Raw genomic sequence first — 72,089 nt, forward strand, 5'->3', positions numbered from 1 at the left:
ATACCATTTAAATTTTTAGTTGCCCATTTTTAAATTGTGGAGCATCATGCTATTCTATTTTTTGAGATGGAAGTTCAACTTCTCTTGCAACAAAAGCAAAGTAGTATTTTGCCAACCAACAACTCCCATGGCTAATTGTTAGTGTGATAACTATGGTTTGCTTCTACATATCATAAAGAGAATTCTCAAAAAGATGAAAAGAACATGTGATTGCTAAAAGACAATGCAAGCAAACAAAACAAAACTACACAACAAAAGCATGTTAGGCAAATGCACACTCATTCAAAGAATGCTACGAACATATGAGCACGAACAACACTATTAATATGGCTATCTTTCCTGAATAGAAGAAGATAGAATTGGCAAGATATGCGGTAGTCGCAATCCCTAGTAATAAAATGAAACAACGAGCAATTAACATGCCCAAAAATATATAAAGTTTTTATATATAATTTGATTTGACTAATAAAATTACCTTGAGGATGTTGATCTAAAACTTAATATTGGTTGTCAATATCCATGATGAATTGATAACAAGGTAGACATGTAAGTACTTGTTCTTCAAGACAGATAAGCTTTTAAAAGCATGTTCTCAAACTCCTGACAAGCAGACATGGTTTATGGTGAACTAAGTGTTTCAAATGTATTGAAATAAAATAGTAATCATCATTTTAGAAGAAGAAAATCAATGATAAGTTGTGCTGAATCAATTTTTTAATTTTAGCAGATTCTATTTCATGAACCTTCCAAAGATTGTGAAAAAATACCTCCACCATTACTTATCTAAATAAACATACTTAAGATTAGAGTGCGCCAATTCTAATAGGCAAACTGCCAATTAAATTGCTTGACAACATTTCAAATGTAATTGTCCCATCGGGGTTGGACTATGGAGTTTGAAGTTAAGTGGAGAGCAAATTCTCCTTTCCTTATTTGGAACATTCCGAAAATCTAAGACCAATTAAATAGGTCTCCTTCGGTGCCACATGTTAGTCCACAGTTGGGCGATTATATATGGACCATATCGTATGCCCCCACTTTCGAGTTTGAGCCATTCTTCCTAACTCAGGTTAAGAAAATAGATAGGTTGGCCAAAATCAGATTATGTTGAGTCTGTCCTACCTACTTATGAAAAATTTGCACTAAATTTCCAAAATTTGATGGGTTATCTGAATGGGCTATCTCGAAACTCAAATGAGCTTTACCCCCAAAGCTCAGTTACAACCCGCTTATCAAGCAGAGTCAGACCCTTTTTTCAAGTTTTAACACCTAAAACTCTTTCACAAACTCTTACAAAGTTAGAAGCGAAATCAGTGCCTTCTCATGAGTAGTTTACACAAGTTTTGCTAAGCTCACTAAATGCTCTTAATGGATCATCCAATGAAGCTCGTCTTTTTTGAAATTAATTCTTGACAAGCTCACTTGTTCACTTTTTGTTCTTAGCTTTCTTGCTTTCTACTGATGCTTGAATATATAGTGGACTGTTGGAGCTCATTAATTTCTTACTTTCTTAGCATCCTACATCCCTTAACTTTACTCTATACTAAAGGCAATGTAAAATAATTAATAACTTCTCAAATATTATGTTATCATCATAATCGATCCTTTGGGGTCAACAGGTATTCTAATTGATTGCAATATCTTAGAAGGCAAATAAATTATGTAAGTCATTTGAAGTAGTCCATATACCCCCCACACGCGGTCACTACCCATGATTGAAGAGACATAGTGGGTTGCAATTTAAATAAAGATAATGGCTAATTCCCAGATGATGCTAAGAGAAGTCATCAGCCTGGTACAGGGGTAAAGACTCGAGATCAAGATATAAGAAGCGGAATCATTATCGAGAGATTAGGACGTGAGAAGTGGAGTCAACCAAAGATGACAAGTGTTAGCATCGTAGGTAGGCAACTATTTAATGGTTAAACAGAAGATGTATAAATATCAAATTATAATCCTATGTTAGCATCCTATATTTCGAATTAGGCAATATATATATTTATTGTTCTAGTTATTTTTGCTATCTTAATCTTTATTATTTAGCTTTTATCTCCAGTAGCGTTGCATCATAGTTACCACTTCATTCCGTAAGAAGGCAACATCTGGCAGCAAAAATCTTTAGAAGGTCAAAGCAATGAAGCCTACTCCTATCTATTGTTTCCAATTTGAACATCGGTGGCATGCCCGTGCATCTTTCCAACCTAGCTATTTACTATTCCCCTCTCTCCCACGCTAAGAGGAGAGATCCAGTGAGACAACACTTCCCCTTTTTATCCTAACTTTCCTAATTTGAACATTAGAAATTCTAACGGCTCTTCTTCTCAAAAAAAAAAAGAAGGAAAAGAAAGAAATTCTCAGTATTGTTTTCCATTTTGTTGATGAATACTACGCATTATGAGTGCCACTAGGGCATGTGGTCCTCATTCCTAATGTAAAACTTGTAGCTGGTAAAGCTATTTCAATGAGACATCTCATCCAATTTTGTGTTCTTACATCCATATTTTGTTGGTGCTGTTGTCTTGGCAAGCTATATTAAAAATATTTACATCAATATGACATTTTAGGCTTTGTTTTGGGTGAATATCTTGTCCCTAATAGGGATGACATGTTAGCCTAGATGCACAAATATAATTAAATATTTTTAATATTCAAAAACAATAAATGAGAAGAATAAACTAGCAAATAACTAACTTGACAATATAATAATAAAATGAAGAAAGAGAGAGAAGATGGCCTGTGGATCGAAGCACGCTGATGCGCTGTCCCAGGAAAGTTTATGCCCCCACGCATGGGTCTGCTGGCACAGATCTCTTAGAGATACGACGACCCAATACAGAACCACGTCTTCCCCGTCAGTGCGCCTCCAGGGAAGAAAGAAGAGCACATTCACGCTTGCAGATAGCTCAAAAGAAACTTAGAAAAATTATGAGGAGAAGAAAAATTTTCTTTATTTCTTTTCTCCCCAATGATCCCTAGAGCCTTTTTTTATCTAGACTCTTGGAATAGGGAGAAGAGAAAATTTTGATTGTCCTTTGAAATGATCCCTAGAGCCCTTTATATAGGCTCAGGCACGTCAAAAGAAGAAGATTCCCCTCCCGCGGATTGATGACGTGTCTTCTTGTGCTCCTTTGATTCTTCGGCTTATTGCATCTTGGCCGTTCATGCTTCCTTCCTTCTTCGAGGGGCCTTTCCATGTTGGCTCCTGCGCTGGATACATGACACTTGTCATGGTTTGCTTTATGCCTAACCGCCGCACCGATCATTCGGGGGGGGGGGGGCGGGACCAAGTGACGCACTCTTTCTGAAGGGTTATTCGGTGACTTGATGCTCGGCACCCTACTCAGCACTGTGCTACTCGGAAAGTTCAAATTTTTGATACTTGATGCTTTAGTATATTTGGAGGCTTGGTAGGCACAATAGGAGTTATGTTGCCTTGAGGGGCTGCGTGGAGGAGATATGGAGTACCGCACGAGCTAATTTCAGATCTGGGATCTCACTTCAAAAAAAGAAGTTGAGCAGCTGTGCATTCGGTATCAGATACAACAGCACAAATCCTCGTTGGCTTGTACGAGTCTACCGGAACTCGTGCTTTTACTCGACAAACCTGTTCAATAGCTGCCTCTGCTTCTTTCGCCGCGCCGCTAGCCGGGATAGGATCCCGATGTAAAGCTACAGAATAACCTGCTCAATTCACTGCTGCCGGGGGACATGGAACTGCTCGTGCGACTTCAACGTTTCCATCCGATTTAGAAATTCTTCCATGTTTGCTCCCTTGCTTGTGCACGGATGCTTGCCACTTGGCCGTTAACCAATTTTGGTTTTCAAATTTTAAATTATTTGATTTAATTCAACAATCCCCCACATAAATTAAATATTTAAAAAATTTAAAATCAAAATAAAATTTAAAAAAAAAATCAAAATAAAATGCTGAGTATCTTATATTATATAATAGGTGCTTAGTGACAATTGATTACCTCTGTGGAGCCAAGGTGGACTATGCCTTGAACCTTGGTCCATGGCTCAGATTTCATCAACAGCACACATAATATAGCGTGAACATGCTCGAAGCGGGTTTGTGCTTTACGGCCATGCGCATGTATCTCTTCATGTGTGTTATTAGGGAACAGCCCACTTCCCACAGTCGCGGCCTCACGACTACACGCATATAGGTGAATCCTGAAAAAGGGTACGAGCAAGTAGGTACCCTGCCTCATGGGTCTCGGATTCATTAAAAGTAAAAACTCAACCTAACCCTTGCTTTTTATGAGCACTGTTGCCCTAGGGATGGGAAAAACAAATAGTGCTCCTCATTAGTCACCTATCTAGCTTGTTTCTACCCATTGAACCTTTTCAGGTTGGGTTACCACCGTGGTGACTTTACTTATGGGCTTAGCCCCATCCCCCTCGACAACTCTAGAACCACTGTTCTAGACAATCCTTTGGTAAGCTGATCAGCTAGATTCCTTTCGGATCTTACAAAATTTAGTGTAATCAAGTTATTCTTTAATTTGTATCTCAATGATTTATGGCGCACTTTTAAGTGCCTATTCATTTTCACATTTGCATTTTTTTTGATTGCATTTATCTATAGCAGATCTGCAGTCACAATGAATAGATATAGAAGGTAATGGTGAAGTCTCAATAGGCAAATCTATCAGTAGATCTTTAAGCCACTCGGCTTCAATGCTAGTGGTATCTAGGGCAATCATTTCAGATTCCATGGTGCTCCTAGCCACTACAGTTTGTTTGGTAGACTTTCATGATACAGCTGCACCTCCTAAAAGAAAGACAAAACCAGTGGTGGATTTGGTGTCAACTGTATCACTGATCCAGTTGGCATCACTATAGCCTTCCAGAACAGCAGGATAACCACAATAGTGTAATCCTAGAAATATGGTACCCTTAAGGTACCTGAGAATTCTTTCTAGAGCAGTCCAATGATCATTATTAGGATTGTGAGTATATCTACTTAGTCGGTTCACAGAGTATGCAATATCAGATCTGGTATAATTTGCAAGAAATCCTAAAGAACCAATGATCTGGGCATACAAGCTTTGATTGACTGGATCACCTAAGTTCTTCTTTAGATGAAGAGATGGATTATAGGGAGTAGATACAGGATGACAATCAGAGTAGTGAAACTTTTTAAGAATTTTCTCCACATAGTGGCTTTGGGACAAAGTTATTCCATTTTCATTCCTTATGATTTTAGTATTAAGGATTAGGTCTGCTTGTCCTAAATCTTTCATGTCAAATTTTAGAGATAAAAATTGTTTTACTTCATTAATAATTTCTAAGTCTGATCCAAAAATTAGGATATCATCTACATATAAACATAAAATTATAATTTTGTTATTCTTCTTTTTATAATATACACATTCATCTGTGTTATTAATTTTAAATCCATTAGTTAGAATTATTTCATCAAATTTAAGGTGCCATTGTTTGGGGGCTTGTTTTAGACCATAAAGAGATCTAATCAACCTACATACCTTTTTCTCTTGACCTGGGACAACGAAACCTTCGGGTTGGTTCATGTAGATCTCTTCATCTAGGTCCCCATTCAAGAAAGCAGTTTTAACATCCATTTGATGTATAACCAGTTTATGAATGGAAGCCAAGGCAACAAGAATCCTAATAGTAGTGATTCTAGCTACAGGGGCATAAACATCAAAGAAGTCAATCCCAGATTTTTGAGTAAAACCTTTGGCTACTAACCTAGCCTTATATTTGTCTACAGTTCCATCTGGCCTAAGTTTCTTCTTAAAGATCCATTTACACCCTATGGGTTTACTTCCTAGGGGTAGGTCTGCCAATTCCCAAGTATGGTTTTGGATTATAGATTGCATTTCATTATCTATTGCTTCTTTCCAGAAGGGGGCATCTAGAGATTTCAAGTCATCCTCTAAAGAAGTAGGAGAGTCTTCTATTAGAAATGTGTAGTAGTCTTCTCCAAAGTTCTTTTCAACTCTAGTTCTTTTACTTCTTCTAGGTTCAGTTTCTTCTTCTTCTTCTCTAAATCTGGTTCTGCTAGAACTAGTCCCTAAGTTATTATTGGTATTTATTTGATCATTTATCCTTATTTTAAAAGGAAATATACTTTCAAAGTAGATTGCATCTCTTGCTTCCATTATAGTGTTGTTATTAATTTCATTTATTTGAGAGTTAAATACTAAAAATCTATTAGCATTACTCTTAATTGCATATCCTATAAATATTGCATCTATTATTTTGGGTCCAATTTTCTTTCTTTTATTTTCTGGAATTTTTACTTTAGCTAAGCACCCCCACACTTTTAAATATTTTAAGTTAGGTTTTCTATGTTTCCAGATTTCATATGGAGTTTTATCATTATGTTTGAATGGAATTCTATTCAAGATATAAGATGCAGTTACTAGTGCTTCCCCCCAAAGATTTTCTGGTGCACCTGAACTAATTAACATAGAGTTAACCATATCCATTAAGGTTCTATTCTTTCTCTCAGCTACTCCATTAGATTGGGGTGAATAAGGAGCTGTTACTTCATGAATTATCCCATGTTCTTCACAGAACTGGGTCAGCTCAAAAGAGGTATATTCACCTCCTCTATCAGACCTTAAGATTTTAATCTTTTTATCTAGTTGGTTTTCAGCCTCTGCTTTATAGACTTTGAATTTATTTAAGACCTCATTTTTAGCTTTGATAAGATAGAGGTGACAGAATCTAGAAAGGTCATCTATGAAAGTTACAAAATATTTGTTTCCACCCCTTGAGGTTCTCCCTGAGTTACATACATCACTATGTATGAGTTCAAGGAGATCAGAATCTCTACTTACAGAGTGAAAGGGTTTTTTAGGTAATTTGGCCTCTACACATATCTCACATTTATCATTATTCTTAATTTCTGATTTTGGGATTAAATTCAAGTGCATTAATCTTTTAATTGAACTATAGTTTACATGTCCCAGCCTACTATGCCAGACAACAGGAGAGTCAATATGAAGAACAATAGAATTTTCATTCATAGATGGAATAATTACATTGAGTTTAAACAATCCATCACAAAGAAAACCTTTTCCGATGAAAGAGACACCATGGGTTACAACAACTTTATTTGATTCAAAAACAATTCGGTATCCTTGCTGGACAAGCAAGGATCCACTAACTAGATTTCTACGGATGTCTGGAACGTGGTGCATGCCTTGCAGAGTAAGGATCTTTCCAGAGGTAAGTGTCAGATCCACTCGTCCCGCTCCAAGCACGCGCGCCACAGCATTATTACCCATGGTCACAGTTCCTCTACATGAGATCTGATAAGATGAAAACCAGGAGCGATCAGAACAAACATGTATACTAGCTCCGGTATCAATCCACCAGTCAAGTGCTAATTGTGTCATGTTAACTTTAGGTATGAAGGAAACAGACCTGATAGCAGTCTCAAAGGAGTTAGCCCCACAGGTCACCATGTTGGCCTGGGCACCAGAAGTGGTAGGACCCTTACTTCTAGGTTGACGAGGAGTAGTGATCTTGTAGAAGCATTGGTTGGCCATATGGTTGGTCCGACCACAGACAAAACAGCAACGAACAGATTCTCCTTCTTTCTCTTTCTTCTGGTTCTGAGAGAAGTTGGGTTTTCTGTTGTTGGGCTGAAAGGAGTTCCTATGGTTGACTAGCTTTAAACTGAACCTTTGGTTTGAACTTGAATGATTTCTTCTTGAAGGACTTATTGTGGTTGGGACGGAAAAAACGATTCTGATTTTTGGATTTGGGCTTGGATTCAACATTGTTGACTTTGGGCAAAGGATTGGAGGAGTGAGATTTTTCTCTAAGGCGATGTTGTTCTTCAATCCTAATAGAATTTAGGACTTGGGTTAGAGACAGATCACCTTGGGTGTGGCTCAAAGTCTTGGCAAAGTCTGACCAGGTAGAGGGAGGTTTGTCTATAATACAGGCAACTTGGAAAGACTCATCTAAGTGGGTTCCATTTGCCTGGAGTTGAAGAATCAATGTTTCATATTCATGGATTTGATCATTCATAGATTTGGAATCAACAAATTTAAACTTGCTAAAGTCAGAAGCTTTGAATCTCTTTACCCCGGCATCATCAAGTCCATATTTATTTTCTAAGGTATCCTAGAGATCTTTGGCACTCTTAGCTATATAATAAATATCATAAAGCCTATCAGAAAGGGCTCCTAGAATTCTATGAAGACAGTGGTAGTTGGTTTCTTATGGAGTCCTAGTGGAGGATGCATCATCAGAAGGAGCAAGGTTTGGGTTGTTGCGAGTAGAAGGTCGTGAAGCAGATGGGTTAGACCCACCAATGGCGGAGATCAAGCCTAAGGTGGTGAGCCAGAACCACATTTGATTCTGCCACCTTCTAAAGTTTTGACCATCAAATTTTTCAGGTTTAGCACTAAGATTTTCAGATGCGTGGGAAGCCATTAGTTTGTAGCTTAACACAATTTTGACACCTGTGGAAATGAGAAGGTTTATGTCAAATTATTGCACTGATATTTAAATTGAACTTTAGATGTCTAATTGAAAAATCCAAAGAATAACAGCTAGATCAGCTCCAGATCGGTGGTGGAGCACTTGGCTCACTTAAGTACCAGCCTTTCTTAGGCACGTATGCCTTTTTGACAAACTTTTCTTAGACACCGTTATTCAATAGATAATTTCACTAGATATCGTTCAATTTTATCCTAAGTACAATATTAAGCTAGCTCCTATGAATTAACCAATTTCCGAATTTTCGTTTGAATGGAATCTGGAAATTACTCCGTAAGGAGTCCAAATGGAGGTATTAATAAACCTCTTGGAGGTTAAGCAATCTAATATTTTGCTTGAAAAATTAAGTACTAAAGTAAAGCTAGCATAAATGTGTAACAGCTAAAATAGAACAATTTATAATTATGCAGCAAAATATTTAATAAATATTGCAATCTAAAATCTAGTGCTAACCGTACATAAACTTTCCTGGATTGTTAGCCTAGATGCACAAATATAATTAAATATTTTTAATATTCAAAAACAATAAATAAGAAGAATAACCTAGCAAATAACTAACTTGACAATATAATAATAAAATGAAGAAAGAGAGAGAAGATGGCCTGTGGATCGAAGCACGCTGATGCGCTGTCCCAGGAAAGTTTATGCCCCCCACGCACGGGTCTGCTGGCACAGATCTCCTAGAGATACGACGACCCAATACAAAACCACGTCTTCCCTGTCAGTGCGCCTCCAGGGAAGAAAGAAGAGCACGTTCACGCTTGCAGATAGCTCAAAAGAAACTTAGAAAAATTATGAGGAGAAGAAAAATTTTCTTTATTTCTTTTCTCCCCAATGATCCCTAGAGCCTTTTTTTATCTAGACTCTTGGAATAGGGAGAAGAGAAAATTTTGATTGTCCTTTGAAATGATCCCTAGAGCCCTTTATATAGGCTCAGGCACGTCAAAAGAAGAAGATTCCTCTCCCGCGGATTGATGACGTGTCCTCTTGTGCTCCTTTGATTCTTCGGCTTATTGCATCTTGGCCGTTCATGCTTCCTTCCTTCTTCGAGGGGCCTTTCCATGTTGGCTCCTGCGCTGGATACATGACACTTGTCATGGTTTGCTTTCATTAGAAATTCTTCCATGTTTGCTCCCTTGCTTGTGCACGGATGCTTGCCACTTGGCCGTTAACCAATTTTGGTTTTCAAATTTTAAATTATTTGATTTAATTCAACATGACAATGGGTTGTTTAGGCCCAATACCTGTATTCATCTCGCAATTAGAAATCTCAGACACATACCTGCCTCAGGGTAGGTCAGGTTGAATAGGGTACAAGTTAGGTGGGGCATTGTATAAGTTATTAAGTTTTAAAGCTAGAGCATCACATGCCCATTGTTTTACTATGTAATTGATCATGATATCATCATCAGAATGTTTTTCTTTAAAAAATTGGGATCGGAATATTACCTTTGGGATTTAAGATATGGAGGAAGGGGTCGAGACCTTGAGGAGGTGAAGGAGGACGACATTCAAATATCTGATCGAGCTCATCTGCTTCCTTCAATCCTATGGGATATTCTTCTGATCCACCAGCCATTCTTTTTTCAGAAAAGAACACAAAAATAATATGAACATAATTGAAATGCTTCAAAAAAATAAAAAAAAAGGTATTCTAAATTAAAAAAAAAAAATAGAGATGGAATCGAGATCTCTGAGACGAATGAAGGATATGTCAATGGAAGATTTCAGATATATGTGGGGTCTTGCATCATGCCTTCTTCAATGTCCAGGGACAAAGCTCCTCCACTCTCTCCTCACGCTGCACACTTTTAACTCTCTGAACTGCTGCCATGTATCCAACTATATATCTAGTTCAAATTGAAGTAAACTCTGGAGTTCTCTTTATCCCCCCTTGTCCTTGGTGATTGAAGGAGAGTGGATGCGATGATGGAGGGGATGGATAGAGCGAAAGGGAATGGTCGAGCGAAAGGGGATGGTCATCGAGGCTATGATCGAAAGGAGTGCAGACAGCTAAGGCAAGGGGGGAGATGGATGATTGAACATGTTGTTGGGTGAATGAAGGGTGGGGAGAGAAAATTATAGGCATTAAGGATATGATATGAGCTCGGATTTAGAGAGGTTCTTATCATTATTCGCACCCATCCTGAATTTGCTTTGGGTATGAGAACTAAAATTTTATACTTGTTCTTAAATTTAAACATATCATATAAGATCCATTCCATTAATGTCAGGTTGGGTAGGTACCTGAAGGGTTAGTTTAAATTGCCATTTCGGGCATGTTTAGATATTGCTGCACGATTGGATGGAAAATACAACAAGATTCATAGATTGGATCCTTTATTTAAGCATGATCTTGCATCAACCAAATACCATATAATCTAAACTCTATGAGAAGAAGAAAAAGCTCTTTATGAATATTTTTTTTTGGTGCAGCCCAAAAAGTAGAATTTGGAGCGGTTAAACAGATTCTTAGAAAATACAAAATAAATGAAGCAACTGGTCTGATTTCTGTAAAATTAGAGCATAATGTTACGGAAATATTCAAACAGATCCATCTAATTTCTAACTTCCACCTCTCTATCTCTCGTAGGCAAACAAAACATATATATGGGTAGTCACCGAGCAGACTCGCGGTAGCCTCCATGGTAACCCAACCACTTACATGAAGCAAACGTTCGCATCTCATGAATGCTGAAACCAACTGATGCGCCTCACCCAGTCCATAAATGAAAACAGGACGGAAGGCTAGTCAAACATCTCGTCCAGACTTTATTCCACTGGTTCCAAACGCTCCATCCATCTCCCCTGCGCAAACGCTCCTCTCCATCAACTTCTCTCTCCTTGGAACCTCCACCTTCACCGGGACTCCTCAAAGTTCCAAAATCCAATTTCTTCTTTCACGATCAACTCTCCCATTTTTTTTTCTTCCTCCATTTCCTGCATAGAAGAGGTCCAACCATCACCGTCTTTTATTATTTTTTTTTTCCAAAGGTCTGTTAAATTCTACCATCTTTTGCCGTCCGTAGACCATATGCGTTAATTAAATAATAGTTTCTGAAGTATCGATCTCTCTCTCAATCCAGGCCAGCAGAGCAAAATCTTGATTAGGAAAGGGATGCCTCATCCTTTTATGTGGTTAGTCAACTATCCCAGCTTATGGTGAGTTGCGCTGATCCCGCGCAGGGGAGAGAACCATAAAAAAAAAAAAAAAAAAAAAAAAAGGCGTCGGAGCGTTTACCCGCGGCCCTCTCGCATTCCACTCCTGCTGCCAGAGGAGAGAGAGAGACGGGACCAACCCCTGCATGCAGTATTTGTAGATTTTTATTTTTAATCTGACGAGATTAAGATTAGTTGCTTTCCGTCACGGATGGCCCAAATCTCCCAAATAAATAACTGTTCCTACTCGTCCGTCTTGGTGGTATCTCCGAGTCGTCGCCCCACCGCGCCCTTCAAGGCCCCGCCTTCTCCTCTCCTTTGCCTCGCCCGGTGGTCTCACTCTGCTCCGCGGTGCGGCTACTCCCTCGGCGGCGGGATGGAGACGCGCGCGGCGGCGTCGTCCCCGCGGCGGAGCCTGGTGACCTCCGGCCACCTCCGGCACGTGGAGTCGATGGCCCAGCTGCCGTCCGGCGCCGGCAAGATCTCGCACCTCAACGCGGTCATCCTCGGGGAGGCGCTCGCCTCCGAGGAGAACGACCTCGTCTTCCCCAGCCCCGAGTTCTCCGCCCAGGCCCTCGTCTCCTCCCCCGAACAGGTGTGCCGGCCCATACTCCTCTTGTTTCCTTCTCTGTTTCTTTTCCTTCTTCTTTTCTTCAACTAGTCTCTGTTAGATGTGATTTTGTTGATCCGTTCCTGAGTCATCGTCGCTAACGCTATCACTCTCGCTGAAAGTTTGGAAGAAAGATTCCGTTTTTCAATAAAGTTTCGATCTTCAAGAGATTTTTGCCTTTTCTTTTTTTTTTTTCTTTTTTCCAAAGCCAAAAAAGGATTCGATTTTTAGTTTAATTTAGATGGCTTTTATTCTTGATTTTTAATGAAATAAATCATAAAAATATGCTGATAATCTCTATGCCCCCCTGTTTCAGTATCAACAAATGTACAGGAGGTCAATAGAGGAACCTGCGGATTTCTGGTCAGATATCGCTTCGCAGTTCTTCTGGAAAGAGAAATGGCATCCGGAAGTCTATGCAGAGAATATTGACGTGAGGAAGGGAACCGTTAAGATCGAGGTTAGTATTTTGTCACGGTGTGGAACTGTATTCATCCGTGATTTTTTTTTGTTGGTTCTCTTTTATATACAAACAGATTGATTTGAATTCTGTTGGTTGCAATTCACAGTGGTTCAAAGGAGCAACCACGAACATATGCTACAATGCTTTGGATCGAAACGTAGAAGCAGGGAATGGTGGGAAAATTGCCATCTATTGGGAAGGCAATGAGCCGGGTCAGGATGGGCAGCTGACGTATGCCGAGCTGTTGGACAAGGTTTGCCAGGTGTGTTCATACTCATCCATTATCCTTTTTTTATTTTTTCCCTTCGGGCTTCGGCATCCGCTTCAGTGCTTGGGCCTTTGTTGCTTTCGGACCGACTTTCATTGATGGCAGATATTGTATCAGCTCGGCTTGGAGCTCTTTCTTAAGCAACTGTTGTTTTAGGTATTTCCCATTGGGGCTTAGGGTTAGGGGGGAGGGGCTCGGAGCTAAGTCATGTAAATCAGTTAGCAAAAGTTGGGGCAATGTCAATGCATCTTCATTTCTTTTATGACAGCTCTCCAACTACTTAAAACATGTTGGTGTCGGCAAAGGGGATGCGGTGGTCATCTACTTGCCTATGTTGATGGAGTTGCCGATTGCAATGCTAGCATGTGCTCGTATTGGTGCTGTCCACTCGGTATTGTCCTCAGCTGTCTGTCTTTTCCTTGGATTCTTACAGTTCAGATTGAGTTGTCAAGAAATGTGAAATTGTGAGCTTCGTTCAGGTTGTATTTGCTGGTTTCTCTGCGGAATCTCTTGCACAACGAATTCTAGATTGCAAACCGAAAGTAGTGATAACCTGCAATGCAGTCCGGAGAGGCCCCAAAACCATTCATCTCAAAGAGATAGTGGACAGCGCTCTAACTGACTGTGCCAAGGATGGAGTCTCGGTCGGTAAGCCAGTAAATGCCTTCCCAGTTACAAATGCACTAAGCGTTTGTACGTAATGATACATGCTCACCTGCTTGGCCACTACATTGTCAATCTCCAATAAAAATAGCTAACATTTTTTTTTATTTCATCATTGTAGTGATAGTTTTTAAAGCCTAATTTCTCAGTCATCTTGGTGGGTGGGTGATGCTGAAATGAACTGAGATATTGGTTTAACTCTGCTGAGATAGAAAGCTGGAAAACTTTGAAAAAGAAAAAAAAAAGAGATATTTCAAGTTCTAGGTCAATGTAGAGGAATTGAAATATTAAAATATCTGTTGACATTTGCAAAACCAAGATTAATTACCATTTTTTTTGAAACGAACTGAGATCTTCGTTTAACTCAGCCAAGATGGAATGCTGGAAAGTGTGAAAAGAAATGAGGCATTTCCAGCTGTTGGTCAACATATACGAACCAAATATGAAAATATCTGCTGATCTAGCAAAACCAAAATCATTTACCATGTTAAGGCTTTGTTTGCAGTGCCTAATAGTTAAAAAGCTCATTTAAGGTTGTGAAAAAAAATTGAAAAATCCAGGACAGCATATTGGTATTGTATAAGCCAATATTTTGGAGTATATCATTTTTTATTAGCCATGATGATGAGGGCCTAAATTTTACATGTGTCTTATTGGAGAGTGCCACATACCATTAGAAACAGATATTTCGGACATGATGAAATTCTTGTTAAGATCCTAATTGGGTTTTCACCTTTAATGAAGTAATACCAATGTTATCAAATAAATTTTTATAACATCAATACGAGAATGTTGGAGAGAAACATGCTTGGATATATTTTTGCATGATGGTTTTTTGGTGTATACAAAATTTTATTTAAGAGTTAACCTTGCCATGGGATTAGACAGAATACTTTTTTAATTCCTACTTTTCAATATAAATAATTACTAGCAATCCTAGCACCTGCCATGGCAGGTGCTAGGAATGCTAGTAATTATTTTTAAACCATCTGTTCATATCCATACATTTTTTCTTCACATTTTTTTTGTTCAAAATATGTTGAGCTGTTCACCTTAGAATGAATAATTCTTTCTCCATAGACTACCTTATCTTTATCTTCTTGAACAGGCTTGTGTTTGACTTATGAAAACCAGTCAGCCATGGAGAGAGAAGCTACAAAATGGCAGGAAGGAAGAGATGTCTGGTGGCAGGTCAATATGCTCGTTTGCTCAACATCAACACATCAGTCAGAATAAGCCTTTCATGTTAACGTGTTAATGCAAAGTCTTGGCACTAACATTTGTTCTAGCACCTTGTTTATGAGTTGCGTGACTGCAAAAGCCTTGTAACAAGTGGATGTGCTGCAGTATTAATCAGTTTATTTTGGACTGTATTTCAGGATGTTGTCCCAAAGTTCTCCACAAAGTGTTTAGTGGAGTGGGTTGATGCAGAAGATCCACTATTTCTCTTGTACACAAGTGGCAGCACTGGAAAGCCTAAGGTGATCACTGTTAACTTTTTAAAATTTTTGTCTGCATCATTTGGATACTTACGTTTCATATGCAGGGTGTTTTGCACACAACTGGGGGTTATATGGTATACACTGCAACAACTTTTAAGTATGCATTTGACTATAAGCCATCTGATATATACTGGTATGCTGATTACTTTGCTCTTGGTTATTGACTGTAATAAAACATGTCTTCAAACAAGATATCATGCAAATATTTTGTATATATGGTCCTTCTTTCTTGTGTTCTCACCACAGGTGTACTGCTGACTGCGGTTGGATCACTGGACACAGCTATGTTACTTATGGGCCTCTTTTAAATGGAGCTACTATTGTGGTTTTTGAAGGGGTAGCTGTCTATGAACTTTGTTCTTTATAGAAAGGAGCATTCATAGTTGATGGTTTTAGGGAATGAACCGTCTGCATTATTTTGATTGCAGTAATCCCCTATTTAGTCTATACAACCTAATAATCTCTTTACTAGTTGATTGAAGTGGCTGATATGTATCCCAATTAGTAGGTTATTCTAAGAAACCATGACTTATTTGAGGGTACCATTTAAAAGTATCACTTATAAACTGGATACGATCTTTTATTTTCAATTTTTTATGCTGCGATGGAATTTTTTTAAAACAAAGACTAGTTTATAGTTTGTAATTTTGTGAATGATGAATGCAGGCTCCAAGTTACCCAGACTCTGGACGATGTTGGGACATTGTTGATAAGTACAAGGTGTCAATATTCTACACTGCCCCGACACTCGTGCGTTCCCTCATGCGTGATGGGGATGAGGTAGGTTGTTTTTCTGTTTTAAGTAGAATCTGATATTTTTAATGACTAAGAGGGCAATTAATTATTCTAGTCATCTACAGTTTATGAGATTGGGATAGTATATTTAAGTCTGTAACATTTCCCCCCCTGTTGTCAACATATTTCTTGATACTATTGTCTGTCATCAGTTCTCATGTCCATAATTGGTTCACTCTAGAATATCAGCGGAGTGTCAACTTCATGGATCTATGTTTCACCTTTCACCTAGAGTATCAAACTGGATGCCCCAAAACCTTTTACTATTCTGTCATATATGTTTGTGAACACCAATTCATAGTTCTCTACTTATTGGATTTTTCCTAGATTCCTTTGATTGTGCCACAGTGGCACCAGCTTAATCCGGTTGTCTATGAGTATTTATTATGTTTGTGCGAATTCTAAGCCTCCTTTTGGTTTACTCATTGCTTGTGCAGTTTTTCCAAATTATGCAATATGTCTTCCTTATCATGTTCATTCCTATGAAGCACTTCCCCTAACAACATTTTCATCTAGCCTGTATGCAATCATGGGATAAATCATTTTCATTCCTATGAAGCTTCATGAACATGCATTGGTACTGCCTAGAACCATCTCTCATTTTTATCATGCCTTGCAGCATTAGCTCATCCATCTCTCCATTTTATGTATGATAGATAATAACAAAACCACTCACTTTTGGGGTGTTTCCATCTTCATTATTATATACTTGTCATAAGAAAAGGATCTTGTTTAATGCTATGGAATATCAGTTGATTTGGTTACATATCTTATATGGACCTCTTGTAATGTTATCATGCAGTACGTTACTCGCTATTCCCGTAAATCTTTGCGTGTTCTAGGAAGTGTAGGGGAGCCCATCAATCCTAGCGCATGGAGGTTAGTACTTTTCTTTAAGTAATGTTTTTTCTGGGTAAGAAGCTCCTTACATGTTCTCTATAAATCTTTTAGGTGGTTTTTCAATGTTGTTGGGGACTCAAGATGTCCTATATCAGATACCTGGTGGCAAACTGAGACTGGTGGTTTCATGGTATCTTTACTGCATGTTCATCCATTTTTTGCTGTTGGCTGATCTCAATTTTTACAGCACAAGTGTGCCTTTTCCTAGGCGATTGAGTTAGGATAGCCAACCATGTCGGTCCTTTGAGCCCTTTAGATTTGATCAGTTGGCGTGATACCTGGTCTGTGGTTCTTGCAGATAGCGCCTTTACCTGGTGCCTGGCCGCAGAAGCCTGGTTCGGCCACTTTTCCATTCTTTGGGGTTCTGGTATGTACTATATAACTTGTGTGGGGAAACATAATTTTCTAATCTCTATTCTTTTTGATTTTCTATATGAAATTTGGGAAAATATTGCAGCCTGTCATAGTTGATGAGAAGGGGAATGAGATTGAAGGTGAATGCAGTGGCTATCTTTGCATCAAAAAATCATGGCCTGGGGCATTCCGCACGCTTTATGGTGATCATGAAAGATTTGAGACTACATACTTTAAACCATTTCCCGGTTATTATTTCACTGGTGATGGCTGCAGCAGGTAGTTGTCTTTAGTATATCCATTCAGTTAGATTTATAACCTATTTACACTCTAAGTAAAATATTTTAGCTTTGTCAAAGGAGATGTTGACACCGTAGCTGAGATATTTGTCATCTAGATTTTTCATGGTGCAAAAAATTATGTTTTGGCAATTGTCTTGATGCCTTAGGGACCAAGATGGTTACTATTGGCTCACTGGAAGAGTTGATGATGTTATCAATGTCAGGTACCCTAAAACTCACATCTGTATAATATTCTATTGATAACCATGGACCCAGCTTGATAGATGCAATGCATTTTTGCTTACTAATGCATTCCAATATCTTATGGGTTTTTATTTAATGATATTTTATTTATATGCAGCGGACACCGTATTGGCACTGCAGAGGTTGAATCTGCCCTGGTATCACATCCCCAGTGTGCAGAGGCTGCTGTGGTTGGAGTTGAGCATGAGGTGCAGTTCTTTAGCTTCCCGCCGCCTTGCCTACTTGTCAGCTTTTCTTCATCTTTGAGTGTCTTCTGGCAACATTTGTTTGGTCTCAGGTCAAAGGGCAGGGGATATATGCGTTTGTCACATTGGTGGAAGGTGTTCCTTACAGTGAAGAACTCCGGAAAAACCTCATATTAGCAGTGCGAAACCAGGTCTATTCTTTACTTCACGTACTATGATATCTACTCAGATATGGAAAATAGTATTATCACCTGCAGACCTATGTGTAGATCGCCTTCTTAGTGTTTTTGACTTTCCATGCTCATGACATAGCCTACTGCATAGGTCTTGCTTGATGTGTTAAGCAAAATAGCATTAAATTATTGTTTGACAGTAAGCTTGTAGGTTGTGCTCATTAGAAAGGTTATACGTCCATGCATGTTTGCCAGTTTTAGGTTTTCTTTCCTTGCTTATGAGGATGCTAACAACAATTTTTTTCCAATCAATATAATGCCTTTTAACGACATTCTATAGCCTACAAAATGGAAATAAAAGAAACATCTGATGGTGGAATCAGAAATATTCCCCAACTCCTGGACTATTGTAGTTTGGTTTTCTCAGATGGTTTGAGGTTTGGAAGTTTTGTTACACAAATTTCTTAATAAATTTTGGGTGCATTTGTTTTTGATTAATCCAGTCTATGTAGTCCCTCCCAACTATAAATTATGCAAAAAAAGCATCATATGCCTTTTAATTATAGAAACATACTATGATCTATCACATACGATCAAATAATTGACTAAATATAAAGAATGTGGATTCTTTTCTGCAAGGACCTCCCCATAATGGGTGCAAACCCAGTTTGTAGTGCCATACATGGGGGTGGCAGGTTATTCAATTGTTAATTTGGATCCAAATGCCAACTTTGCCTTCAGGGAGATTTTGGGGATACAGCATTTTTCAAAAATAAATCGAAGTAGTGCCTGTTCGAAAATGAAGCCTGAGGCATCATACATATTATGTGACTTGGTAAAAAGAAAATCTTCTTGACAGAAGAATAGAATATTCATATTCATATAATACATATACATATACGTCAATCCATCCACCCATACATGCATACATGCATATGTACATATATATCAATATTACCCCGACACGGCATGTTCATGGATTTCTGTCATGTCTACTTGGGGACATGATATAACACACTGGATACAGCTTGACATGTTGATACGTATCGATAGTAGTCTCCACAGATCATGCGTCATCAAATCCCTAATTCTAAGGACTCTGCAATCAAAAATTGAGCCCCCTCTCCATTCTGACATATAACCAAGATGACGTTCCTTCACCTCTCACTCATCTATCCACTCCACGAAGGGATGAAGAATAGAGATGAGGGAAGAGCATCGAACCAGAAAAGTAAAAGAAAAACTAAAAAAGGAAAGAAGAAGCGAGAAGGGAAAATAGTGCATAGCAGTGAACAGGAGTAAAAGAAGAGAAAAAGATAAAAATGGATAGAAGAGATAGAAGAGGGAACAACATGTACCTTCCTCATCGCCATCCCACCTAAACCATCCTCCACACTTTCGAGCTCCACTCTTCTCTTCTCATCCGTTCCTCTATCCAAATCTTTTCATTTCTATTTCTTTTCCTTTTCTTTCAACTTGAGCCATAGAAGGCAAGGTGCTGTTCCTATGTGATGCCTTGGGACTTTTCTCAGAAAAAGTGACCTTGGGACTTCAAGGCCAAACTCTTTTCTGCAGCAGTTTAACCTAGAAGCTTCTTCTTTATCGGAGCCTATCATCCAATCATGTGGCCCACTAGGCCAAGCATATAGCCCACTAGCCCATTACTCCTACAAAGGATCTGTTAGGATTATGATAGTTTAGTATTATTTTTGTCTCTCTAGTTTGAGGCTATTGAGATATAAAATACTTGTCACCGCATCCATACTTTTGGATATCACTATGTCAGATTCTTCAGGATACTTAGATGCTTGACCCCCATGTGTATGTCTATATACATACATACATACATACATACATACATACATACATACATACATATACATACATATATATATATATATATATATATATATATATATATATATATATATATATATATATATATATATATATATATATATATATATATGAGAGAGAGAGAGAGATGGACTATGCTCCTCTCGAGAGGATATAATATCGACTCTCGATTCCAAAAATCAATATTGGGTCATCTAAATTGAAGATCCACATTATTGATCATGATCTATACCACTACAAATGCCGAAAAACTAAAAATCACATGTTTTGATGATCTCTAGCATATGAATCAAGTGGGTGCAAAAATAAATGGTTCAAATGATTTAATACCATGTTTTGCTATGATCTAAGCATTAAAAATTATTAATTTTCAGTCTATGCATGTCTTAATGTGTAGATCGTGATAAATGAGGTGGATTCTCAATTTAAATGCTTTATCATGTATCTTAGTATATGAGTACATTAGTCATCAGCTTTTGTTGTTGGTCCGTCGTTTGACAACTATGTTATGCTTGTCTTTTCCACCTTGACTCTGGAATCTTTTGCTACTTGGGTGTTCTTGAATAATGCTCCTAGCGTAGTAGGAGATGTGTACCTATAGGGTCCAACCTACTTCCCGCTCAAAAACCATTCATTTTTATATCTACATGATGCATAGATTAGACCACCAAAATATGCAATTTTTAGTTTCTAGGCTAGTGGTATGGATCATGATCAATGTTGTGGATCTTTAATTTTAACATGCTATTATTAATTTTGTAATCGAGAGGGGACATCCTCTCCTCTGGAGAGGAGCGCAGCCCATCTCATAATATATGTGTATATATAGTGCATGCACATCTGTATGTGTGGACGATCTAGGACTCAGAAGGGATTAGTGAACAAAACCATTTTTAGCAAGTGCGAACAATTTTTTGAACTATAATAATTTTAGGAGTACGTTTTTTTTTTTTATTTTTTTCAAGAAGAGGGAGAGGCTGGAATAAGTTTTGAGAAAATTTCCTTTAGCGTGCCTCTCTTTGGCATAGATAGTTCAAGGATTATCTAATAGGATATATCATTTATTACTTAAATCTCGGGCATTTGAATATGTATGTATGGACAATCTAAGACTTGTGAAGGGATTAATGAACAGAACCTTTTTTAGCAAGTGGGATGAATTTTCTGAATTATGATAATTTTAGATGCACACTTTTTTTAATTATTTTTCATGGAGAGGGAAAGCTCGGAGTAAGTTTAGAAAGATTTCCTTTAACAAGCTTCTCATTGATATAAATAGCCGAAGAATTGTCAAATAGGATAGATCATTTGTTATTAAATCCCAGGCATCTGAGTTCGGCATTGTGTACACTTAAAACTGTTTCTACCAAACAGTTCCATAAATTGGTCCTACTGACTGGCAAGTGTCTGTATTCCATGCTAAACTGAGAATATAGTTTATAAACTTTCTTTTAAGAAAATGGTTCAGAAGTCCCACCCTCATTTCTTTTTGTTTTTCCTTTCTTTATTTGGGCACAGACCCCTCATGTCATTGAGGATATGAATGGGAAAAAAGATGTATAAATTTATCTTTTTCAAATTTTGACTTGTTAGGAGACAATCTTTACTAATAAAAATCTTTAACTACTGACTAAAAATGATAGCTTGGATTTCAAGACTTGTCAACTGCCTCTATCATGCACCAAATCCGAGATATAACATGCCATGCTATCATGGGGTATTGCCCACAATAACATAAAGCCAACACTAGTAATCCATCTCAAAAATAACAAAGGATCCAAAATCTATCATCCATTAAATCAATAAATAAGTGTTAGTACATAGTGTCTAAATCCAAATTTAAATGTCAAAAATCCGTAACCTCAAAAATTTATAAATCATCATCTACAAGTCCATAATCAATTAATAAACTAAAATCCTACTACTAAAACCTCCGGACTTGCTAGTACGAACCCTCTATGTCTGGATCAATCCTCGCTCCTAATGATCTTGTCTAAAAAGATAGAAAGGAGAGTGAGCTACATAGTATGGTAAGTAAATCTTATACTACCTTACCAGATCAATCATAAGTTTTTACATAAATTAATACATGTTTTAGATAAAATAACATTCATTGCAAAATAAAATATTTCATATTATATTATGATAAAGCAAGTTACAAAGCCAATCATATATGCATAAATCATGAAGATTTCATAAATATGGTTCTAAGCAAGGTCGGTAGAACTGTCTCGAATCGTCCGATTTAGAGCGTCTTGAGCTGTATCAGCTGCAGACCAGGATGGTTCCGGTGACAAAAACGAGATCGACGCCGGAGAGAAGATGAAGGAAAAAGAGCAAAAGAGAGCGAGGGAGGGAGGGAGAGGGAGAGGGAGGAAGGTCGAGGTTGGCCGACGGAGGTCAGGGAGACGCTGCGCGGAGAAGGCAGCTGCGGAATAGGGGCTCGTGCCGGTCTCCTGTTTCGTTCGAAATAGGGGCCAGAGGGGCTTCTTTTATTTTTGGAGTTTTTAAGTGAAAGTCGGCAAACCCATTGTCGACTTCACTTAACTTTTTTTAAAATAAAAAAAATAAGTGAAGTCGGCAATTGGTTTGCCGACTTTCACTTAAAAATCTCAAAAATAAAAGGCCCCCGTCTGGCCCCTGTTTCAAACGAAATAGGGGATTGGAGCAGAATCCTTTTTTTGCGGCTTTCCGGCGGTTCTCTGACCTCCGCCTCCACGCGGCGGCTTTCTGGACCTCCGCTGGCTCTCCGCCGGCCTCCCATTTTTTTCTCTTTTTCTCTCATTCTCCCTCTCCCTTGCCTCTTCTACTGTCGGTATAGGCCCGACATGGTACGACGCGGGCCCATATAGACTCGTGCTGCCTGGCAACCAATACAGTGCCCAGTACCAGTCCGCTGACTCTAGTTCTAAGTGTACCATAAATAAATTTATAAATTACTGTCATTTGCTATTTAGCCATATGAGTTTATTATACTTGTGACAGGGACCCTAGTCATGATTCATAGTTCGTATTCCAACTTTATACCTATTGGTCATAGTTCATTTACCAACTTTCTACCTGCTGGCAGGGCCTTAATTCACAGCCATAGTCCGTATATAGCTATCTGAGAGCCTTTAACCATATCTCTTAAATCATATTTTCTTAAATCATACATTCTTAAAATATATTTGCTTAAAATATACTTACATAAATAAGATTCATGGTCTATAAATAAATTATTAATAGTAAAACAATCATGCAACCATTCTTTTCATAATAAAAATACAAATTTCATAAATATAGAGTTCATAAAACCATTCTTTTAATGACAATACATGTTTTGCATAACATCAATTGTTCAATCCTTTGTTTTAAGCAAAACCTGACATCATCAATGTTAAATTTCATTTTTGTATTTTCACCTATATCATAAGCATGGAAAACATGTGGTAATTTGAAAACTAATAAGGAATGTCAAGATTACTTACAAGTTTGAAAACTAGTAAGGAGTGCAAATTTACTTACCTCCTTGCGCCTTAACCTCAAAGTTCAATTAGGCAAGCTGGTAAAACCTAATCAAAGCCATTAAAATCCATAATCAACAACTTCAAAACTCAAATACATGATAGGAAACCCAAGATAATTGGAAACGGGTCAAAATAGGGCAAATTATCCAAATTGGGGTGCTACAGGGGGAGTGGCTTCATGCTAGAACTAGAGTAGAGGAAGGATAGGGCCAGTCAGGTAGTGGTGCCCGATGGTACGGTTAGTCCAAACAGGGTGATTAGGTGACTCAATAGAGAGCGTTGGTGACCAAATTCTAGAGGTACTTGGTAAGGGCTGGGGTAGGGTTCGACATGCTGCTCGGTAACTAGGGGCTTGGACCTCTTTACGAGGATCGATCAAGGTCACTGAGGAGGGAACCTCTACCGGGGTCCAACAAAACCTAGAAAGATAGTAGAGAGAGTGTGGTGAGAGAAACAATAAAGTAAAAGAGAGAAGTGAGAAAAAGAGAGAGAAAGAAGGATTATCTCTCTCCAATAGAGGAAGAAGACAACAAGGGTGGCTGGTGGTGGTGTAGGTGGTCATGGCTGACGACGGGTGGTGGCGGTTGATGATAGATGGCCGCGAGAAGCCAGAAAACAAAGAAAAGTCAAAGAAACAAGGGATCGGCTGGAACAGGGTAGTCAAAGGTTTCAACAATGAATTGGGCTCCATCCTTGTTGCCGGGAGTAGGAGATTCGACATCCCATCTTGAGGTACTAGCCTAGGGCTTCGACAGCATGTGTCGATGACTACGACGATTGGAAAGAGGAAAAATAAGAGAAACAGAACATGGAACAAATGTGATTTACTTGATCGATTCCTTGGCCGGCAATGGGGCTTGTGCAAGAATCAAAAGAGAAGAGTTATGGCCTTACATTGAGGTCCGACAAGGGCTTGGCTACAATCTCTAGCGAGCACAATAAACCTAGGCCATTAGCAATCTAAAGGAGAAACGGGAGGAAAGGGAGGAAAGGATGGCTGATTGACGATGACCTCCCCCGAGGGGCTTCGAGGGAGAGGGAAAGCCCTTAAATAGATGACGACTAGGGCTTCCTAGCTGCCGAGGGTGGTGGAAGTCCTACTCCCACCTGAAGTCGGAGACGAAGAATGGAGTCTGTTTCATCATCCCAGCACATGCAAAGTACGTGCTCGGCCCACAATTGGGTTGGGTGGTTGGTTTGGACCATATTAGGCTGGTCCAGGTGGATCGAGCCTTACAATCTCTGGTTGCTAAAGACCTTACTAATTTCTTCCTCTTTAGCATTAATTAGATCTAGCAAGACCTGAATTTGGAGCAGGATGACATTTGAAATAGAAGTTTCATCAATGTTTAGGTGATGGCAGCATAGGAAGCCTTCGTAAGGAAGATGATGGGATTTTTATGTAAAGTTACGGAAGTGGATGGGAAGACCTAGATGAAAGCTGAGACATGGATTTGTTTTTCTCCTCGATAGATGATATGGCCTTTGATAAAGGAATTGCCAAGAATAATTAAGAGTATCCCCAATGGAAAAGGCAGGTTTATTGGTTATGGTTTTGGTACTTAGCTAGTGCCAGTAGAAGTATTGTATTCAATATCTTTGCCCCCAAAATGATTCCCTGCCCCAAAAGTATATGTATACTTTCTCTTTAATCTATTTGTCATCTTGGCAGAAGATTCCATCCTCTTGTAGAAATCAGCATGGTGACAGAATGTTCAAGGATATTTTTTTGGCAATATAAGTGGTTTCAGGAAGGATGGTGATGGGATTTTTCTCTACAGGTCATGAAAGTGGAGGGGAAGACCTAGATGAAAGTTGTAATAGAATTGAATAATTATTTCTTAATAGATGAAGTGGCCACTAATGAAGGAATTGCTAAAAATAATTCATAGTACCAAGCCTAATGGAGAGAATAGTTTTTCCCCCCTTTTTTTTCTCCTCAATGGAAGGGGAGGGAGATATCCCACCCAAGAGTAGGATAATTAATTATGGTTTTGGTACTTATGTCTGCAAAATTATTAAAATAAAATTTATGACCCCAAAATGAATTCCTGCCCCATTCTGTATTTCTACGGCATCGAGATGGTAGATTCAATTGTTCAGTAGTATGTAGCATCATGATGGAATGTTGAAGATGTTTTTCAGTTAGATACCTCATTTTAAAAAATTTTGTATATCAAGCATTTGAACTTCCAGCATAGCGAATTTCATATTGCTTGAGTAAAGACATTCGATGCAGAAATGAGCAAATTTATTTGTAAATGTGTCAACACTAAATTTTTTTGCATCAGATTGGTGCATTTGCTGCTCCTGACAAAATCCATTGGGCACCTGGACTCCCAAAAACAAGGAGCGGAAAGATCATGAGAAGGATTCTAAGAAAAATTGCTTCCAGGCAGCTGGATGAGCTTGGAGATACAAGTACCCTTGCTGACCCAAGTGTGGTGGACCAGCTGATTGCACTCAGCGATCGCTAGATGATGCTAAAGATTTTCTGTCAGCATGCCTGTGTACTTGATTAAGGTGTGGCTGCACTGCAATTGTGGAAATAGAAAAATGTCAAATAATGCTCGCATATTTTACCTCCTCGATACCATTGCTCAGCATTTCACCTGTATAATTAGCATGTCAGAGCATTGCCTCGCCTTTGGCCAAGCTCATGGCTTTCGGTTCGGCATCGATATGCTGCTTTAATTTTGGTTTATGATGGAATTTTAATTTATCAGAGACTTATCTAGAATTGTTGGGGTACTTTCTCACCAATCTTTCAAAAAAAAAAAAAATCAATGAGAAAGCCTTCGGCGTATCCGGGGCATGTTATCCATTTTCTGTATGTGAATTTTTTTGTACTAAGTTGAGATTTATGTTCAATAGTTCTGGAAAATTGCTTGCCTACGCTCTCTCTTTCCAAGATTTTGTCCCCATGACTGATCAAAAAAACAATAAAGTTTTTATGCCATGATGATGCTATGTAGGCTTTATACTGCCCGTGATATATGATATCATGGTAGTCAAGTTGTTTATTGATGATAATTTTGGACTGTGGATTTGCTTTTGATGTAGCTGGGATGAGTGGGCACTCAGTGTGGTGCAACCTCATTTGTAGATTAAAGAAGCTGCATATTAGAAGGGGTCGAAGAATAAAAGGAAGCGGAGCTGTGGATCGTATTTGCAGTGACTTGGAATGAAGGACTTCTTTTGATTCACGAAGGACGTGTAGGCCCTTGCCCTTTTCCATTTCTCTAGGAATTCCTCCCCTGTTCCATACTCTTCCACACACCTTCCAATCCGTAGGCTCCGACTCACCCCATTTAAAGACCTTTGCTAAAGCCTGCCCAATTCCCTCATGTCACGAGGCTGTAAAGCAGTAGAAACAACGACTGAAGCCCTGGATTGCTCATCTACTTTCCATCTCTCTACCGTTTCGATGGCATATAAAAGGGGAGGAAAGCAACTTGCTTCAATAGGTGTGTACGAAGCTCCAAACTCGTGAAAGTAGATCTAGTTTCCATTTCCAGCGATGGCCTCAGGAGAGAAGAGCTGGGCGGTCGACGTCCGAAGCCAGCTGAAGAACGCGAATCCTGCGGAGGAGATGGAGCTGTGGAAGAGGCAATCCATCTACAGGGTGCCCGCATGCATCAAGGATCTCAACAGCAAAGCCTACAAGCCTCAGGTGGTGTCGTTTGGGCCCTTCCACCACGGCGAAGCCCAGGTGATGCCCATGGAAGAGCACAAGCACCGAGCCCTCCTCCACATCCTCAAGAGGTCGGAGAAGCGCTTCGATGACTTCGTGACTGCAATGGGGGAGGTGGTGCAGGAGCTGCAGGATGCCTATCAGAACCTCGACGAGGAGTGGAGGAGAGAGAAACAGAAATTCTTGCAGCTTATGATTGTTGATGGATGTTTCATGCTTGAAATCATACGTGCGTCCACTGGGCCGTCCAATGACTACGCCTTCAATGATCCCATCTTTAGCAGTCATGGGGTGCTCTACACTGTGCCTTACATAAGGAGGGACATGCTGATGATCGAGAACCAGCTACCTTTGCTGGTTCTGGAGAATCTGGTTGCCGTTGAGACCGGCAGACCTAAGGTAATAATCTCCGAACTGTCTCTCTCTCTCTCTCTCTCTCTCTCTCTCTCTCTCTCTCTCTCATAATTCAATACATCTTTGTACTTGTTAGCGTGCACGCTCGATATCAGGTAGGTTTCGTTCTCTTCATGCATACAATAAGGTTTTATATACTAAATCATGTTTCAGAGGCAAGGCAAGACCATGAAAATGCGATACATGTTCGTCGATATAACCATAAAGATTCATAGCCAATTTCGTAGTGAGAACACTACCATTAGATTCATTTTTTTGGCTAATGATTGTTGTTCTCCACGTTAATTTTCCTTCTCCCCTGTCATATAAATTATTAGACCCTGACACGTAAACCAAAGTCTTTGGATGGGTCATTCAGCTTCCTTCGATCCCAGTTCAAACATAGTTCTCCATAGGAATGATCGGCCAATACGAATTTATTCTGGAGTCCGTATAATTAAGATGAAACTTGACAGTTATGATCAAAGGTGGAACTTTTGCAAATCTTTATTAATTTGCTCAGGATAAACTCGGATGAACTCAATTGCTAATCGTTCGTTGTATGCGTGTTGCTTGTCCTCCGTTCGGGCGGTGCTGCTGCTGCATTTCTGCAAATAGAACGAGGATCAGATCAACAAGCTGGTTCTCAAATTCTGCGCTCCCATCGCCCGGCCGCCGCTGGCGGGACTGGGTCTGGGCCTCCACGCCCTCGACCTCTTCCGCAGGAGCATGCTCTACGGCCCTACCCACCGGTCCGCCGCAGTGTCGGAGCCGGCGTCCAGCGAGATCATCCGGTCGGCGGTGGAGCTGTACGAGGCCGGCATCCGGTTCAAGAAGAGCAAGACCAGCAGCCTCCACGACATCAAGTTCAGCCACGGCGTCCTCAGCCTCCCCGTCATCGTCGTCGACGACACCACCGAGTTCATGTTCCTCAACCTGATGGCCTTCGAGCGCCTCCACGTCGGCGCCGGCAACGAGGTCACCTCCTACGTCTTCTTCATGGACAACATCATCGACTCCGCCAAGGACGTCAGCCTGCTGAACTCCAAGGGGATCATCCAGAACGCCGTCGGGAGCGACAAGGCCGTGGCCAAGCTGTTCAACAGCCTGTCCAAGGACGTGGTGCTCGACCCGGAGAGCAGCCTGGACGGCGTGCACCGCAAGGTGAACGCCTACTGCCGGAAGAGGTGGAACATGTGGCGGGCCAACCTCATCCACACCTACTTCAGGAGCCCATGGGCAGTCCTCTCCCTGGCGGCCGCCATCTTTCTCCTCCTGCTCACGGTGCTGCAGACATTTTACAGCGTCTACCCTTACTACAAACCGTCGGAGAGTGGCGGCTCCTCTCCTTCGCCTCCCGTGCTCGCGCCCCCTCCATTTCGATCTCGCCATTGAGTGCTTGCTTCTTTCTTGGGCTTCTGTCAGCCGGTTCGGTGTGCACTCTTTCTTGATGGGCTTACCATTTGTGGGCCGACGTGAGGGCTTTTTGTTTTCCACTTTGGGTTATGTTTGCAATTGTTTGTTTGGAGACCTCTGATCTCTTTATTTGTTCGTTGATTGTGACTGGATTTATTTCTTTCTTGTTCATCATTTCATGTGGCGATCGTACAGCACTACAAATCTTTGATTCCAGTCAAATCTATCCATACGTATAATAAGCGTGAAAGTTGATTCGATGCCGAGCAAGCGGCCAGACCACACTGATTAAAGTTCGCCAGATGTGACGACGAAGCCCCAGTGGCAGAGAAAGAATAAAGGGGATACCTTTATATTTATTATAATATTTAATAGTTTAATTTTTTTTAAAAAATTAAATTATTAAACATAATCTATACAAATTACATTGTACATGTATATATATATTAAAATTATATACTTTTAAAGCCTTTTGACTGTGTATCAAATGCTTATAGATGTAGTTTTGGCGGCATGATGCAGTATTAATTTTTGAGCAACAATTTTTATTAAATAGAGAAAAGACGGGGGTTTATACCCCCTTATCCTTCTCTAGGCCAAAAAAAAAAAGAAAAATAAAAATAAAGAACAACCAAGCAAGTTGATGTGCATGATACTGATCTCCAAATTAAGAGAGTATTTTTTACTTTTGCAAATACCAATTAGATACTCCAGATAATATCTGACAATCAAATTGAATTATAAAACCATCAATATCAAATTTTTACAAAGTGTGTAAAGTCTTTGCTCGACATCCTGCATTTACGCTGCAACATTATAGCAATGCGCAGGGGAAAGACTCCACGAGTACTTGTGATGTGGAGTACTGTGAACTCTTGCAATTGATACGAGAGGACAGATTGGCCATACCTGCAGAAAATAATCCGATTGGAAGAGTTAGTTCACAATATTTTATCCGAGCATTCTTCTTTTTTTTATTATTTTTTTTTTTATGTGGTCAATTTTTTGGGGCCCTTTCTGTGCTCGCATGTGGAGCGGTCACGTGTGGTCGAACTTCTGAAGCTGAGTTGCTCATCCTGTGCCTGCGCGGGTGAGGAGCCGCATCGTCCTGCGCTCTGATCGGAGGCGCAGCCCCAACCGAAAAAGCTTATCCATCGTACGCGCCCCAGATGTCGAAGAATAGGACTCGCTGACTGAATCCTACCTGGCGTCTGAGTCTCAAGGTTAGGTGGCACTTGGCAGCTTATTTCCTCCTACCTTAATCCGTTGTGCACGCCCTTTTTCTTTTTTGGGTCACAGGGAATGAAAGATCACTACATTTGAACCGAGGATATGCCACTAGCACCTGCTCTAATAAGATGAGCAAGATCAGGAGGAAAAGTTTCGATCCAAATTAATTCGAATTGCTTCATGCTAATCGAAATTGATCAGATGATCTGCAACTTGGTTGGCTTCATGCAGAACATGGTGACATAAGAAGTCCAGCATCATAGAGAAAACAGATTAGATGTTTCAAAGTGCCGGATGGTGGGAGGTGTCCAAGCCATTGATCCATGTCACCACAATCAATGAGTCTCCCTCTAGAAGAATTCTATCATGTTAAAAGGTTGTAGTTGCTGATTTTAGCCTAAACCAAGCAGCCATAAATCAAGCAATGGGAACCGAAGTCGTGCACGCAAGCAAGGATGCAGCAAGAAGAACTTGGCCCTCCTCATTTCTGATTACCAAACCAAAACCAGCACCAGCACCATTGAGGCAAACAAAACCATCAAAGTTAACTTTAATTTATCCCGGCTGCGGGAGCGTCCTAGAGAGCGACATAAAAGATCCGCCAATTCACACGGTATATAACAGCCCCAGATACCAGACTTTTGCAGCTCTGAACCTTTCAAAGATCTCTGAAATTCAGAAGCTAAACTATAAGCTCTGCTTAAGATTTCTGCAGCACCCATCATCCTGTCTTGGAAAATTTCTTCATATCCAGCTTTCCATATAGGATACAGGTCAGAAGGTCCACGCCTTCTTTAACTGCTAGGCATGAGCAGATGCATGTGATATACATTGGAATTAGTGAATGACCAAAGAAAAATGCTACGCTACATATTAATTCAGGCACGGAGCATGCACTGCATTCTTTACTAACCATACTTATGGAGGGTCGGATGTCAGCCTAATATATAGTCTTCTTGTTCCCACACACACACACAGAGAGAGAGAGAGAAGAGTGAGGGAAAGCAACACAATAGGTATAGGATAATATAAGCTCAACTGCTCATACTAATGTAAGTTGTAGATGCCATGAAAGGGACAAATTACAATCTATATCTGCGCACTACCTTTCAAGCTACCACCTTTTACGTGCTAAAAAGAGCAATGCAAATAAGGCCCCGCAACAGAACGGTAAACCTTGCAACATCTAACTATAACCATATACAAAACCGAGGCCCAGCCGCTGTTTCTTTAGAGGTGTTGAAATGGACCGAAGTGTTTGGCAGTTCTATCTTGGTGAGAGAGTATCATATGCATCCTCCATTGTACCAATGTAACGGAAATTGCGGCTACGGCTGGTTCTCCCACCAGTGCTTGTAGAAGATGATCAAATTCCAAGAACCTTCAGCTGTTAGTCAAAGAAAAAAGAGGGCAGCACTGTTGAGACCAAAATTCCTGCTTGTTGTGATCAACAATTGGAAAGGGAGCGTACAATTTCCACAGAGGTCAAGAGAACTCACAAGGTTGTTCTGAGGTTCACCCCAGTAGAAACCCTGGATCAGAACTGGCAAGACGTTGCAGGCTATTAGGATATAAATCATCAGTGCATGCATTCCCATCCATTCCATTGCACAGGTTGGTCGCCTAAAGCCATAGACATCAACCTGTCGTGTCAAAGAAAGATAACCCATCAAATAATAGACTTAGTGAGCTCGGCCAAAATACTTTTTCACCAATAGCAGAAAATAATCAGACCGAGTTCCATTTTCCTTGGAACGGAAATGGTAGTAAAAATGATCTTAATTTGAAAACACAGAGATTCATTTCTGTATCTGACCAGCACATATATTCCAGCAAAGAGAATCCCAGCTGCACCAGCAGTGACACATGTGTAACTTAATGAGTATAGAGCCTTGTTCATATGCAGTCCTATGACAAGAGAAGGATTTGACAAGTTCAAAAATAAAGTATTATAATCAAAATGACATTTTTCATCCAGAAAAAAAGAGGAAGAAAATAAAGATCAGAGTGGCATGAACAAGAAATCACAAGCCGCTTCATACCAAAATAATCCAGTGAGAAGGCTAAAGCTAAAAGGAAGAAGGAAGGAATCATCCACTGAAAGATTCTATCCTTGTGATCCTGCAATTTGTTCAAGAATGTTAAGCTTTCAATATAAAAGATTTTTGTTGATGTGAATGACAACCTAGAGAGATACCGATACCTCAAAATGTACAATAACATGCCCAAATTGCAAACCGATCAAGCAGGTAACAACTGCCATTATGGAACTGCAGTGTCAACATTAAATGTTGCTTTAGTTACCAGAAACAAAAAAGCAAGTAGGGGATTAATATCAAGAAAGAAAATGATAGGTTACCTAAGTAGCCCTTCAGGATCAAAAGGTGCCTGACACCAGGAAGGAGCATCTGGTGGAAGTGGGCCATTATCTGGTGAATTTATGCTGCATTGCTGCAGAGCGAGTAAGGAAATGAAAGATTATGTTTTTTTGAAGAATAAAAACGCAATGGGGTATGAGTTAATTAGTGTCTCAAAAAACCTTTGTCCTTTCATAAACTGGGCGTTTGTATAGATGTTGGATACCCAGGATTTTGTGGTCAATCATACCAACAGCATTGCAAGCAGGTCCAGTGTCACCCCTGACTCCACACTTCACCTGATGAAGATTATGAAATCTTAACACAAATGTGTACACCAATACAGAACACGGCATTAAAAGAGAAAAACTAAAATAAAGTTAAATCTGTCTACCGCTGATGTACATAACTGGAGTACCAGCTAGAATTCTATTAGTCATTAGCCTCTCACTACCAATAAGAAAGCATGAAATGGAAGCCGTGCAAGCTGACAATATTCCAGTTATGAAGATCAAATACAGGAAGTATTCATCCGATATACAATAGCGAAAAAAACCAGTCTACATGACAGAGAAGAAATTGGGACTTACTGAGAAGATCTTGGGACTGGAGGCCGCCTCTGGTATCTCATACTCCCAATCAGGAACATACAACCCATATAAGAAGGCCATGTAAATGGTTGTAAGAATCAAACCGACCAACCTAATTAGAAAGGAAAAGAGCAATTAGCAACTGCTTCTTTTCAAAAGATTGTATGCACCATAACCAAAAATTTCATTCACATCACTAAATAACTACATGTAAAAGAAAACGTTGATAAATAATATCAACACCATAAATTAATTAATCAATCTAATTTGTTTGTCTAATTCTTCCTTATAGCATCTCTCTCTCTTCAATTGATTGAACTCTATATTTTTCCAAATCGTTTGCATTATTTATCAACATTAGAAAATTCCAACTTTGCCAAATCAACCTCAAGGCTGATGTTATTATAGTGACTGTATATGCAGCGGCGTTACTTCAAAGCAAATTATTAGGATGCAAGCATATTCCGTCTCTGTCTATCATAAACTGACAAGAAGGAACCTCCCATAAAGTAACAAAAAAAATATCGTCATCCTATAATTGACTGGCCAAACGTATGCAATCATACTCACAATTGGAATCTGTATCTCCACAGCAAGGAATATCCAGAATCCACATCATCATCACTTCTAAACCAGATTTCACATATTGCTACTGACAGATAGGCTATTGCAATTCTCTGCAGTGAAAAAAATACTTCAAGTGATTGCATGTAACCATGCCAAAAGGATATGCTGCAAAAATAAAAGCCTAAAGACTTCATTTCCAATCACCAATCCACATGAGTGACCAGTGTAGATTTTTGTAGTCACTTTCAGCATTATAACAAGCAATAAGTATATGATCATAACTCTACATTGCTTAAGGGAAACCAATATTCAATAATTATCTACTATATGGTCAGTGTGGATATGCATTCCAACATTATAATTCCAAAAATCAAGATACGATGACATTGAGGAAGGTATATATCATGTAAGCATCCTACTGTCTGTGTCATGAATATGGGTTAAACATGTATGTCAGGCACTGCAAAGAAGCGCACAGCCACCAAAACATGGATGTTATGACTCATCAGAATTTTAAAAAATTTAATGACCCTGAAAATAATGCAAGAATGTATAATAGGTCAGAATCAGTGAGTAAATAGACCTGTAGTACACCCATCCATCGTATACTCATAATATCAACTCCATAAGTTAGATTGTGAATGCCATGAAAATAGCCACCTGGGCAGAGTAGACAAGTTGAGTGTAAGGAACTCAGAGAGAACCTAAATATTTCTATAGAATGGAATAGATGTCATATCCATCAAAACAGCAAACAGTACAAGTTAAATACCTTGAAGAATGAGACCTAAAATGGCTAGCTTCAGTGCCCGAAGTACAGCATTCTTAGTTGCTGCAACACTGTCTGAGACTCTCTACACACAGGATAAATTGTAATTAGCCTCTTTTATAATTTCAAGGTTCATACTGTCATTATAATCCTTGCCATATCATTCTTTCTGATGATGAAAGGCATGTGCACTCTAAATGCATTCGACACTACCATAAACTTGATGTATGAAATTCCAACAAAGCAACAAATGATTTGTAAGCTTACCTTATATGCGAGTCCCAACGCAACTCCAACAATAAATAAGAAAAATGGCATGACAAAATCAGCGAGGGTTACACCATCCCATGGTGAATGATTGATTGCTGAAACAAATGCTCCAGCATCATCTACCAAGATCATCAGCTGCAGATAAAAATATTAGAAGGTAATTGCAAGCACTTTGTTGGAAAGAAACACATCAGATGCGGCTGTGACTAAATTGGGTGTGGCTGTGAAACACATTTTAGTCAGAATACTCCAAAATCCATCAATCCACTTTGCATAATAGGCTGATTAGTTGCAGCTGAGTTTTGTAATAGTAGAAATTCTTAATATCTATTACATCATTCTCCACTTTCTCAATGCAACTCCCATTAAAGTAAAACCACAATACTGCATATTTTTTCCCGGAGGCCTATTCAATTTCTCATTTCCCTTATTTTCATTGAATCTCCTTTAGAAAATGTTTCAGCTTTAACAGAAAACAATTGTTTAATCTGAATCTTATTTATTCCAGTTTAGCGGTGGGTTGAGTGCACATTATGTATATATAAACTAGACATTCAACAGGTATGCAAGAGGAGAAGGGGATGCTTAGACATACAGTTAGATGAGCACAAATACTGCAAACTATATAATCTTGTAGTCAACTAGAGAAAGCAGGCATAACTAGATATAGTTATATCAATGCCATAGTAATGTACAATAGTTTTGACCAAAAGAATCATATAGCGAAGGTTTGTTAAAAGTATTCCCTTGAATTGCTAATGACCTTAGGACGGTACATGCAAATTGCAAGAACACAGAGAGGGTTTAGACTTCCATCCACTAGGAATCAGAGTGTAAGCAAATTGCAAAGACGGACATGCGCAAGCCCGGACTTAGGTTCTAGGGTCGAACCAACCGCATGGATTGTAATTCGTAGGATCTAGGCCATTTTGAGGGGAAGGTCAACGGCCATGGTACCTCTTCTACGCCTAGGCAGTTGGACTCGACCCAAGTTTGTTTTTCAGTAAATTGGAAAAAAATTACACTACTATAAGGGGCCGTTTGGTTGGACGTAATCTAGTATGGAAAAATAAATCTCATGTCAAATTATTATGTTTGATACAAAAAGTGGATAAAAAAATGATAAAATAAAGGGTGGATCCTATGTCTTCTAAGAGAGATAAAACAAATACCACTAGAAGGTGGCATTTATTTTCTGAGGTAATCTAAAAATATCATTTCTTAACGAAATACCCTCACTTATATTATATTAATATGGTATTCATTATATTATATAATTGATATTAATTATATTAATATATATTATATTAATATTATATTGCATATATTATAAATATATTAATATAATGACTAATAATATTTATAAATAATAATATATTTAATATTCTAATATATTTATTTATTCCAAAATTTACTAAAATTTATTTATCATGAGAAATATATATTTTAATATATATATAACTAATTTAAAAATATTTATTAACTCATGTAAATATATTTTAATATTTGAAATAGCCAATATTAACAATGTTTATGTAAGTGGGCCATAAATGGCCAATAAATGGATTGAGAAAAATATGTTATTACTTGAATTGTCTATTGAAGAATATTGTTGAAAATTTGGCAATATTCTTATATAAGATTAACTCTAACCAAAATAGTACTTTTTTTATGTCAATTTTTAGAATAATTTTTCCACCAACCAAATATAATAAAATTTACTTTCTCCTGCAATCATTTTTAAGATATATAATTTTCAGAATTCATCAGATTATCCCATAATCTGACATGCCCCAACCAAATAAACCCTAAATACATCCTTAGGAATTAAAAAATAGAATGGTAGATCAGCTATAAAATTTTAGAAATTTTTGCATCTATACCTTCCAAAATATATAAAATTATATGAATACCCTTGTAAAATGTTATTTGCATATATACCCTCATAAAATATTTATTTTGCATGCATACCCTTCAGTTATTTTTTTATATATATGTAATGCCATTAAAAATAAACGATTAAAATTAAAATTACTAAAATACCCTTATAGGTAGCCATAAAAAAAATTTTATATGGATATATATGCAAATAGCAACTTTGCGAGGGTATTCAATTACATATATTTAGGAGGATATACACTTACAAAAATATAATAAAAAATGATAAAAATCTAGTATAGATAATTCATTAAAAAAATAACAAAAAAAATTAAATCATGTTAATATCAACTCTTATACAATCAATTACGAAATTCTTGCCTAAAAAACCAACAACAACTTAACATTTACAAATCACCAAACAATATTTTACTAATCTAAACATCTATAATTAATTTAAATTCGATATGGTTTAATCTTTTAAAAATAATGAAGAATATGTAGATGTCATAAATTCAATAATAATAATTATATCAAAATTAAATGAAGAAATTACCAAAATGATCATCTAATATTCTAACTTGACCAACTCAAGATTTTTTTAAAAAATTAACAATGTGACTCGATCTTTTTTGACTTATCGATGCAACTGAATCATAAAAGTGAGCAAATTTCAGCAAAATTTTGATTTCTTTTTAATGAATTTTTTGAATATATGCCTTTATAAATATAAAAAATTGTATAAACATCCTCGTATTGTTGTTATTTGCGTGTATACCCTTATAACTTTTTTTGCATATCTACCCATAAGAATATTTCAATCATTTTAATTTTAAGTTGTTTATTTTTTAACGACGTTAAATGGTATAGAGACATATGAAAAAAAAAGAGGAGAAAGATATAAATGCAAATAGTAATTTTACAAGAGTATTCAAGCAATTTTGTATATTTAGGAGGGTGTACATGAAAAAAAATCCAAAATTGTATAAAATAGTTCTTGTATAATTGGCTACATAAGATAGTTCATGTATAATTCAATAAAATTGGACTTATGGCAGTTCAATCTCTCATGTAATCATTCTTATCTTCACATATACCCCAAAAGGCAATAGGAAGGCCCTCCTTGTATATTTTTAAATTAATTGTGAGCATAATGAAAAGAAAACAAATAAAAGGCCAAGAAAAATCGAAGATAAAGGTGAGGGGGAATGAAAAAGAAAAAAAAAAAGCGAAGTCCTTCGAAACAGGACCGAGGACTACGAAGCCATCCATCCCTACCCCATCCACTTAATGGTCAGCTGACAAGTGGCACACAGCCAGGAGCCTGGCCCGGATAGCAAGTAGAGCCTACCCCATCCACTCAATGGTAAGCGGACAAGTGCACATCACAGCCAGCGGCCCTGGCCCGGAAAACAAGTAGAGCCGCTGAGCAGTCGCCACCGTCGAACAGTGAACTTACCAGTTCTTCAGATGGCAGGCAGGGGATGGCGACAGGGACCATCCAATCCAGCAATTTAAATTGGTTAATAAAAGAAACACAGAAGACCCAGGCATCACACATGGTTAAATGCGGATGGTGTTTCGGTTTCCTCATCCTCGCCCAAGGTGAGCGTAGCACGTCGGTGGATAAGACACTTTACCAATCGAATCTTTGTAAGAGAAACCATAAAAGCTAAAGGACCGGTGGCTTCTATTGATTACATCCCAGCCATTTAGGCCAAGGGGTGACGGAGATGAACATCCAAATGGAACCACCGATCATAGAGATAAGGTACTCGAAAGCGGAAATGGAAGCAAGAGGAGGATAAGAGTGACTTTTATGAGATTATACCAAAGAGGCAAGGACATGCTTTATGATGCCTCTTCATTTGTGACGTTTGGTTTGTGCAAACATATCTGGGAACTTTTTGGCCACTGAACAGGCGGCCTAGAACAATTGGCGGAATCGCGGTGAAATTTGATAAAAAGAAGAAATTAGATTGCTGATCCTGGTAGAGGGTTTGTGAAGAAGATACGAGGGAGATTAAACGGGGCCCATTCTAAAATACCATCCAAACTATCTTTCTGTTTTTTGGCGGCAGCGCATTCGTCTAAAACCATTCTTTTAGATGTAATTTCATGCACGGAGCCAACTAAAAATATGACTAAATAATTCGACGCAGCAAATAGATATCTCTTGTTTTTCATCCATATACGGATACTACTGACTTGCTTCAGCCCGGAAAAAAAAAAAAATAAAAGTGAAAAAAACGGAGAGAGAATCGTGCTAAATAGAAAGAAATCCGGTCAATTTTTCAGCAGGAAAGCCGGAAGATAATTCTGGAAAGCACGTTCCACCGAAAACAACGGATCCAAATTAAGTAAGGAAATATCGAAATTCTTATGGCGTCGCTGATTTTTTCTTTCTAATTTGTCTGGTGAATCACAAATATATTTTAAAAAAAATATAGCCCAAGAAAGCGAGAGTAAAGTAAAAAATAATTAAGGAACCATGGGGGAAGTGGAAATTTCAGTAGGAGGAGGAGAAATGGAAGCAATGAAGATGGAGATGGATCTTGTGGAATCTTACCGCGACGGTGATTCCCCGGAAGACGTCGAGCGAGACGAGGCGCTGCCCCTTCCTGGCGGAGGCGGCGTCCCTCCCGCCTGCGGCGACCGGCGAGGATCTGATAACCTTTTTGCCGGACTCGATGTCGCCCTTTTGGGGGAAGCCATCGTCGCCTTCGACGACGAGGAGGTTCTTGTTGGGATCGGCGATCCCGCTGCCATCCCCATTGATGAGCTCGTACATTCCCATGAGATCTGGTAATAAGCGAGGCCCGCCGTGTTATGGAGGATCGACGGGCGGGGCGGGGCGGGGCTACGTGGAAGGGGTAGCGAGATCCGAGGAGGGGCGCACTCGGATAACAAGAAAGAGTTATTAAGAGACGGTCGCGGATCTCCACCGCATTGCAGTGGAGAAGGACGGGATGGAGGAAGGGAAGGGAGGGGAGTAATTTAAATAGCGGTGGTGGTGGTGGTGGTGGTGGTGGTGGAAAGGGAATGATGGATGGGAATCGGAGATTCGGAGGGGAGGGTGGACTGCCCCTCTCCCTTCCCTCCGCTCGGTAACCGCTCCGCCTCTGTCTTTTTTTTTGTTGTTATGGTTGCTGCCGTCGGCTTGGCTTCTCCTCTCAGGCTCTCAGCCCGCCTCCCTATTTGTCAAGAAAGCAGGCGCACCACGGAGTGCCTTTACTTTATTCTGCTGAATATTGATTTCATTTTATTATATTTAAGGAAGTAGCAACTTGCAAGTGGGGGGTTAAATTGTGAGACCCTCCTGATTAATATCATTTTTGTGCGCCAGCAAGAGGAGCAATACATGGAACCATGATCGTGTAGTAAATGCCTTCCTACGTTGGAACCCCGGTTGTGAGACTCCGGGGACTCGACCTAGACCTAACTTGGATTTGAATTTGACCTGCCTGGACTCCGATATCTAACTCCACGTCCGCTGGCACTGAAATTCAACAACTCTTTAGAAAACAGAGGCACCTGGAGAATGATAATTTTAGAAAAAAAAAATAACTACATCTTTCAAATTTAGACAAGAAATATATCATTTTTAAATTTTATTTTTTTCAATTAATCATCATAGTATATTAACCAGACGAAAAACTTTACCATACGATCATCATGTAGTAACTTAAATGCTCTTCTTGGCTGTAACAGAGGTTATTCTTGGCGACGGTGGGGCCGACGATGAACGTGGCCAAGTTGATAATAACAGACTTCAAGCAATAAGGGCTTTTTAAGGCCTACATCCTGCTATTGACACTGGCCAAGCTCATCGGGTTGATGTAGCTCTGCCTCCTCATGATGAACACTAGGGGTGCCTTTGAAGTGGATACAACCTTCCAATGGCACAATATAACAACGTATTCTATATCTATCTTATTATTAATTTGTCCACATTTCTACTATTGTATTGCAAAATGTACATCAGTTTGTTCACACAATCGTGATCTCAATCAAACTTCCAATCTTGGTTGCACAAAAATATCTTCCCCCCCTGCACATCCAAGTACATGAGATGCCATTTATTGCATTTCAGACATGCATGCTGATGTTCCTTGGCTAACAGCATTGAAACCAGTCTTTGAAATAGAAAATTGACGAGGGCTAGGGAACATGAACTATTCAATTACCATCTTCTTCTTTTATTGAGAGCAGAACATAGTTGACCAGCTCTATGCTATCGCGATCATCTCCATTATCATCATTGCTCCTCGAAAGAGGGATTAATACTGCATAAAGTTTTAGTTTGATGCCAACATATGGTGGACGGTCCAACATTCCAAGTGCAACAACGAGCTCTAGGTGCTGATATGTTGGAGTGTGTGGAGACCCGAGGTATTTTAGATTGCACGTGAATACATTCCAAATCGAAATTTTACATAGAAGAAAGCTTATACAGGCTTCAACAGCAGTGGGGTCGATTCCAACAGTTCAGGAGTCGACTCGCACTGTGCTAGAGTTTTATCTAGATTTCAGATGTTTCCTCTTTCTTGCAGGTGCCATCTCCTGCCCTTCTTGGGATGCATGGTAGGCTACACTAGCTAGAATTCCATGTATTATGAGACAACAACTACACTAGAGTCTAGAGTTAGAGTCAAGCATCACACAAGCGGAAGCACCAGGCAATGAGTGCAAGGGATGGCATTGATGTCCCATGTTCAGGCATGAGCCCTTGAACTGCTCCTCGCTGGAGGTTTTACATAAACCCAAAATATTATAAAATCATAAACAAAATTCTCCCCTATCCCCATACTTATTATGTCTCAAGTTCGATTTGCCTATAGTTGCTATTAATTGGCCCCTTAATCTTGTAGCATTTGACTAAAGATGCTGGCACATTTTAAAACTATATAGAGGAAAAAAAGAGAAAAAAGATAGAATCACTAGCTACTATCTTGTTCCTCTAGTTAGTTAAGATGTGTCAGCATCATTAATCAAATGTTACAAGATTACAGAATCAATTAATCGTTAGCCATTGACTACTTTCTATGCTTTTACTATTTTGGTAGATCCCTAAATTCAAGTTCATTTGAGGAAAGTTGGTGGAAAAATACACAATTAGTCTTCTTCTTCTTTTTTTGTGGGGTGGGTGCAATAAAGGGGCAAAGCCAAACTAAAATCTATGGAAAGTAATACTAATACCATAGGCATCAGAGGCCAAAATAGACCGTAGGGAAGCGGGGACATGAGTTCGACAATCCAAAACTAGATCCTCCTCTTGGGCAAAAACTCCCAGCCAATCCGTTGCATGATCACCCTCATGATTACCCTCTTCCAACATGCAATGCCCATCAAAAAGGAGTTGGCCGTAGACCTGGAGAGAGAGAGAGAGAGAGAGAATTATTCCATGAGATGATGGTAAGGGAATCACCTTCAATCCAAACCTAAGTTGCTCAAATATGAAGAACTACACATTCCTGCCAATACCCCCACCAATTCTGCATAAGTCACACGATATGTTACGGCTCCGACCCGAGATCACGAGCTGAAGGTCGCGGCAACTGCCGCATACCCATAGAGAACTCTCCCCATGAGTATACAAGGCATCTCATCATGATATCAAAATCAGGCAGTGGCAAAATTCAACTAATAATGTGCAATCTTTATTTCATTAACTAACAACTTACAATATCTCACAATTCTAACATTAGTCTAAGATAATACATAATTTAAACTCTAATCTAAGATAACTTGTGCCATAATGCTTTTAATAGCTCTCCCATATTGAAAACTCCAATAGGCTAGTTCTTCAAATTTATAAAAAAAATAAGAAATCGTATAATGAGCTAGACAACCCAGTAAGCAATATACACTTAAGCTAGATAAATCAAACAATATAATAATAATATACTGAAATTAAGCATACAAAATACATCGATTCAAAGCCACATCGATATGCTTTCCAGTCACTTCAAAATTTCAAATCTTGTTTCATAAATCAATTATCTTTCAAATTATCAAATTTATCTTGATAGCTCAAAACTATGATCATATCAAAGTGCCGCAACACAATCCCCAATGGCCTGACTGCGAATCCAAATTCGTTTTGAAGAAAATACTTATTTTCTCATATTTAGTGTTCCAAATCGCACATGATATTGAAATCAATCGAACATAATCCATATCGAATTTAATACGTTCAATTAAGAATTATACAATATTCTGAAAAAAAAGCATATATAACAATAAAATGCCATGATTCAAGTTCATAAATTAAGAATATTTCGATTCGAAAAATATTTATAATTTGTTGATAAATCTAGAAAAAGAGTTATATTATCTACCTTGCGAACGCAATCCAACTAATAGATTCAATTAATTCTAAAGATCCTTCTTAAAGCCTAATATCCAAAAATTATATTTTTTATTAAAATTTTATTATAATTATAAAAACCTTAAATTCCAACACCCTCATAGGGCAGACCAAGCGGGAGTGCTCAATATTTTGGTCGGTCCGATCAAAATAAAATTCATCAAATCATGCTCGAACTAGGGCACAGATGGTTTAACAAAAATTGGAGCGATCAAATCGAATAGTATTTGGCAGGAGGCAAGATGGGGCTGACAAGCCACCTGACGATCCTAGATTAGACCTTTCACTAAGGTCAATTCAAAATCATTATGAAGAGTCCCTACTAGATCCAACTACCATAGAGAGAGTAGATAGAGAAAGTCCAGTAGAGAGAAAGTTAGGTAAAGAGAAAATTCAGCGAGAGAGAATCTCAATCTGAGTTCAATCAAGGGTTTGGGTTTGGTTGTTAATGGCACGATCAACCTAGACCAATTAACATGTCTGTTTATCAATTAAGAGAGAGAAACTTTGTAGAGAGAGAAATAAGAAAGAATAAGAAAGAGAAAGCATGAAGAAGAGAGAGAAAAGAGAACAGGAGATAAGAGAGAGAAGCTGAACTCTCTCTTTCTCCCTCTATTTTGTTTTTCTTTCTTTCTTTCTTTCTTTTCGCTCTTCTTCTTTGGTGAAATAGGAAAACTCCCCCCCCCCCCCCCACCACGATTAGCACTGACACAACCATGCCAGAGTCAGTGGTGGAGCCTCGGGTCAAAGGATCACGGCCGCCCACTATGGACAGAGACCGATGGTAGCCGGTGGCCGGTGGTTAGGGAGAATGAACTGAAACATGGCACCCCTATTCCAGATGGTTTTTCGGCCATTCATCGGCCTAAAACTCATCTAAACATAGCTAGAGAAGGAGAGAGGAAGAAGAAGAAGACTTAACTGGGTCTGGCGAGGTAATTCGATAGCTCCTTCTGGCGATAAATTGAGGGGGTCTTTAAATAGATTCTTCTAGCCTTATCCAGCCAGTCTCTAGATCATGATGAACTTTCGATCGTCACAATCAGGAGGAGTCCTCATCGCGATTGGAAGGGAGGAAGAAGACTCCAGCCAGAGTCTTCCTCCCGTTTTCCCCTCATGTGCGTTGCACGTGAGGTTGTCCCAAATGTGGCTGGGCCTGTCAAGTGGACTAGGCCCAGTCCACGGGGTTTTACATTCTCCATCCTTAAAAAAATTTCGTCTTTAAAATTTTCGTGCCTATAGTTCAAAGAGTTGAGGGCACTTCTTCCAAATCGAGTCATAATATTTCTCAAATCAAAGTCGTCTTGTCTGATTAGTATCAAATAATTGAATTTACCATGTCTCCGCTATGCAACTTTGATTTAAATCTTAACATACCCATATTAAGTCTAGGTTTTTCTAAATTACCCGCTTATTAGTACATACATTACTATATCTAAATCCTTGTGAACACTTCCAAAATTTACAAGTTCATATTCTTCTTTTAACGGTTAATCAAAAAAAATGTTATGTATCAATTTAATCATTTCTAGTAGCATAATAAATCGTCCAAAAAAAAGTAGTGGGCCTCACAAATAATAAATAAGAATAAATACTAGAACTAGATTAATACCTGTCGCTGATGCATCAGAGGCTAGAGCATCTTGCTGTGTAAGAGCATAGACCCTTCTTTGGGCTCAGAGTTTCTAACTTCCCACCTTATTTTGTTCAGTTGTCTAAGTAGGTTGATTCTCCTTTCTTTGTGGACATTCAGCTATTTGATGACCCTTTTGTCCACAACCAAAGCATGCACTGGTGTTTTAGTGACAATTATTTACAACATGATTCCCACCACATTTGGAATATTTATTGCTATTTATCTGCTCAGGGTTGTCACTCATTGATCTCTTGTTTGAACTCTTGATGTTTCTATTGTTTTGTCCTTGAGATTTATTTGACCTATTTCTCTTCTTTTGACTTCTTTCCCTTTCTGTCCTTCTTCATTAACTTACCTTTCAATTATTAAAGCCTTATTTACCATAGCTGCATAGGTAGTTATTTCATAAGTGTTGCCCAGTAAACAACCCAAGAGGAGGGGTGAATTGGGTACTAAATAAAACTTAGAATCTTTTTGGATTAATTTAATATAAATTGTGAAAGTTTTCTTGATTTTAAACTAAAGAGATTAGTCAACCTTTAAAGAAAGCAATAAAGAAGAGATGCTCAAAGAACTACAACACAAACATACGGAATTTTATAGTGGTTCGGAGCCAATCCTGCTCCTACGTCCACTTCCCAAGCCTTACTTGGGAGTTCACTATAATTCCTTGGATTACACTCGGTTGTTTTACAATTTCACAACCTAACTTGTTACTTTCACGAGATCACAACGAACTCAGTCGGTTTTCACAGGCTCACCGACTAAAACCAAACCGATTGCTTTTCCGGGATCACAATCCAACCTAGTTGATTTTTCCTGGCTCACCAACTACAACCTTACAACGTTGGTTTTCACTGGCTCATCAATAAACCTCAATCTCTTTGATTCAATCTTCTGATTGAATCAAGTAACTAAATCAGAGTATAAGTGTTTAGCAGTTACAACTTCTAAAAAGGCAGATTTAACAATATAAGCAATATGAAAAGGAAAAAGCTTTCAAACAGATTATTGCTAAAGAAAGTGATGGTGTGCGTGCAGAGGGCTAAGCATGAATTTCAAAAAATTTTATGTGGAAAGAACTGGTTAAACATTTTAACCCAAAACATGCTTGATATTTTAGATATTTTGACTCTGGTACTAGTCGGCAATAGCTAAGCATTGTGGCCATCACAGTTCAAGCTACGTATGGCTGGCGTACAACCTAAGGGCTTATTAGCCAAAAGAAAAAAACAAAAAAGGATGCAATGCCGCCAGGGTGCCGGTACCTTTAGTCCAATCTTACATCACATGTGGCGCGGGCTTAGTCCCAATACATAGGGTGACACCCACGCGTGCCTATCAAAGCACTCATCACATGAGCCCCTGGGTGGAGAGCCACGCTTCGTCACACGATCACGCGTGAGAGTTTCCGAAAATCGGATAGTCTCCACTAATCCTTTGCTTTGACACCAAATATCACAAAGCCCTCAGATCCCGAGGATTGTGTGATTCAAATAAATATGCATAAATCACAACTTCTTGTGATTTAAAAATTGAGATCATATCTCAACCGTAAAAGAGTTCAGATCTCTTACCTTTTGAAGGAGGTTCCTTCAAGGATGCTTCGCAGCCGCACAAGTGTCCAACCTCGATAACTCGTCCACGCGAAACTTCGGAATGATCAGCTTCCCGAGGAGTGCTGGCTCGCAGGGAGGCAGAAGGTTGGCTGAAAGGGAGAAGAAGGAAGAAGATGGACCTTCATAGCTCAAGAACTCATTCTTAGGCTTTCACCTTTAGAGCTTTTCTCTCCTCTCACTCTCTTTCTCTAGTGTTCTTGATCTTAGAGAAGAAGGAAGAGGGGTGGCCTATTTATAGGCCAAGAAGAAGGTGACGTGTCCCTATGAGGTCTCCGATGAGGTGTCCTGCCATGACACATGTCACACATGCAAGGAAAAGAGGTGTCCTGCTCCGCCACGTGTCACGCATGCAAAGGAGTGAGGTGGCCTGAAGGGCGTTGTCATGGATGACCTCATGAGGTAGATGAGGTCATGGATGACATCAAGAGGAGTGTGAGGTGTCCAGGCCAGCCACATATCACACATGCAAGCAAAAGAGGTGTCATGCTCTGCCACGTGTCACGCATGCAAAGGGGTGAGGTGGCCGGGATGTGGGTCCCACATATAGTATGTGGGTCCCACCTAGGCAGGACGTGGGTCCCACATACAGTATGTGGGTCCCACAAAGGGAAGGAAGTCCTAGTCATACTAGGATCATAATTGATTTCAATCCAATTTGACTCAAGCCAAATCTGATTTGGTTGGGGCAAATTAGACATTTTTACCAAACCAATTTTGGTGTCAATTACGGTTTTACCAATTCCAAATCATATTTGAATTTGGTCAAGCCCAATCTCTATTACTCAATCAAATTGAGTCTAATCAGTGATCCAATCACTAATTAACTTCTCCAAGCAATAATTGCTTAGGGCAATCAGTCAATCACATTGACTATTTTACCTCTAAACGATTCTCAATCGTCAATCAGCTATTTGATCAATCCAGAAACTTCTAAGCGTGTGACCTCACAGGTTCGAACCTAAGCCGGTAGAACAAGAACACTTTCTGCACTAATCGAAGTAACTATCTAGCAATGAAACTCGACGACCGGATAGGCCGAATAGATGCAAAGCAACATTCTAGAACCTATGGACTATGGTTACCGCATAATTCATCCTCTTGACCAGAAAATGCCCAAGGTGAGTTCAGAGTCTGTCTATCCTGAAACAATCCATTCGGAAATATGTTTCAATTCAATAAGTCAAGTGATAGTGATTTGACTTTTCCTGGCCAGGGTACTACTTAATTGAAGATACAAGGCATTCACCCTTATTTCTAAGGAAGGTCAATCCTATCTTGATCTGCAATTGACTACCACAAGTACTTGACTGGACCCAGAAACCTTCCGTCGCTGGATTAGAAATCTAGGTAGTCCGGCACCAAAGTACAGTGAGTTGCTTGCAAGCCACCAGTTGCAATCTCAGGTCTAAAAGATACATATACCTTTATCCACTCGGAACAACTCTTGACAAGAGAGAGTCCGTCAATTGGTCGCGTTCAGTGAACGTACACTACCATTCACCTGTATACCATACTAGTATCTCTATACTCTTTGGTTTGGAAGACAACCAACAAATATGATACACAACGACCTACGCCCGATAATACTATCGTCCTATTAATAGTATATCATACGGTCATGAACATTTAAGGACCTGTGTGACAAAATCATATTTCATTACACAAAGCAGTCCTAAGGACTTCATCACATCAGAGTTTGTGAAGATATTCTGGTGATGAATAAATACCATATTATTTATAATTGATTCAAATACATTTACAATCAACAATTGATTGGATTTAGGACACAATTCCCAACAACTCCCACTTGACCTAAAGCCAATCAGTACAGTATCGTATACCCATCTTCAAGTAATGATGGTCAAACTCCTTTACACTGAGGGCCTTAGTGAAGGGGTCGGCTAAGTTATCATTCCCGTCAATCTTTTGAAGATCAACGTCACCTCGTTCTACTATCTCATGAACAAGGTGATACCAGCGCAGAATGTGCTTGGTGCGCTGGTGTGCCTTTGGTTCCTTAGCTTGAGCGATGGCCCCAGTGCTATCACAGGATAGTGGGACTGGTCCATCAAAGGAGGGTGCAACTTCAAGCTCTGCAATGAACTTCCGCAGCCACATAGCTTCCTTCGTCTCGCACACAGAGTCCGCTATAGTAGTCTGCTTGGAACTCTTCCAACAAACAGCCCCACCATACAGGGTAAAAACAAACCCAGACACACTCTTGCTATCATCACGATCTGACTGGAAACTAAAATCAGTATATCCCACAAGTTTCAAGTCAGAATCTCCATAGACCAGCCACTTATCCTTAGTATTTCTCAAATACTTAAGGATAGATTTTACAAACGGTCCAGTGGCTCTCTCCTGGGTCAGACTGGTACCTACTCCCTACTCCTAGCGAGTGTGCCACGTCCGATCACGTACATATCATGGTGTACATGATGGACCCCACAGCAGAAGCATAGGGAATCTGATGCATACGGTCTCTCTCTAGCGGAGTTGTCGGACAATCTCTTTTAGAGAGAAAAATTTCAGAAGCTATCGGAAGATAACCCTTCTTGGAATTCGTCATGCTGAACCTTTTCAGCACGGTTTCAATGTACATGGATTGGGACAGACCAAGCAACCTCCTAGATCTATCTCTATAGATCTTCATCCCAAGGATGTAGGATGCTTCTCCCAAATCCTTCATGGAGAATTGTGATGAAAACCATATTTTTACTTCCTGTAGTGCAGCGATGTCATTCCCTATTAGAAAAATATCATCCACATACAGTACAAAAAATAAAACTACCGTACCATTAGCCCATTTGTATATGCAAGGTTTCTCTTCGTTCTTAACGAAGCCATAAGTTTTGATAACTCTGTCAAAACGAATGTTCCAACTCCGAGCTGCCTGCTTTAGTCCATATATGGACTTTTGCAGCCTACACACCTTAGACTCATCTGCAGAAATAAAACCTTCAGGCTGTATCATATACACCTGTTCCTCTAAATCTCCATTTAGAATAGCGGTTTTAACATCCATCTGCCAGATCTCAAAGTCCAGATGGGCCGCAATCGCAAGCATGATCCGAATAGATTTCAGCATTGCCACAGGCAAAAACATTTTGTCATAGTCAATACCATAACGCTGATGAAATTTCTGGGCAACCAGACGGACTTTATAGGTTTCCACCTTTCTGCCTGCGCCTCTTTTCCGTATGAAAATCCACTTAAACCCTATGGGTTTAAATCCTTTGGGTGGATCAACCAATGTCCATACATCATTGACCTTCATTGACTCCATTTCAGATTCCATGGCTCCAAACCATTTATCAGAGTCAGACCTTTGCATAGCATCCATATAGGTAATGGGATCCTCATCGTTCTGATCGAGACCAATGGGATCATCGTCCCAGACTAGAAAATCGTAGTATCTATCCGGTCGATGCGGTACTCTACCGGATCGCCTAACGGGTGCAACCTCAATGGGTTCTGAGTTTGATCCAATCAAATCAGACTCTAATGGTTCAATTCTAGTTGTTTGATCCTCTACCTGTTGAACTTCATCAAGCTCAACCTTAGAGTTGTTCGTTCCTTTACCAAGAAATTTTTTCTCCAAGAAGACAGCTCTATTGTTGACGAACAACCTTTGTTCATTAGCCTAGTAGAAATAATACCCTTTGGTTTCTTTTGGGTAGCCGACAAAAAGACATTCTTCCGACCTAGCTTCCAGTTTGTCTGCTTTCAAACGACGGACGTAGGCTGGAGACCCGCAAACTTTAAGGTGAGAGAGTACAGGCTTTTGACCGGTCCATATCTCATATGGAGTTTTAGTCACAAATTTACTAGGAACTCTATTAAAAATATAACAAGCGGTCTCAAGTGCATAACCCCAAAATGATAAGGGCAAAACTGTAAACCCCATCATGGACCGGACCATGTCCAACAGAATCCGATTTCTCCTTTCAGACACACCATTATGCTGCGGTGTTCCGGAAGGGGTCCACTGAGAGAGAATCCCATTCTCCTTCAGATATATCAAGAAATCACTGGAGAGGTATTCACCACCTCGATCAGATCGAAGTATCTTAATACACTGTCCTGTTTGTTTCTCTATTTCATTACGGTATAATTTGAGCATTTCAAATGATTCATACATGTGTTTCATAAGAAACACATACCCATACCGAGATAGGTCGTTGGTAAATGTAATGAAATAGCTGTATCCACCTCTTGCACTAGTGCTCATAGGTCCACATACATCCGAATGTACAAGACCTAATACAGCACCGACTCATATACCTTTTCTAGTAAAAAGCGACTTGGTCATATTTCCAAGAAGACAAGACTCACAGATAGGTAATGATTCACAATCATTAATATTTAAAATATCCAGTGAGGCCAACCTGTTGATCCTGTTCTTGTTAATATGACCTAGCCTACAATGCCAAAGGTAGATATCAGAGTCATCAGATCTAGGGCGTTTACTTGTAGTGTACATTACACTAACAGGTTGTGACAATACATAAATGTCATTGTTTAATCGTCCATTGATTACTGTAACACCATTCATAATGATATCACAATAATCCTTCTTTATACAAATTTCATAATCGTAAATGACCAACGAAAATGACTTTCATTAAGAAACTAGGACAATAGTGACATTCAACCAAGGGCAATTATGTGAGAATTTGAAACAATTTGAATATTACCTAATGCTAGAACTGGAATAGTTCTTTCATCTCCAACATTTAGGAATTTCTCATTGTTACCAAAATTCTCAATGACTTGCAGTCCTTTCAACGTATTACAGATATTAAAAGGACTCCCGGTATCCAATACCCAAGTCATAATATCACATACAGAGAAATTATAAGGTGTTATCATATAACCACCTTGACCAGCAACTCTTTACTGACTTCTCTCATTAGCACTCGAGTTAGCCTGATTCTTAATCAAAGGTCTAGTCAGCTCATCACTATCCAATAGTGATAGGGGGAACTTATAAGATGACATTTCTGCATAAAGGACAAAACCAAGGCCTTTTTAGTAAATGAATCAATTAATCTAAAGACATGGATTTTAGTCTAAAGATCCTCCCACTATTTTATACGAATCAGGAGCCTCTACCTCTAATCCGAAGAATTACTCTTAATTATTTAGTGGGCACTAGAATCCAATAGGCTACACCTAGGCCCGACTTTGGTCGGTATCAACCCAAATACACCTAAAGGTAGGTTCAAAACAAATTGTTTCAACTAAACAACTTCTAGTGATCATTTTGCCCCAGAAATTACTTTAGCAGGCGTATATCGACACTATTGAAAATTCCGGTTAGGTCCAACCATTAACACGTAGCAATCAATGCAAACTATCTAATAGATGGTCAAGCCCAACTTTGGCCGGTATCCAACCGGACCACCCATTCCAATAGTTGCAACTGACTCATCATTATTGTATGACAATTTCAATAGCCGATACGCACCAGTGCGCGCACGTGCCTCCAATGTATATAGATGTATTGGACTCATTATCATACAACTAATAGGAGGTTATGACGTGCTCATCTCCATTAACCATATCATTTTATGGACCTAATAATTTAGAGGATTTTTATAATAAAAAGCTGACTCAATCCAAATCCTCCCACTGACTTCATAAGTCAGGTATCATAGAAAATAGATTCAAGTCAGTGCACCTAAATCAGTCCAACTGATTTTCTTACAGGCATGGGTTAATTAGAGTCAATCAGAGATCTGATCAAAAGAGATTCACCAAGATGGCCAAGTAAGTGAGATCAGCGGAAGGGTATGCCATTAACTTGACTGGACCGAAATCCAGCAAGTAGCTCCCAATTAAAAATCTACTGATTATATTTGCCTTTGGCACCAACTGGTTTATCAATTTCAATTCGATCAATATCATAACTCAAGCTCAACCACGAAGCCTAAATCAACATCCATTTGGTCTAATCAAAGATATGGACTTGATCAACTACAACTATTGCAAAGATCAAGAGTAATCTTGACCCAATCTAAGAAACAACTTTAATTAGATTAGATCAACTACTCTACCAAGTTTGATTTCAACCATTGAGTCCAAATCAATTGGATTTGATTTAGCTAACCCATTATCCCATGAATTATGCAATATCTTAGACGTTCAAATCACATTTAAAGTCTAGGATCTATATCATTACTCAATTCATAATTAAGTATATTGCATTATTCATGTCTTATCTTTGTTTTGCATGCTCCATAACTTTAAATCCTTAAAATACTTTTAAGATTCAAGTTAATCATGCAAACAAACATGTTCATTCATCATATGAATAACATAACGAAATAATATAATCAGTTTACATCATATGTAAAAGATCACATCTTGTATAGATATTTAATATCACAAAGAACCTGGACGGGCTCTGATACCACTGATGGTGTGCGTGCAGAGGATTAAGCATGAATTTCAAAAAATTTTATGTGAAAAGAACAGGTTAAACATTTTAACCCAAAACATGCTTGATATTTTAGATATTTTGACTCTAGTACCAGTCGAAGACAGTCTTCAACTGCACATCACATGTGGCGCAGGCTCAGTCCCAATACAAAGGGTGACACCCGCGCGTCCCTATCAAAGTACTCATCACATGAGCTCCCGGGTGGAGAGCTACGCTTCGTCACACGATCACGCGTGAGAGTTTCCGAAAATCGGATAGTCTCCATTAATCCTTTGCTTTGACACCAAATATCACAAAGCCCTTAGATCCCAAGGATTGTGTGATTCAAATAAATATGCATAAATCACAACTTCTTGTGATTTGAAGATTGAGATCATATCTCAACCGTAAAAGAGATCAGATCTCTTACCTTTAGAATGAGGTTCCTTCAAGGATGCTTCGTAGCCGCACAAGTGTCCGACCTTGATGACTCGTCCACGCGAAGCTTCGGAATGATCAGCTTCCCGGGGAGTGCTAGCTCGCAGGAAGGCAGAAGGTTGGCTGAAAGGAAGAAGAAGGAAGAAGATGGACCTTCATAGCTCAAGAACTCATTCTTGGACTTTCACCTTTAGAGCTTTTCTCTCCTCTCACTCTCTTTCTCTAGTGTTCTTGATCTTAGAGAAGAAGGAAGAGGGGTGGCCTATTTATAGGCCAAGAAGAAGGTGAGGTGTCCCTATGAGGTGTCCGATGAGGTGTCCTGCTAGGACACATGTCACACATGCAAGAAAAAGAGGTGTCCTGCTCCGCCACGTATCACGCATGCAAAGAGGTGAGGTGGTCTGGAGGGCGATGTCATGGATGACCTCATGAGGCAGATGAGGTCATGGATGACATCAGGAGTGTGAGGTGTCCAGGCCCGCCGCATGTCACACATGCAAGCAAAAGAGGTGTCATGCTCCGCCACGTGTCACGCATGCAACGAGGTGAGGTGGCCGGGATGTGGGTCCCACATACAGTATGTGGGTCCCATAAATGCAGGACGTGGGTCCCACATACAGTATGTGGGTCCCACCTAGGCAGGACGTGGGTCCCACATACAGCATGTGGGTCCCACAAAGGGAAGGGAGTCTAGGATCATAATTGATTTCAATCCAATTTGACTCAAGCCAAATCTGATTTGGTTGGGGCAAATTAGACATTTTCACCAAACCAATTTTGGTGTCAATTACGGTTTTACCAATTTCAAATCATATTTAAATTTGGTCAAGCCCAATCTCTATTACTCAATCAAATTGAGTCTAATCAGTGATCCAATCACCAATTAACTTCTCCAAGCAACAATTGCTTAGGGCAATCAGTCAATCACATTGACTATTTTACCTCTAGACGATTCTCAATCGTCAATCAGCCATTTGATCAATCCAGAAACTTCTAAGCGTATGACCTCACAAGGTTCGAACCTAAGTCGGTAGTACAAGAATATTTTCTGCATTAATCGAAGTAACCATCTAGCAATGGGACCCGATGACCGGATAGGCCGAATAGATGCAAAGCAACATTCTAGAACCTATGGACTATGGCTACCGCATAATTCATCCTCTTGACCAAAATATGCCCAGGGTGGGTTCAGAGTCTGTCTACCCTGAAACGATCCATCCGGAAATATGTATCAATTCAATAAGTCAAGTGATAGTGATTTGACTTTTTCTAACCAGGGTACTACTTAATTGAAGACACAAGGCATTCACCCTTATTTCTAAGGGAGGTCAATCCCATCTTGATCTGCAACTGACTACCACAAGTACTTGACTGGACCCAGAAACCTTTCGTCGCTGGATTAGAAATCCAGGTAGTTCAGCACCAAAGTACAATGAGTTGCTTGCAAACCACCGGTTGCAATCTCAGGTCTAAAGGATACATATACCCATATCCACTCGGAACAACTCTTGACAAGAGAGAGTCTGTCAATTGGTCACGTTTAGTGAATGTACACTACTATTCACCTATTATACCATACTAGTATCTCTATACTCTTTGGTTTGGAAGACAACCAACAAATATGATACACAATGACCTACGCCGGATAATACTATCGTCCTATTAATAGTATATCATACGGTCATGAACATTTAAGGACCTGCGTGACAAAAATCATATTTCATTACACAAAGCAGTCCTAAGGACTTCATCACATCGGAGTTTGTGAAAATATTCTGGTGATGAATAAATACCATGTTATTTATAATTGATTCAAATACATTTACAATCAACAATTGATTGGATTTAGGACCCAATTCCCAACAGAAAGATGTGGCTTTTTCTTTTTTGGATCCTCTCTTGAATATACCGGTAGTTGAGGATCAATAAATCGAGCCTTGAATGTGAGGAATACTTCTGAAATCGATATAGGCGAAACTATTCCTCTTTTCTCTTTGGAAAGGTTCTAACTCTTCTTTGGTGGTTGTTAACTTTTGATCCTCTTGGTTTGTCATTGTATTCTTGTCTCTACTTTATTTATAACCACTTTTCAGAGCTTTAAATTTTGAAAAATAGCCATTGGAAGAGGTAAAAGAACTGTTCTGATATGACTGTGCAGCCTGACAATATAGCTGTTGAGATTGGAGTCGACTCGCGCGACTTAGAGATGGCTCAGCTGAAACTGGAGACGACTCGTGTTTTTCGAGAGACAACTCGCTCACGACATCTTTAGAAGTACTGTACAGGCACTTTTCTAGGAGACGACTTGCGATATTTCGGAGTTGACTCACCAAAAGCTGGAGACGGCTCGCGTCCTTCAGGTGTTGACTCGGTCTCAGTTTATCAGAAACTAACTTTCTGTCTTTTCTCATTAGAGTCGACTCGATTACAGCTGGAGTCGACTCGGCCTCAGTATATCAAAAACTGATTTTCTGTATTTCTTGTCGGAGTCGGCTCGTCCACAGCTGGAGTCGACTCGGTATCAGAAGTTTTGAAGACTCGACCTCTAACTTGGTCCTTGGAGTTGACTCGGCCTCAACAGGAGTCGACTCTATCTCAGTGCGCAGAAAATATTTCTCTATCATTCTTGTCGGAGTCAACTCGTCCACAGCTAGAGTCAACTCGGTATCAGTTAGCTTAGAAGCGGATCTTCTGTCTCTTCGCAAGAGTCGACTCGGCATCAGTTGGAGACGACTCGGGCATTGTACCTCTGAAAATGCTTCTTTGTTTTTGCTCTACGAGTCAGCTCAGTCTCAGTCGGAGTCGACTCGCGCTTTGTACTCAGAAATTCTGCTCTCTGCCAATCCATCAGGAGTCGATTCACCCAAACTGGGAGTCGGCTCGAGGGCATGCCAAATAACAGCTTTTGTGCTAGAGTCGACATGAGAATCTTCGGAGTCGACTCGAGTGCAAGGCAAAGATTGAAATGGTTCTAAACATTGTAAAGGTTAAGCTTAAAATCCCCGAACCATTTTCTAAGGCATTCTAGCATATTTAACAATATTTTTTCTGAAACACTCACTTGAATTTATTAGTATAATATGAAATATACTCAAGTGTTTTGGGCTCATCAAAATCAAATAGGAGAACAACAATCCCTCAACAATAAGGTACCACTTGTTTTCTAGTTTCAGTCTCCAGTTCCATCTCAAATTTATGCGCTCGATCTATCTCATCCTTGATTGACCTTGGAACAGATTTAGCTAGCTCAGTACATTTAGCTTCATATTCTGCAACGGTCATATTCATTAGCTTTAGATGAATAAACTCCTGCTCTTTCTACACCCTTACACTCTGAGGAAAATACTTATCACAGAATGCTCCTCGAAATCTTTTCCAAATGAGTGGCTCCCTATCTTGCTCATATTTATGTTTCAATATTTGCCACCAGTTGAATGCCTCACCTTGCAACACGTATGATGCATAAAGAATGTTTTCATCGTCCTGATATCACTGAAAGGTGAATGCTTTCTCCATCTTTGTAAAAGCCAATTGTTAGCTTCTAAAGGTTCTGTTGTCCCCTTAAAAGGTAGAGGAGCCAACTTCCTGAACTCAGCTATATTACTACGATGCTCGTACTGCTCCCCTCGTCCTGCATGGTGAAACGACATTTGCTATTGTTGAACCTGTTGTTTCTGGAGCAACTGCTGCTGCACCCTGCTGTTGCATCAGTATCATACCAACTAAAGTTTGCATAACCTGGCCTAGGCTTGGTTCTTGTTGTCCTATTTGAATATCACTAGCAGGACCGACGATTCTCTCCTACTGAGGGTGCTGCCATCTTGTTAGTTTGGTGCGTCATCAGTAGCACCAAGAATAGTCTTTCTCATCCAACGTGGAGGCATCCTGACCTATGTCTGTCTGATGGAAGCATGCCTACAATAAGCTTACCAGTTAATTAAAAGTATTTAGAATAGCTTGTCACAATCATTATAAACTAACATTCCAATGTCCCTAGTGTCTATCCGCCTACACTCATTTCATGTCTGATTCTATAACTTATGATTCATCCGCTTATGCTCTGATATCATATTAATTGTCACACCCTCAACTCTAGATTGTGAGCCTGGGGTCGCGGCCATTGCCGCACACTCGTAGAAAACTCTTCCCACAAGCATGAAAGATAGCTTATCATGATACCAAAGCAGGCAGCAGAAATAATTCAACTAATAATATGCAATCTTTATTTCATTAACTAACACAACTTACAATGTCTCACAATTCTAACATTAGTCTAAGGTAATACATAATTTAGATAAACACTAATCTAAGATAACTTATGCCGCAGTTCTTCTAATCATTCTCTCATATTGAAAACTTTGGTAGGCTAGTTCTCTAAATCTTTAAAAAAATAAAAAGTTATATAATAAGTTAGATCTCCCAGTAAGCAATGAACACTTTAGCTAGATAAATCTAGCAATAACATAATAATATATTGAAATTAAGCATGTAAAATACATCGATTCAAATTTATATCAATATGCTATCCAGTCACTTCAAAATTTCAAGTCTTATTTTATAAATTAATTATCTTTCAAATCATTAAGTTCATCTTGACCACTCAGAATTATGATCACATCAAAGTGCCACTGCACAACCTCCAATGGTAGGGTATCGATATACCAATGTATAACCTCCACTGGTAGGGTATCGATATGCCAATGTATAACCTTCATTGGCAGGGTATCGATATGCCAACGTATAACCTCCATTGGCAAGGTGTCGATATGCCAACATATAATCCTCACAGACAGGGTGTTGATATACCAACGAATAACCTCCACTAGTAGGGTGTCGATGTGCCAATGTATAACTCCCACTGACAGGGTGTTGATATACCAGCGAATAACCCCCACTAGCAGGATATCGATATGCTAGTGAATAATCCCCACTGGCAGGATATCGATACATAGCCTGGCTGCGAGTCCAATTATGTTTCGAAGCAAAAACTCGTTTTCTCATATTTAGTGTTTCAAATTGTAATATGAATAAATTCATACGTCGAAATCAATCGAATATAGTCCATATCGAATTCAATACATTCAATTAAGAATCATATAATATTTTTAAAATAGGTATATATAACAATAAAACACCATGCTTCAAGTTTATAAATCAAGAATAATTCAATTCAAAAAATATTTATAATTTGCTGATAAATCTAGAAAAATAGTTACGTTACTTACCTTGCGAATGCAATCCAACTAATAGATCGAATTAATCCCGAAGATCCTTCTCAGAGCCTAATATTAAAAAATTATATTTTTTATTAAAATTTCATCATAATTATAAAAACTTTAAATTCCAACACCCTCAAAGAGCAACCAAGAGGGAGTGCCTGACACCCCGATCAGTCCGATCATGCTCGGACTAGGGCACAGATGGTTTAACAAAGATCGAGGCGATCAAATCTAATAATGCTTGGTAGGGGCCAAGGAAGGGCTGACACACTGTCCGACGACCCTAACTCAGGACCCTTCACCAGGGTCCATTCAAAATCACTATGAAAAGTCCCTACTGGATCTAACTATCCTAGAGAGAGTAGAGAGAAAGTTCGGTAGAGAGAATCTCAGTCCGAGTTCAATCAAGAATTTGGGTTTGGTTGACAATGACACAATCAACCTAGATCAATTAACATGTCTGTCCATGAATCAAGAGAGAGAAACTTTATCGAGAGAGAAATAAGAGAGAGAATAAGAGAGAGTAAGAGAGAGAAAGCATAGGGAAGAGAGAGACAATAGAGCAGGAGATAAGAGAGAAGCTGAACTCTCTTTTTCTCTCTTTATTTTGTTTTCTTTCTTTCTTTCTTTTCTCTCTTCTTCTTTAGGGAAATAGGGGAACCTCCCCCCACGATTAGCACTGACACAACCATGCCAGAGTCGATGGTGGTGCCTCGGGTCAAAGGACTCACAGTCGCCCACTGTGGATGGCGATCGATGGTAATGGCGGCTGGCGGCGAAGAAAAACAGGCTGAAATAGGGCACGCCTGTTTCAGATGGTTTTCCGGCCACTCGCCGACCCAAAACTCGTCCAAACATAGCTAGAGTGAGAGAGGAATAAGAAGAAGACTTACCTCGGTCCGGCGAGGTGGTCTGGCGGCTCCTTCTGGCGACAAATTGAGGAAGACAATCAGAGGAGAAGCTCGGAATTAGTGGCTCGATCTCGATGAACTCGAAAGAGGAGAAGGGGGTCTTTAAATAGATTCTCCTAGCCTTATCTAGCAGGTCTTCAGATCAAGATGAACTTCCGATCGTCACGATCGGAAGAGAGGAAGAAGACTCCAGCCGAAGTCTTCCTCCTATTTTCCCCTCACGGGCGTTGCACGTGAGGTTGGTCTAAATGTGGCTGGGTTGGTCAAGTGGACCAGGCCTAGTCCACTGGGTTTCCCACAAGATAGTAAGAAACCGCCTGCTAGATGCTTATAGCAATCCACCTTGTGCATCTCTAATAATGATTGTTGCTATAGCATGAGATCCTTGGACTAACCCATCAAAATTGATCTTTAATACACGAAAGGGAGAGGCCAGCCAAGAAACAGATATAGGAGAGTATGATAGAAGAATGAGGAAAGGAACTACGCTAGCACCTTGATTGAGTATTGAAGCACCCGTGTACAACCGAATCATGAATGTCAACAAAAAAACTGTATGATCGTCTTACCAGTTGAGAGGGAATGGCAACAGATACTTGGAAAACTGTCATTCCTGGGCTTTCACGGTAACCAAGCAGTGTAGGCCATAAGGGACCTCACCATCCCCTTCTCTACCAAATGCATTGTATAGAATATTCACCAATGCCGGCAACGAAGAAAGATTGAACCTGTCCCATCGCTCTAGTTAAGTGATGCTAGCGGTGAATTGCAAAGGGGCAAGAGACAATGGCATGAGCTTAGTCCTCCACTGAAGTAGGGTAAAGGTCACATAACAGTAGGTCATTGCTCATGATTCCCCGTCGATGTAGAAGCTACTTACAAGGGAGTTTAGGCCACGCAGCCTCCACCAAAATGTCTACACTTAGCGGCACAACCAAAGTCCAAAATTCAACTGGAAGACATGGACAGACCTAATTGAGGCAAGAAGTGAGTGAATGATATAGCTCCCTAGTGGGAATAGAAGCAAGCCTGTTGCAAATCCAACAAAGCTAATCAAATCATAAGCCCTTCGAGATGGGGATAGAACAAATATGGGGGATCATCTCAGGGCAACTTGATTCCGAGATCTATCATCTACTATTAGATCATCCACTTGCACATCTGTAAGATCTACATCCATGTTAAGAAAGTACGCCACACCGATAAAAGTAGAGCACCAAGGATCAAAAAGTAGATCGAAAGCATTCGTTTCCAAAGATCAGAGGAACTGATAGTAGATATGAACTGCAGAAGAGCAAATCTTTCTCCAAATAACAGAAGTGCCCCATGGATGAGTATAAGAAAACCAATGACCATGAAACTAATATTTGGAACAAACTACCTGAGCTCACAAGGATTGGGAATTAGAGCCAGCTCAATTCTTAGGCGACTGAGGCGGTTGCCTAAGGCCCTGACCCCCAAATGTATTTATTATAGTAAGTTTCAAGATCAGTGTTCAAATGCATTGAGGCCTCCAATGCATTTTGAGTCCTCCAATACATTTAGGGTGCATTGGGACTTTCAAATGCATTTATGTTATGACGTATCTCTTACCTAAAAAAAATTATTATCTCTTTCCTAATTTATGTATTGAGGCCCCCAAATGCATTTATGTTAGGGCTTTTGAGTTTGCCTTAGGCCTCCAAATGCGTTGAGCCGCTCCTGTTGGGAATGAAACACTAGTTGAGCTACAAGCTTGCACATTAAGGCTTGTTGTCTAATAATCCAGATTGCAAGCCAAGGCCACCATTAAATTTTGGTAACACACTAAATCCCACGAAATGAGATGTGAAGCCCTGTGATGCGGCGCGTGGCACCATACAAAAGCCCAAAAATCTGGCTTTAGTCTCTATAGAACTAATAATGGAATGAGCACATTGGACATACTATACATGGGGAGTGATCGATGACAGTGCTAATTGGATAAGGGCTGCTCTACCCACAATGGGTAGAGCCTTCCACTTCCATCCTACAATATTGGTAGCTATTTATCAAAAAAACAAAAAAAAAGAGTTAGAGGACCCGAGCTTATAGTACCTAATAAGAGCACCCAAATATTGCCAAGAGCCCTCCTTTAGTGGAATGCGGAAGATACGACAAGTCTGGGCCTTGGCATCATATGATGTGGAGGGACTAAAAGTAATATGAGATTTAGTTGTATCGATAGCCAGTCCGGAGGAAGCAAAATAGAGATCCCATTGGAGGCTTAAGCACAAGGAGTCCCTGATAGTTGCTCCAGCCACCAGCAAACAATAATCAGTAAATAAAAGGTGAGATATGGGCGGCTGCACGCCCGCTGGCTTAAAAGCCTTGAGCACATGGCTCTCCATTGCAAGCTGCAAAATCCGCGAGAGTATATCATAACATAGGATAAATTAAAAAAGGCGAAAGAGGGAATCCTTGTTGCAACCCCATAGGAGGAGTGAGCCATTGAGAAGGAGATCCACTTACCAATAGAGCAAACATGGGGTTGAGCATACATGCTAGCACCATCTGATAAATCGGGCATAAAAACCAAAATGAGTTAGTTCTACAGATGGATAAGTCCAATTAACCCTATCGTATGCTTTTTTTTCATATCCAACTTGAGGACCATCAAACATTGGATTCGTGGGGTCTTCATTAGTGAGTGCACGATTTTTTAGGCTAATAGTATATTTCCAAATACATGTACTACAAGAAAAGGATAGGAATCCTAACGCCAATTTGTCGACACTAGATACAAATGTCGTTAATTAATGAAACACACCGAAATGTGCTGACACATTTTAGTAGCGTTGGAATATAACAATGCTTAAAAGTGCCGGCAATGAGATATGAGATTTTTCTGACACTTTTTGCAAAGTGTCATTATGTTATGACACTTTAAAGCATCATTGGAAGCCAAAAATATTACGACACTAACAAACATCGTCGGGATCCATTAATATCTCCAAATTCCTAGCCCAAGCCATCCCCTTTCTTCTCACCGCTGCCCACACCAAGCTCTCTTCTTTGCTGCCTCTCTAGTGCCGATGATTTTCCCCCTGCACTGAAGTACTTCTCCATGCTTTGCCACCTCTCTAGCGCCGATATACTTCAACCTACTCCGCCTCCTCTCTAGTGCCGACATACTTTCCCCTGCTCTGTCTCTCGATCCACTGGGCTCCTCCTTCTTCATCGGCTTCCTCCACCATCTCTTAAAGATTTACTTCTCTTCCTCCGAATTTGCTTGTGTGAAAGAATTTGCCGTCGTTCTTTACCAGATTCTTGTAACATTTTAGTTTCTTCCCGTGCATGCATTGTATCTTGTATCTTGTATCTTTACCGAATTCTTGTCCTTGAAGCTTGATGGGACCAAATTGCTCTATGGGTTGGGCATTGTATCTTGGATTTGTACAAACTTGGATTTTAATTATACAGACTTTTACTAGTTCTTATATACACTTATCTTATCTCTGTACAAAGTTATATTATTTCTGTACACATTTATATATGTATATACACAGTTATGTGTAACTGTGTATGTATTGGAGAATAATATGCACCGCTGCTACAAATCGAGAATTAAAGAAACCTTGAAATTTGAAACAAGTGTTGAATCATGACAATAGTGTGGACAGTAGAAGGACTTTAATTTACTGTTCCGTTTTTTTTAATCATGATATCTTCAGCTATTCACCTTTCTCCTTTTTCAGTATACCAATTGCTTTCTGTATTGTTACACGATACAATTTTTGGAAAGGATAAAGTTTTTGTTGAATCTTATGCAGCTGAAATCTTCTACCTGACATGTTGCATTGACTTTAGATTCTCACCAAAATCTCGCACGTGCATCCATTTCTTGGGTGTTTTATTGGTTTGACCTTTTATAGGAGCTCAAGTTCCGTACTTCCGTACTTCTGTACCTACCACTGCTTGAGGAAACCAGGAATATAGAATCCCCAGTTGATTGAATGAAAAGATTTAACTACTTAAGAGTGGTAGCACTCCAATCTTAACTCTAGAAAAAGACTTATTGCCAAGCATTTGTCTATTCTTTTTCTCAAAGAACTAAGAAATTCTCCATGTCGAACATTCCAATCTGGTCCAGTAGAAAAATAGATGAACTTCCTTAATGGCATCAGAAGTTGAGAAGTAACAGCTTCTACGCCAATTAATTCCACAAATCAGAACATAGCCAACTCTTGTACAACCTCTGAGGTATGAATTTTAATGTGGAGGCATTGGCCCTTTCTTATGTGGGTAAACACAGACAGGCCAGATTTAGCGCAAACCATACCCTATATGGCTTATAAGGTATTATGAAATCTACCATAACGTATTAAATCTACTATATCATCCTGCAAATAGATTTTTATTAGATATTTATCTTTTCTATCATAATATACTAAAAAAAATTTATCTTTTCGAGATAACTTACAGTTCAATTAGTATTCTAATAGAATGGACAAAGTTGGATAAATAAGTTAAGATCCCGAAAAGAATATTTGGATGGAGTTTAGAATTTTATTAAATTTGTTATTGAGAAAGCTAATATAAATAGAAAGATTTTATATCTATGTCGAAAATGTGTTAATTGTTCTTCTCTTGCTTCAAAAATTGTTGAAGCATAATTAGTATGGAATGAATTTTTAAAGGGTTATATTGAATGAGTATTTTATGAAAGTCCATATTGCCGTCTCCATGTAACCAAACCTCCTATATAGAACACACCTCTAGAATTGAATTCAATAACACAAAAAAAAACTTGTAAGAAAGATGATATTAGGGGCTTACTCGAAGATGCTCTTGGACATGATACTAAAATTTAACAGATTTTTGTAGAGGATAAGAAACAACTGTAACAGGTGATGAGCCTATATTTACTAATTCTATGCACGTTGAGGAATCTATACATTTATTTAATGATGAGACAACTCGGTATCATAATTTGGTGAAAGATTGTGATCGAGAACTATATCCGGATTATAAGAATTTTTTGAAGATTTTTTCCTTGTGCATTTATTTTATTTAAAATATTTGAATGGGTGGTCTTGCAAGTCTTTTACTATGTTACTTCAATTATTAAAGGATGTATTTCCGAAAGGTGTTAATTTATCATCATCTTCTTATAAAGTCAAAAAACTAGTAAAATAATTAGATCTTAGATATGAGAAGATACACAACTATCCGAATGACTGTATTTTATACCATGGTAAAAATGTTAACCAAGAATTGTGCCACATATGTAGATCTTCACGATGAAAAAAGTAAAAAGAAGATGAGCATGATTTTTAGGATGAAGTGGATGCTACACAAACTGAGAAAAAATAGCCAAAGTTTTGCAGTATTTTCTTCTAATACTTAGATTGAAAAGGATGTATGCATCATCGAAGACAACTTCGTTGATGAGATGGCATGACGAAGGTTGTATAAAGGATGAAATGTTAAAACACCCAGCGGATAATGTTGAGAAAAATAAAATTATGCATGTGTGTTATAATGTTTTAATGATCATAAAATCATTTGGTTCAAATATTGCATATTATATGTATAATGTGTTTAGCTTCATCTTATGAAAAATTATTTAAGTTGCTTGGGCTTAATGTTCTTATGATTTTGGACTAATCTATACTGTTAGTCAACCTGCCCACTAATGAGATTCGGCCATTCTATGACGAATCTATACTGTTAGTCAACAAATCATGCACACACTTAAGCACATATGAGACACATGTGTAATTTTATTTTTGGTAAGCTTTTTAAAGACATGCTCTCCGAATTTTGAATCTTTGACCAACCAAATAATTTCAAAAAATTACAATCCTTATATTATTGAAATAAGCTTTCCAACGGTACTAATATTGATAGGCTTTGAATAAAAAATAAATATAAAATAATAAGATCTCTGCACACCGCCAGTTTTAAATTGGATTTTTGTAAACTTTAAAATTATGCTGTCATATCTTATTTTTATGCCATCATATTATTATAAATTGTATTAACTAACATTTATTTGTTGAGGTTGCATGTGTTCTCTTATTTACAGCCCCACCTAAAGATAATTTAAGATTAATATCCCAAATGGTCCACTAGTTACATCCAATTTTGTCATGTGTGCAAAATCTAAGTGATTTTGATTTTATTTATCAAACCTCTCTCAATGGAGTGTAAGAGAACTTTAGAAAAGCGTATTTGCTGATTGAAGAGAAAGAAATTTTGTCTATATTATCAAGAGCATGAATAACACAAGCAAATCAACCAAATCAAGCTTGAATGGTCTAAATGATGCCACGTGTCATTCTAGTCATGTTGAGAAGTCATATTGCTACAAGAAGAGGACGTTTAAGCCACATGTTGAAGCATGTCAACTATACTCAAACCTGTGCAAAATTTAAATCATGTCAACTTATGAAAAACAAGATCAATTTGAGCTTATGTTGATTGAAGAAATTAAACCAATCAAGCCAATTATGCCTTATGGTTGAAGATTGATGGGAATCAAGCCTTAAATGCCCTCCACTGTCTCTTGCCCTCTTAAGCCTATAAATAGAGATCTTTGGTGAAGTCTCAAAGCACACAATTAGGCCAGAGCATTCATTTCTCAACTAAGTTCTCATCTCCTCTCATTATGCTCTCATATTGCTCCTATTGTGCTCTTATTTACTATTATGAGAGAATTGTTTAGTGAGCTTATTTATGTATTAGATTTGTGAGAATCAAAGTTTGTAATTGTGAGAACAAGCTTATGAGGTATCAAGCTTGTGAGCTTTGCATTCAATTTAGTAGAGTACTAGATTGGAGAGTGCAACTTGATAGTTTTCAAGTTGTGGTGCCGTTGCAAGTTGGTGGTCTCCAATTTGAATGTTGTAAGGAGTTTTACAACTAGTGAAACCTCAAGACGGAGCTGTCCTTAGGAGAAGATGGATGCAGGCAAAGATTTGGCCGAACCACCTCATAATATTGGCTTCATGTTTCTATCTCTATCTCTCTTTACTTATATTTATATATCTTATTTGATTGGCTTGATTGCTGACATTTAGTATTATTATGATTGTTTAGTATTTGTTTTAATTTGCCATTGTTTTAATAGACACCTAATGCACCCTCCTTTTAGGTACTGATTTCAATTAGTATCAGAGCTTGGTCTCTATTGTGTACTTCATTGCTTAGAGTAAAGATCCTATTACAATGGCTAATGATGGTTTATCTATTAATAAGCCTCATTTTTTTAAAGGTTCTAACTATGGTTATTGGAAGAATAATATGACTAGATATATACAATCTCTTGATTTTGAATTATGGGAGAAGATAGTTGATGGTCTGTTAATGATGTTCAAGTATCTAAAGAAAGAAAAGAATGTTTGTATTCTTGGGGAGAAGATAAAGAAAACTCTTCTTGTTTCTCATGGCTATTTAGAAAAAAAAATATTTCAACTCTTCTTATTGGGGGCACATGATGATCTTGTTTGGGTGAAGAGTAGCAGCCAACTTTATATGCGTCCTAATTGGGTATCATATTTCTTGACAGCTGGTTTCAACCAATCTACCGTCGTGTCATTGTTGGACCCTGCGCTAACGGGAACATTAGGGTAAGAACGTAATTATAGTCACTTGCCAGATGCTGTTGTCCGGTTGCTCGGCAAATCACCTTTGACATGAATGTATGGGAAAAACAAAAAGTACAAATAACTTCTAGCTGTAAATCTAAAAACAGAATTATTATATTACGCGGATACCATCCAGCCCAACCCCGGCGGGCCCGGCCCCATTAAAAAAATATATTTTTATGAATAAATCGTCAAAGTATGTGCAAAAAAATCTCAAGAGAGATTGGCTTCCGGCCCGCGCGTCCAATGCTACGGAGGGATTTGCCGCCCTCCGACCTCGTCCTTACCGGTCTAACCGCTTTGAAGGAAATTTCATAGTCTCTTTGTAGCGCACGGTTTTGCCCCGCAAAAAGCATCTCTAAAGAGAAAGAGGTAGCCTTCCTCCATTTAAGGAATAGACTTTTCCGCTATTTAGTCGATGTGGGACTAAGTCCATGCCTCTTTATTCCCACAATATAGCCCCTCCAGCGGGGAGGTCTATGCCGGGGTCAAAGGGACCTGCATGGGCTACCAATGATGAGGTCAAAGGAGATTAGCCTCCGGCCCGCTCGTCCAGTGCTACGGGAAGATTTGCCGCCCTTCGACTTCGTCCCCAAAGGTCTAAACAGCAGAAGCGACTGCTTCTCCTCAATAGTATTGTCCGCTTTGAAGAAGGTTTCATAGTCTCTTTCTAATGCACGGTTTTGTCCCGCAAAAGATGCCTCTGAAAAGAAAGAGGTAGCCCTTCTCCATTTAAGAAATAGACCTTTTCGGTATTTAATCGATGTGAGACCAAGTGCAGCCCCTTTATTTCCACAATACTACCAATTGATTACCGATCGAGTTAATATCACGGGATGGAACACATGAACTGCTACATGTAGATGGAGTACACAAGAATATAAACCGCACGTGGCTGCATAACCATGAGGTTGTTTCATCCATACGCTCGCACTACCTTTGTAAAAGACCGATTTCCCAACCATCAATTAGATACCTAGATATTTTGAGATATCATGTCACAGAGAGCATCTTCTTTTCGCAGATATCATCGAACCTTCCCACGTGAAGATTTTATTCTCTTTTGTGACTGAATGATTCATGGAAAAAGGAGAAAAAATATAAGGTCCATAATAAAAAGAGAGATGCATTATATTTGGTCGGAAAAAAGAGAAAAAAAAATTATATAGAATATGACAAGTCCAAATTTTCACCGGCATGAGGATTAGAATATATTTTACAAAAATATTTTTTAAATTTTTAGATAGAGAGAATAAGATTTTTTTATTAAAAAAAAATAGATATTTTGCATATATTTTTTTTTTAAAAAAATAGATAGTCAACCAAATCTAAACTATGCTAGAATTTATTATTTTTGTATAATCAATCAAATATATAAAACTATTTTTTAAAAATATTTTATATTTAGATATTAATTTTTTTAAAAAATATTTTGATGAGAAAAAGTTTTTATCAAACTGAGTCCTAAAGAGCTGCAAGTGCGTTCCCTTTAGCATTCACCGTCAATGAAGGATTCCTCGAGAAATAAAAACTCAGAACAAGATGGGCACGGAAAGGATAATTAAAGCGGGAAGGGGCTTTGACGGTGCAGAGTGATACACGCAAGATGAAAATATTCCCGGGAAAAGGCTACCGCTAGAAGGAACTTAAATATAGTGAGAACAGGGTGCTCTTCTGCGAGGCGCCACGTCTGCATAAAAGAGAGTTGACGAAGCTAGAGAAAAAGTCTCCATCCACGTGTCCAAGAAGATTTCAAAGAGGCCGAAGAGAACTTTTAGGTGGCGTTGGCGGATGGGGAGCGCAGCCCCCCACAAGCCAGTTGGGTTAGATGGCTCCCAAGTAGTGGAGTGCATTTGGTAGGCAAGGGTACAGCCACAAGAGAAGTTAGGTGCCTCATCATAGCTTCTTGTCGTTGGAGGCTAACAATTCTTCACCGTTCATTAACAATTCTTCATCATAGATTCCTTGTTTCTTACCATCTCTCTAAATTTTTGGCCGTGAAATAGATAATCTCTCGACCTGCCGACCTAGCTAGGTTGATCTTTGAAAGTAGCTCTTCTTACATGGAAAGGGTGTCTGTGTCCAGTTGCAGTTACGTGGTCACTTAAGAAGCCTCATCATGTAAATTGGGGAGCTTGCTATGTTTCTTAGGTAGGATTTGTTACTTCATATATGAGGTCATGCAGCTCCAATGCTTGAGAATGGTAACTTATTTTAAGTGCAATGTGATCTTGTTATTGCTCTAACCACTATCCTTGCATGACTTCCCTGGCTTCACAGGGGACCGGAGTATGCCATCTATGTATATATATCAGGCCAGTTTGTTGCTCGATAAAGCATCAAGTCACCATCCTTTTGTGACTTCCCTGGCTTCAACTACAACGGAATGTAATTGTTAATGTTTCTTAAGAAAGAGTTAGCGTTCAGCAGTGTGATGAAGGGCATACAAGAAGTTGAACATTTCAAATATGCCATATATTTGGAGGGTAGCTACAAAAAATAAGGTGACGTCCACCAGAGTCTGCGAACAAGGAAATGATGCTAATGAGCTAATGCTGACGTCTCATTGGTGGTGAGAAATCTCTTAAATTATACTCTCTTTCTCTCTCGAGGAGTGAGATCACATTTTCGAGAGGATAGTGATAAAATTAGGTATAGATAAGGCTAGGAGAGAACGCCTTCTATTGATAGGAAGGCCCGCAGGTCTCTTAACCTCACAGCCCTTCTTGGTGAGGAAGCTAGGATTTCTCAAGAGGGCCTATTCTAATGCACTTTACCATCAGTATAACTCTGTCTTTTCGTTTTTAATTAGTAATTTTTTTTTACCAGGCTGAGGGAAGTCCATTAACTAATCTCCCCCCATGTTGGCTTGGTTTTCGTTTAGTTAATCAAATTATTGGAAAACTAGGCACATGAATTTGATGCCAACCGACCAAAAGATATTCTAGTGACTAGAGGTGGAAACCGGGTTGGGTCGCATCAGATACAAGTCAGGTTAGATATGGATCAGATTAAAAATTCATCAATCTGAATCTAATCTATTTATTAAATAGGTCAAAATTTTATATCCGAATCCGATTTGTTTATTAAACAAGTAATCCGACCCAACCCAACCCACATAACCTATTAATTAAACAAGTCAAGTTAGATTAAATAGGTTAAATAAATTTTTAATGAATTAAATGGATTTAAACATCTTAAACAATTTAAGCAGCTCAGGTTAAACATATAAGAAATAGGTTAAATAAGTTTTAAATAGGTCAAGTATATTTTAAATAGATTAAATGGGTCGGGTTATGACTCGGTCTAATTAAAAGGGTCAAAATGGGTTAAACGGATAAAAGGCTTGAACCTCAACCCAACCCAGTTAATAAATAGGTCTAGATAGGTTGACCTATTTGTAACCCAAACTCATTTATGTCAAATCCAAAGCTGCTTAAAGTGAATCATTTGTAGGTCGGGTTGACGGGTAATCAACCTTTTACCTATCATTCTTACCTGCTTGCTTTGATGAAAAAAACTTGAATGTGGAAATTAATTATTGAGGATGGATACAAATTTTGCTAATTTATAAGACAAAACTCTTTTGGTCAAATTTTATGAAGATGAGTTTAGCATGCGGAGATGCGATCTTAAACAAATACCTGGTGCAGGCCTGATGTCAACACCCTGGCTCATTTGACAATTAGGTCAGACTACATTTTTGGTTTTATTTTACATAATTCAGTCTAAGAAAGTGGATGAAGCTACTATGCTAAGGATTGCTTTCGGCTTCTTGGGTCCACTAAACAACATGGATCCAAGTTGATGGAGCTACCATGCTAAGGATTGCTTTCAGCTTCTTGGGTTCACTTAACAACATGGATCCAAAACGAATCAAGTTGGGAAGTGATGGCCCTCAGAACAAAACAAATGCATTGGCAATAAAGCCCGTTAGGGCAAAAGTGCTGCATTAGGTAGTGAGTTAAATAGGAATCTGCATAACCAACACATAGGATAAATATTTCTTTATAATATTAATATTTTGATAGTGTTCTCATACAACAAGCTCCAATAATTACGCCCCATGTAAAATCTATGGGTTAGTTGTGGACTTTCCCTACTTACATTTCAAGATGAAAATAGAATGGTTTCCTTCACAACTTTTCCCAAGATAAACTGGAGCCAAAATATATACATAATTTCCTGAGATAATTTTGTGCAAAAATTATAAACTTGTCATCATTATTATCTTTTCCTTGAGATAATAAAATTGTTAGAATATGAGCAGTCTATTACTGCAAACTTAACCCATCATAAGGTTCTTACTGGAAGAGCAGTAATGCAAGTTTCCCCTTGCCAACTTGCACTTGTTTAACTAAAGAATATTTGATGATGGCGTTAAGTTTTATAATGTACGAACTATTAGGCAACTAACTCAAGTATGTGCTCTCCCATCTCTCTATAATCATTGAAATCTTTTTCCACATTTACACTCTTATAATCATAAATATTTAATGGGATCTATTTTCATATTTATACTCTCTATATGAGATTATTTATTATTGACTTCTATTATTTAAATACATTATAATTGTTCCTAAGATCATGAGATCTGTAGTTCTAGCTATCCCAAAAATTATAGGATTTGATATGAGATTATATATATATATAATCAAGGAAAGATGATGGAGAAGATCAATTCCTAACCAATTTTCTCATGGTATCGGAGCAGCACAGATACGATTCCATTTCCTCTACATTGCAAGCCACCTCATTCCTTCTTGCATCACATCACCATTTGCATATCGACATCAACAATGATAGTTGTCGAGGATTTAACTTCAACTTTTCTTATTTTTGCATTACTCTGATAATCTAGGGATTGCATTGCTGGAGCCAACTATAGCACCGGTTTGCTAATGTTGGAGGAAAAAATAAGTTTTGGTTTGTGGATAGATCTCTACCCAAACCAATTACACCAACTCTACCATTAAGGCACAGAAAAACTCAATATAACCATATAGTTTTAGCTTGGTTACTCAATATTCTCAATAGAGATCTTGCTGATAGTGTTACTTATGTCGACGTTGCTCAAGAGTTATGAGCAGATCTTGAAGATTGTTTTTCTCAAGAGATGTCCTAAATTTATCAATTGAAAAGGCAATCTATCACCATATAAGAAGGATAGCCTTCTAGGCTACCTACTTCACTTCTATGAAGAAAATATAGGATGGGCTAGT

At 38.9% G+C, this 72,089-nt stretch overlaps 3 protein-coding genes across 5 annotated transcripts; 2 read left to right on the forward strand and 1 right to left on the reverse strand.

The window, feature by feature from the left end:
• Positions 1–11,234: 11,234 nt before the first annotated feature.
• On the forward strand, positions 11,235–26,297 carry LOC103723364 (acetyl-coenzyme A synthetase, chloroplastic/glyoxysomal-like). 3 transcript variants are annotated; one of them, XM_026800057.2, is made up of 19 exons: positions 11,236–11,484; positions 11,577–12,244; positions 12,576–12,719; positions 12,829–12,984; positions 13,259–13,381; positions 13,470–13,638; positions 14,762–14,844; positions 15,033–15,134; positions 15,200–15,288; positions 15,402–15,492; positions 15,822–15,935; positions 16,753–16,829; positions 16,902–16,980; positions 17,149–17,217; positions 17,308–17,483; positions 17,653–17,709; positions 17,847–17,937; positions 18,027–18,125; positions 25,765–26,297. In XM_026800057.2, exons 2-19 carry the CDS (start codon positions 11,861–11,863, stop codon positions 25,948–25,950), a joined length of 2,289 nt encoding a protein of 762 aa, XP_026655858.1. In that variant the 5' UTR covers positions 11,236–11,484; positions 11,577–11,860; the 3' UTR covers positions 25,951–26,297. The 3 variants fall into 3 exon arrangements, with proteins under 3 accessions (XP_026655859.1, XP_026655858.1, XP_026655857.1); XM_026800056.2 differs by having other exon boundaries at positions 11,236–12,244; XM_026800058.2 differs by lacking the exon at positions 15,822–15,935 and having other exon boundaries at positions 11,235–12,244.
• Positions 26,298–26,484: 187 nt separating this feature from the next.
• Positions 26,485–29,147, forward strand: LOC103699433 (UPF0481 protein At3g47200-like). Its single transcript, XM_008781451.4, has 2 exons — positions 26,485–27,566; positions 28,179–29,147. Exons 1-2 carry the CDS (start codon positions 26,994–26,996, stop codon positions 28,953–28,955), a joined length of 1,350 nt encoding a protein of 449 aa, XP_008779673.1. The 5' UTR covers positions 26,485–26,993; the 3' UTR covers positions 28,956–29,147.
• Positions 29,148–31,208: 2,061 nt separating this feature from the next.
• Positions 31,209–39,858, reverse strand: LOC103723363 (heparan-alpha-glucosaminide N-acetyltransferase-like). Its single transcript, XM_008814256.4, has 13 exons — positions 39,207–39,858; positions 34,757–34,894; positions 34,493–34,574; positions 34,304–34,380; positions 33,724–33,830; positions 33,154–33,265; positions 32,746–32,862; positions 32,566–32,657; positions 32,410–32,476; positions 32,249–32,327; positions 32,023–32,114; positions 31,706–31,849; positions 31,209–31,593 (listed from the first exon to the last, which is right to left on the reverse strand). The coding sequence occupies exons 1-13, from the start codon at positions 39,432–39,434 to the stop codon at positions 31,573–31,575; spliced, it is 1,356 nt and encodes a 451-aa protein (XP_008812478.1). The 5' UTR covers positions 39,435–39,858; the 3' UTR covers positions 31,209–31,572.
• Positions 39,859–72,089: the final 32,231 nt, after the last annotated feature.

The sequence above is a fragment of the Phoenix dactylifera genome, unplaced genomic scaffold, assembly GCF_009389715.1.
Source record: "Phoenix dactylifera cultivar Barhee BC4 unplaced genomic scaffold, palm_55x_up_171113_PBpolish2nd_filt_p 000117F, whole genome shotgun sequence".
Classification (NCBI taxonomy): Eukaryota; Viridiplantae; Streptophyta; class Magnoliopsida; order Arecales; family Arecaceae; genus Phoenix; species Phoenix dactylifera.

What these genes read in the sequence shown, in the direction of transcription:
- LOC103699433 (XM_008781451.4), top strand. Translation starts at nt 26,994, where the DNA reads ATGGCCTCAGGAGAGAAGAGCTGGGCGGTCGACGTCCGAAGCCAGCTG. An exon ending in TTGAGACCGGCAGACCTAAG is followed by an intron (nt 27,567 to 28,178) that starts GTAATAATCTCC and finishes TTCTGCAAATAG; the next exon opens with AACGAGGATCAGATCAACAA.
- LOC103723364 (XM_026800056.2), top strand. Translation starts at nt 11,861, where the DNA reads ATGGCCCAAATCTCCCAAATAAATAACTGTTCCTACTCGTCCGTCTTG. An exon ending in TCGTCTCCTCCCCCGAACAG is followed by an intron (nt 12,245 to 12,575) that starts GTGTGCCGGCCC and finishes CCCCTGTTTCAG; the next exon opens with TATCAACAAATGTACAGGAG. An exon ending in TGGTTGGAGTTGAGCATGAG is followed by an intron (nt 17,938 to 18,026) that starts GTGCAGTTCTTT and finishes GTTTGGTCTCAG; the next exon opens with GTCAAAGGGCAGGGGATATA.
- LOC103723363 (XM_008814256.4), bottom strand. Translation starts at nt 39,434, where the DNA reads ATGGGAATGTACGAGCTCATCAATGGGGATGGCAGCGGGATCGCCGAT. An exon ending in GATCCTGAAGGGCTACTTAG is followed by an intron (nt 32,477 to 32,565) that starts GTAACCTATCAT and finishes TTGACACTGCAG; the next exon opens with TTCCATAATGGCAGTTGTTA. An exon ending in GTGAACCTCAGAACAACCTT is followed by an intron (nt 31,594 to 31,705) that starts GTGAGTTCTCTT and finishes TTTGACTAACAG; the next exon opens with CTGAAGGTTCTTGGAATTTG.